This window comes from Hibiscus syriacus, unplaced genomic scaffold (assembly GCF_006381635.1).
Source record: "Hibiscus syriacus cultivar Baekdansim isolate YM2019G1 unplaced genomic scaffold, ASM638163v2 tig00113279_pilon, whole genome shotgun sequence".
Taxonomy (NCBI): domain Eukaryota; kingdom Viridiplantae; phylum Streptophyta; class Magnoliopsida; order Malvales; family Malvaceae; genus Hibiscus; species Hibiscus syriacus.
Window position 1 is genome coordinate 859454 of NW_024063450.1, and position 70048 is coordinate 929501.

At 32.6% G+C, this 70048-nt stretch overlaps 1 protein-coding gene and 2 pseudogenes across 1 annotated transcript; 2 read left to right on the forward strand and 1 right to left on the reverse strand.

Moving 5' to 3' along the window:
• Positions 1 to 7662: 7662 nt before the first annotated feature.
• On the forward strand, positions 7663 to 23214 carry LOC120186114 (GDSL esterase/lipase At5g18430-like). Its single transcript, XM_039190143.1, has 6 exons — positions 7663 to 7700; positions 21469 to 21782; positions 21872 to 22002; positions 22105 to 22347; positions 22643 to 22895; positions 22981 to 23214. Exons 1-6 carry the CDS (start codon positions 7663 to 7665, stop codon positions 23211 to 23213), a joined length of 1212 nt encoding a protein of 403 aa, XP_039046074.1. The 3' UTR covers position 23214.
• Positions 23215 to 27338: 4124 nt separating this feature from the next.
• LOC120186115 lies at positions 27339 to 28714 on the reverse strand (annotated as a pseudogene).
• A 10525-nt stretch (positions 28715 to 39239) lies between these two features.
• LOC120186120 lies at positions 39240 to 43289 on the forward strand (annotated as a pseudogene).
• Positions 43290 to 70048: the final 26759 nt, after the last annotated feature.

The window sequence follows — 70048 nt, forward strand, 5'->3', positions numbered from 1 at the left end:
TTTATGCATCATGCTTGAAATACTTACTGATGGCCCAAAGAACTTACTAAGTAAGAAACTTTGGCAATTGTTTTCTTACTTTCCAAAAATCAATTTTTAGAAAATACTTAAATGAGAAACTTTGAAAATCGCTTTCTCATCTTGTGAAAATATCCTGCCCAAAGGTCTTATGGATGGCCCGAATGACTTATCATCTTGCTCGAAAGACTTATAGATGACCCGAAAGATTTAAGCATCATGCTCGAAAGACTTATTGATAGCCCGAAGGACTTACTCATCAAGAAACCCTTGAAAATCAAGCTTAGTTTCTTAAAAAACTTTCGTTTATAGTTATCATCAAGAAACTCCTAAAAATTAGGCTTAACTTCTTTTAAAAATTCAATGGGAGAATTCATCAAGAAACCCCTAAAAATCAGGCGTATCTTCTTTAAAAAATCATTGGAAGTAATCATCAAGAAAGCTCTGAAAATCAGGGTAGCTACTTAAAAAGTTCATCATGTCAAGAAAGCTCTGAAAATCAGGCTTAGTTTCTTTAAAAACTCATTTAAAAATCATCATGAAACTTCTAAAAATCCAAGTTAGTTTCTTTGAAAACTCATTTAATAATCATCAAGAAACTTCCAAAAATCGGACTTAGCTTTTTTCAAAACTCATTTAAAAATATCAAGAAACCCCTAAGAATTAGGCTTAGTTTCTAAAATTATTTTTAAAACATCAATTAAACCCTGACAATCATGCTTAGTTTCTAAAAATATCTTTTTAAACACCATGTCAATCTTCAAGAAACCTTTGAAAAAAAGACTTAGTTTCTAGAAAACATATTAACATTAGTTGGGTAACATGCCCCACTTCAAAAATGATGATTGTTATGTGTATTGGGTTCCTCAATTCTTAAGTTTCTGCCACTCTTAATGCAATTCCATTCATTTGAGGCTTGAATTTTGACTTTTATTTCTCTTCTTTTCTTAAAAAATCTATAAGAATTATGTATATATGTATGACAAGATGAATGCACTTACATGTCTCTAAATGTAATGCATGACTTTATTGTATACATAAATGTTGATCATTCTTCTTCTCGCCTCAAAGTGGAGACCTCAGTCTTCCTTCACTTGATCACCTTTGAATGGAACCTGCCTCAATATCGAGGTAGCAACTTGCCAGCTCAGGTTTTCAATATTTTGGGGAGCAACCTGATCATCTTGTGGTCTTTGTTTGCTATCTTCATTTCAGAGGAAATGTTTTCTCTCTCGAATTCTTATTATGATCAGGTATATGGCCTTGACACCATTTTTTTCCCTGACTTGACCGCTCAATCAAATTTGTTTCTCAAAACTCATCTTTTAATTGAAGCATGAATGGACTGTTTTTCAAGGTAAGATTTTTTTTTTTGTTTTTATCTTTTAACCCTGACACTCTAAGTGGTGATGCTCTTTTTCAGGGTCTTCTTGATCTCGATCTTGTTGTCTCCACATGATTGAGATTTTTTGGGAATACCCTAATGCGGAACCATCGAGAGTCAATATTTGATTTTGAATGATTTGATCCTCGTACCATTTGTCAATGACCACAAGCTATCATCTTGGGTAAACAGAAGAGCTACCACATGTCTTATTTGGTCTGGTCAAAGTTTATGGGCCTTCTCTTTTCATGAGATCTTAAAAATAGTTGGATATTTAAGAAGTGACCAATTTTTCCTTGATATGAATTGAGATACCAGGAAATATCGGGGTAAGTTGTGACCTTTCTTGTTCAGTCCATTATCTCATTGCTTCCTCATTGCTTATTTCTTGGCTTTGGTTTCTGTATATGAGCCTCGTCAAGTTCAAGGATCTCTTTCTCGAGGGATTGTCTTGTTTGAAAATATTTTTCTCATTTCTTCTATTTTAGAAATCAAAGAATGAAATAATTTTTGTAAAGTATTTCCCCTTAATTCAAGCTCACAATTGAAGCAAATCATAAACATGAGTTCATAGAATATAAAAAAAAAATCATTTTTTAAATTTTCAAAGTTATACTCCTTTGACATGTGTCACGACTGGTGGGTTAGTTTCAGGTTGGCTTCCAATTTTCTATGGTTTCAACCATCGAGATATCCTTATTTGTTTATATGCCCATTTGAACCTTGTGACACGCCCCTCTTTCTCGGCTTATGTGGATGCATACAAAATAAAGTAATTATCATATTTAATTGCTAGACTTTTTTGGAACACTTCTGTTTCAGTTCTATAAAATAGTTCATTTGTTCAAGTTTTGTAAACTCCTTTAGTAGAGGCAGTGTCAAAAATATCAATCTAAATATAAAATTCCTGAGTTCTTATGTGATATCGACTATAATAGGTGGTCCTTAACTCTCTTAGTCCATTTTTACAGAAACCCCTTGTTTAGTAAATTTGATTTAATTTGAAATTGTTTGGCTAGCTGAATTCAGCTTTATTGTGTGTGTGTGTGTGTGTATATATATATTATAATCACCTTTATCGGTCTAGCTGAATCTATTCATAAAGTTATGGCATTTAAATAATTGCTTTAGAGGAACAATTCAAGCTTTATTTTATACATATTATAATTACGTTCATGGGTATGTCAATTTAATTTCTTAAGCTCGTCGAGGAGAACCTGTTATAGTCTAGGTGTTGTTAAAGGTCAGGAAATCTCATCTTTAGAATTCAATTCCCAAGCAACTGACTTAAACTAAATTCATCTACTCAAATATTCCATCTGAATAGATTAGAGTCACCATCGAACGTCATCATTAGAAGTAGAACCCAATAAGCTTTGCAACCTCGTATGCAATATGCCTATTTCGTCTGCTCTAATACATACATGAATGTCAAACCTTTAATTGTCTCTTCATATGAGGAGAATGTTATCTTGTTCCCTGCATAACAAGGGTATGGTATTCTAGTGTATCTTTTAGCGTAAGATTAAGGGCTCTTATTTTATACGAGTTCAGTCTAGTCACTTTGTCAAAGATTTATAACTCTAATTATTTAAAGAACCTTTAGTTCAATTGATATTTAGAGAATTTCAAGATTGAAACTTGTTTATTGCTCATAGTTTGAAAAGAGTAGTGTTTTTAAGATTAAAAACTTCCTAACATTAGAGAAAAAGAGAAAACATATTAAAAACATATTCCTTTCATGAATAGTGTAGCTAAACTCCATAGAGGGCAAACAACAAAGTCATGTGATCTCATATCGCCCCATGTTATTCGTCTGATGTTATAGAGCGTCTGCTTTAATTGAATGTTGCATCTAGGGCTTTGGTGCCCCAATTAGGTCCGACATCCATTGTTCAACCAACTCTTGAGTTAATGTTCCTTTACTAACTAGCGTCTCTATTTCCTTCATCAATAGACAGTAGTTCCCTGTAGAATGCATCGGTACTCCCATGTGGAAATCACATACATTATCTTTGTCATAACTATGACCAGAAGGGCCTGGCATTACTTTCATTGGTCTCAGAGTGATATGTTAACTTTTAACAAGATGATGGAACAATTTTGATATGGGTGTTTGGAACACCTCCATAGCCTTCCTAACTCGATGAATATTATTTGGTTGATCTGAGTGACTAGCTGTCCTATTTTTAACAATTATAAAGACTCGGGACATGATATTTATTCACCTTGTTGTCTTTTGATTTTTGAATGGCTGATCTTTTGGAGGTAGTATTCAGATTCCCTTTGGTGATTACATACTCTATTTTCTCCCCACTTGACACAAAATATTCAAAATCATTTATTGAATATGCAAGCAACAACTCAAAGAAAGGGTCTAGAAGGGTGCTATGAAACATACATGACATTTCCTTTTCCAGCATCAGAGGTTAAACTTGAGTTTCCATACTTCTCCATCTCAATGCATATTCTCTAAAGGTCTAAGTAGCTTTCATCTTCAATTTCTAGAGATCTTGACGATTTAGAGCCAAGTCTTTGAAATATTTTTATTGCTCTAGAATGGAATTAACCAAATCGATCAATGACTTAATTCGATCTTTACTCAAGCGACTATACCATACCATAGCCGGTCCAGTAAGACTATCAAAAGAAGTAATGAATCAAAAAATCATCATCATTCAAGTACCCCTCCATCTTTCTATAGAACATTTTTAGGTGGATTAAAGGGTAACTGATACCATTATATTTTTCAAACTCAGGTACACTAAACTCGTGGGAATAACCAATGTGGGGACTAAGCTTAGCTTTCTCGTGTCTAGGTTTTTATGATACCTCACCAACCTTCATTGCCTCAACTAGCCTCTCTAACTGTTTAATTTTTCCTTTAAAATGCTTGGTAACCACAAGACTCTTTCCTTTATCCAAATAGGATGCCCCAGGGTGGTTAACCAACCTTGTTGTGTCAATTTGATGATACTGACGTCTTTCAGCAGACACTCTTTGTCTGTTAACGGCCATTGTATCCAATATTTCAGTCATCTGACCCAACACTTCTTCTTGAGAAACTAATGCTTGATTTCTCATAATCTGATACAGTGTGACCATCTGGGCTCATATTTGATCTCGTGAATCACCTTGGGATTGCTCTATTTCTTCTAACCTCTTATCCATAACGAGAGTGGAGGAGAATGTGAATGGGTAAACTTGGTATTACCTTCATGTAACCGTCCATAAATTATTTTGATAATTTTTATAAGAAATGCTAAAACATTTAAATAAATACAATGCATGAATGAAAAAAAAGGTGTTAATCCAGAGTAACAATCTTAAATGATTTTCATTGAACACAAAAGGTTTCAGTACATCGAATATCGAAACTACAGATAATAAATAACTTTAGCTCCTAGATTTTCTATCTCATTTAAGAGCCAAGTTATCTTTCAAGCATGATCTGGTGTTGAGCCATCAATCTGCTTCAAATCTCTTGCAAATATAGATAAGTCGACCAACTTGTGAGCCACGTTGCTTGCTTGAGTAATAGCCTCATTCATCGCAATATCTTTTTCTCCACCTTACATTTCAACCATTGAAGATGTAAGTAATATTGATCATTTTATCTCGTAAGAGACTCGATGCGGTTATGAAGTTCTTGTGAAAGATTTCTATAATTATGTACCAGCTATGTCAACATTTTATTATCGGCTCTAATGGCTTCTAGTTTAGTTTTTTTCTTGCGATTATGGTTTTGAAATAAAGCTTCTGCATCGATAAAGATTGTTCTCAACATTTCGTTCTTTGTTTTCCATATCCCCAACTCTTGTAAGGCTGTTTTACGTTCATTTTCTACAATCTGCAGATCACGAGAGCACATCTTAGCTCAAACTTCTTGCCCTTTACAATTCCTTTTCCATTGTTCAACGTCATTCTTCAATTTAGAGGCTTCTTTTGCCCACTCTTCTGGAGTATTTCCTAAACTAACACTTTGAAAAGCTTGACTGATTCTTTGAAAATTGTCTTGCATGGCTTTCAATTCTCTATTCAGAATGTCCTTTTGTTTTACAATTGACACATTCGAGCTTCGTATTTCAACAAACGCTCTTCGTTTTGGATACCCTTACTGAGGATTTTGTCCTTGGACTCTCTCGGCTTCATCTCAAACAGACATTCAACTACTGAACCCTGTTAACCCTCCTTCTTGAATTCCAATACGCCATGCTCTAGCAAGCAATAAATTTGACGCTTAAAGTCAACACATGTCTCGATATAATGTCCTTCAGCTCATGCATAATATTCACAATTGTCATTGGCATCATACCACTCCGGGTATGGAGGTTGCAAAGACTTTGCATACTGCGGGGTCACTTCTCGTGCTTCTAACAACTTACTGTATAAATCTCTAAATGAGATAGGAGCAAGACTAAAGTCAGGATCACTACCCCCAAGTTTCGGTCATCAATGAGGCAAATCTCTATTGAGCGAACATTAGTTTTTGAAGTTGGTTTCAAATGATGAACCATTATAGTTAGATTCATGTTATCCTTTATTATTAACATTCACGTATACTTTGGTGGCGGTTGGACCTTTAGGGAACACAAATTTGCCCCGTTTGAAACTCAACAACCCTACCTGAATAAGGCCTCTGACTTTATTTTTCAAGGCATCACAATCTTCTATTGTATGCCCCGAGCTCCCAATATGATAACCACATATGATATTAGAATTATATCCCTTTAGATATGGAGGCTCATTCGGTTTAGATTGAATTGGAGTCAAAAGGTTCATTTCCACCAACATAGGGAGTATATCCTCATATACCAACAAGTTCGGATCATGTGGCTTCTTTTTGTCCATCTTTCCTAGAAATTTTACCGTTGTCACTGCTTCTTTTGCACTTCTTGACAACTTGTTGATGCAGACAATAATTGCATGTGGTTCCTCAAGTTTGCTTGGATCACCTTGTTCAAAAGTGGCCACTTGTGTTACATAATTATTCTTGTCAAGTTCTTTCTCCCTTTGCATAGAAGCCTTTTTTCCTTTGGCCAATACAACTATTCTATACATCATCTTGGACATTTGATCCCTTATTTGTTGTTGTTCACTTTTCTCTTCGTTAGACATGCAATATTTGGATGTACGTCTCTCTACTCTTCTCGGAACTTCTTTCAGATGCCATTTCCTAGTTGTATCGTGGTCTACCTGATCATGAAACCCCTTGTCCATTATAAAAACCTTTTAATTGGTGACCACTTAGAATCGACACCCTTTTACGTATGTCATGACCATATGATGCAAGAAAAAGAAAGGCAGAAAGAAAACAAGTTAGGACATATAACAACAAGTTAGGTGTAAAGGTAAATGCAAATGTGAAAATGCAAATGCATATGCAAATGTGAAAATGCAAATGCATATGCAAATGCAATGAAGGGATTAATCCCAAAAATAATTGTTCCTTGAAAATTTCTTGAAAATTTGGCAATGTCTCGGTATAATGGGGAAGAAAAAATCAAATATTATAATTTGTGCGAGTAATTAGATAACGAGTCACTTTTTGTCAAACTCTGGCACTTTAAAATCTTTAGTTTCTTCTTCCTCTCCATCATTTCGGTTCACAACCGTCTGTTATTGTCTTCAATGTTGAACATTCTTGGGTCATGCTTGTCTCTTTAGTAGATAGAATGTCTTTAAATCCTTGTAACTTCCGCTTTGTCCACATAAGAATCTTTGAAATTCTATCTAAACCATCGAAAGATATTACTGCGGGCATTTCTTTTCAAGAACCTTCTAAATGAACAGTTATTTCAGGGATCAATATCTTTGAACGATATGTTATGCTCATGCAAAAATACAACAAAGCACAAAAAAGAAGTAAAGTTACTAAAAACAAGACAAAAAGAATCAAGTTAATTAAAATGATTATTCACAAAAATGTAATCTTATCAAAAATAATTAAATATGACTCAAAGATGAGACTGAAAAATAAAGCATACAAAAGAAATCAAGAGTCCTAATCGCATGCGTTCTAGTTCTTCTAGGTTATCCACATGGCTCTAGCGAGTAGGTTTACAAAATCCTCGTCTTGGCATCGTGAGCTCGGATCGGGGATCCGTTTCATGAGATATGGCCTCCAAATTCGTGAAAATGGTTGAAAACACTTCGTCTTTCGGTGCTCTGATCTCCTCCGACCATCGTTGGATTGGGCTAGCTCTGAGATATATGGTTCCCCTCCTCTGTGCGCTTCTTTTCACCGTTCAGATTCGGTGATGGAGACTCCAAATGCCGACGACATTTCAACTGAGAGGTAAAACCCCTATTTTTTTCTATTTTCATTTTTTTTATTGTTTGATTAACTGGAATGAAATAAAATAAAAAATAAATGTTAGCTTGGTATTGTTGCCCTTGAAAATGTAAGGGTCGAGTCCCTTTGTACAAAAATGTTTCTAGTTTTCGAAATAGGGAGTGATTGTTTACAAAAAAATTTTAAAATCCCCTCGGACCCCCTTTTTCTCATTTCACCCTAGGTTTTATAACAACCCGGTTTCATAAATCCAAAAATAAAAAATTACAACAATTTCTTTTGTTGTATGTGATCTATTGTGGCTAAGTTGGGTTAGTTGGTGGCATAATGACCAGGCGTGGCAGGGATATGGAGGTGGCGTGTTTGAGCATTTTTGTAGTTGTAACCAGGCAACAGTCAGGGCATTCAATGCCCCAGATATTAAGGAATTTTATCATTTTTTCCTTTTTATTTTAAATTAATTTTGTAAAATAATAATATATATTTGGGCTAAAAAATGATTCTTACAATACATATCTTACAGACGTAGCTGCTCGAACCTAAAACCTCTAAAGAAAATAATCTACAATTGTACCATTGAGACCACTTAATGGTTCTAAAACTAACATATATTTTGATTGCATGCATGTATTATTTATTGCGTTTTGATCTTTGCGATGACAATGGGCGGTGCATTGTAACAACTCTTTCGAGAGTTTTCGGCCATTTACATGGAGACAAAGCTTCAAAGTGGACACACTTTTTTTCTTTCCCCTACATTATTAAATCTAATAATTTCATAAACCATATAAAATTACAATAAATAATCATAAATTAAGATTTTTTTAAAAAAAATTAACACTGAATATTTATTAATTTTAATTTTTTTTAATAAGAGAAAAAGAAAGGGTGTCTAATATATCCCTCGCTACCCTTAGAAAAAATAGAGTGAAATTTGAACATTAATGATTTTAATTTATTTAAGATCAATGATTTAAGGGTAAAGTACATAAATGGTCTCCCGGCTATATAGCACTATTTTGTTAAGTCCTCCAACTATTGAAAGTCACAAAATGTCCCCCGATTATAAGGCATTGTTTTGTTTAGCCTTCAACTGTTAAAAGTTACAAAATAGTCACTCAACTATTCATATGTTTCAAACTCGTCATCTTTCGTTAAAAAATTGGCGGTTTTCTGAGTTGGACGTTAACATGTTTATTGGGATATGATAAGAAATCTGATCTTAGAACCGTCTGAGTTGTATTTCGTGGATCGAGTCTCTGTTTATATTATGATGTCGAGCAAGTGCTTGAAACATTATGTCATCGAGTCAGTGCTTGAAAGCAACAATGGTGCTAGTAGACATCATCAAAATACGATTTTATCATATCTCAATCAATATGTTAACGTCCAACTCGGACATCCATAAAAAAATTTAACAGAAAATGAAAAGCTTGGAACATATGAATAGTCGAGTGACTATTTTCTAACTTTTAATAATCATGAGACTCAACAAAGCAACGCCCTATAGTCAAAGGACTATTTTGTAACTTTTCATAGTCGGGAGATTCAATAAAGCAATACCATATAGTTGGGGATCATTTGTGTACTTTACCCATACTTTAATTATTAAATAAATGAATTAAGAATTAAAATTGAATCACTAAGATAAATTGTATATGAGTTGGATAAATTAAGACATGACACAAATATAATATAGTGAAGTAATTTATACATAATATGGCATGAAAACGGTATGAATATGGCAAAATTACATAAAGAAATTATTAACTTGTGAATTTTGTACAAATAGTATTTTAAAACAAAAGAAATTAATAACACAGACATATCATGATCTAAAAAATTCTCTAAATTGAACCATTTGATCAAATTATTCAAAATATATCAAGAATTTACATAGACAATACGAATAATTGTTTTCGTAACCAGATTTAACAGACCAATCGACCGTCTTCTTTAAATAATTTAGGGTTAATTATATCATATGTCCCCAAACTATAATTCTTATTTTAAATTGATCATTAAACTTTAGAATATTCTAATTTAATCTCCGAAATATGACTCATTCTTTTCAAAACCCTTAGCTTGAGCCTCTTAAAGATTTTTTTTTTCAAGTTTCTCTAATAAAATGATTTTTTTTTTGGTCTTTTTGAACACCAAAGCAATCGTATCATAATGACATCATTTTGGCATAGTATCCACATCAACAATCATCAATCATATCATCGTGTCATTATTGATTTAATGCTCTTATAATATAATTAAAACGAAAATAAAATTTCAAGTTTACTTGTATGAACAATACGCCGCCTCAAGTTTAGTAGTATTTGGCATAGTAGTTTACCCCTTTTTTATTTGATACTTTCCTGAGCACTAATAAAAATTAAATTCAATATGTAATTTATAAATTTATTAAATTTAACTAATATAAAATTTTAATATTCAAAGGAAACTTAATTACCCTTAAGCTTGAGCTCGAATTTAAAAATTTAGCAATAAACTTAATCAAACTTGAGTATGAGAATTGGTAATCAAACTTAAGATCAAATTGGATTATATTTTAAGTCGTGTTTAAACTTTAAAAGTATTGTTCGATCAAACTTGAAGAGTTAATTGCATCATATATTCTTAAACTATGACTCTCATTCTAAATTGACCTCTAAACTTTTGAATATTATAATTTCATTCTCAAACTATGATATTCATTTTAAATTAGTCCTTAAACTTTTAAACATTCTAATTTCATCATTAAACTATGACCCTCATTCTAAATTGGTCCCTAAACTTTTAACTTTTTTCAATTTCATCCCTAAATTCATCCAAATATGTAATTAACTTTAACCCCAATTTAACCTAAAATTTATTTTTTTCAAACATATAATTATATAGCTTGGAAAGACGATTTTATTAACATGGAATGCGATTAGTATATACATATAATTTGGGATGAAATTGAAATTTTGGAAAAGTTTTGGGATGAAACTAAAATATTAAAAAGTTTGAGGATAAGTTTAGAATGATATCATATATGGATAAATTTAGAATATTTAGAAATTTAAAGACCAATTTAGAAAGATGATGATAGTTTGAGGATGCATGAAGAACATAAGCCAGATGATGGAACAGGAAGACGATACAATTAACTCAAATTTGAATTAAGTATTGTACTTCAAATTTTAAATCGAATTCGAGTTCAAGTTCAAGTTTAAACTTCTATTCGGCATCAATTTAATTACAACCCAAGTAAGATTGTCTATGACCGTAAGCACGTACTGAGGGCATGATACAATGAGCAAAAAAACCTCATCTCCTTCATCTGGGGTTCATGAAATCTGAGTTCCACACCTCTATTTATTATTCACAAACCACAATATATTTCGACTCTGAAGTAAACTTCCTATATTTATGGACTAAGGTAATATAATCCATTGAGGTTAACTCGTTAGATTTAAGGTTAATTATTTAGGCATAATATAACAAATATATCTCTAACATTTGATTAAATGACCACTTTGGTCTCTATATTTGTTTAGAGCATTTTTACCTCAACGTTTCATTTTAGGACAGAAAGACCCTTAATGTTTGACTAAATAGTCATTTTGATCCGTTTTTAGAGCATTTTGACACACAACATTTCATTTTAGGGCAAAGGCTCCCTATTTTAAAGTATTAACCTTTTGTTGACTAACGATTTTCATCCACATAATGATCTTTTTACTCCAAAATGAAACGTTGGGGCTAAAATGCTTTAAAAAAGAATATTAATCAAAGTGGTTATTTGATCGGGATATTTTTTTTGATATTGTGCCAATTATTTACTAGTAAGTTTGTAATTGGATAAACTACACATTTAATACCTCAACTACCATTTTTGTTTTGTTTTGGTCATCCAACTATTTTTTTAAATCATACTTAACGTGACGTTTTAATTTGATTTTGGTCACCCACTGTTAAAAATTTAGCAGAACTGTTGATGTGGTATTTTTTTTATTTTTCAATGATAACGTGACATTATCTTATGACGGCACATCAGCATCATCAGTAATTGTTTAACGGCGGGTGACCAAAATGAAACCAAAAACTAAACATTAGGCATGGTTTTGAAAAAATATTGAGTGACCAAAATAGAACAAAAGTAATAGTTAGGGCACTAAATGTGTAGTTTATCTATTTCAATTTATGCCCGAAACTAGAATGAAATGCATACCATCTAACATTTAGGAAAATGTGCACACTAATGCGTCGATTTGTTAGCTGGGATTAGTCAGGGATTGTCTCAGGAAAGGCGGGTTAATATACGGTTAATATACAGCATTACCGGATACATTAAAATGTATTTAATAAATTCGGTTTAGCGGTACCTATTATGTTGACAACTAATAATGTTTTAGGTAGAAAATATGAAAAACTATTAAAAAATTTGGTAACCGGTAAACTTTGGTTATCGGTAAGTATCTATCCTTTTTATAAAAGTGTCCATACGTTTAACATATCAAGTAAATTTTACCGATTTTGTCATAATAAATCTGGTTTTGTCATATTTTTACCTGTTATATTGTAAATTATCTATCCTTTTTATAAAAGTGTCCATACTTATTTCACTGTGAAAATATATTTATTATTATCTTTAGTTAATATTGTTAAATTTAAAATCTAAATAATATTTTATAAATATCAAAACAATCAAATAATTTTTTGTGTAAATGAAATTATTAAATTAATATTGTAGGTGGAAAACATGAAACACTATTAAAAAAATTGAAACATAAATTACATAACTTTCAAAAAAGTATATATCATTTTTATAAAAGTGTCCATACTTATTTCACTGTTGAAAACATATTTATTATTATATTTGGTTAATATTGTTAAATTTAAATTCTAAATAATATTTTATAAAATATCAAAACAATCAAATAAATTTTGTGTAAATTAAATTATTAAATTAATATTGTAGGTGGAAAACATGAAACACTATTAAATAAATTGAAACATAAATTACATAACTTTAAAAGCAGTTTTAAATCCTAAAAGTGTCGATACTTTTAAAAAATATATCGATCCAAAACGATATACCAGGTAAAAATATGATAAAATCAGTAACAAAATGATAAAACCGGTAAATTTAAAAGTGTCGATACGTTATATAAGGATCGACACTTTGTGAATTTAAAAGAGAAGCAGTTATAGCGCCTATAATGTGTCGATACTTTAAAAAAATATATCGATCCACAACGATATAACAGGTAAAAATATGATAAAACCGGTATCAAAATGATAAAACCGGTAAAATGATACCGGATATATTGAAAGTGTCGATACTTTCGTAAGTACGTGTAATAAATTATCGACACTTTCAAAGAAATAGGTAATTATCCTTTCGAAAGTATCGACACCTGACATAAAAGTATCGACACTTTTGTATTTGTATCGATTAAATATAATAACATATCCGATGAAAATATAAAGGCCATAGCTAAATATCCTCTGAAAAAAGATAGAACGGACGAGTTTTTGAAATCGAAGAGTAATTGTTGCTGCATTTCAGAAGGCGTTTCTAAAGCGAAGTTTGTTTGTTTGTTGCTGCAGTCGAATCGAAAAGTATGTTGTCGAAACCCTAATTTTTTATTATTACAGTAATCGCGATAGGGTTTTTATGTGTTGTTTGGGGTTTTGGAGTAAGGAAGCATTTGGGACCGATTGTAGGTAGAAATAGATATTCAAGGAAAAATATAAATGTCGATACTTTTATTAAATATTATAGGTAGAAAATGATATTATAGGTTGTATAAATGTGCCGACACATTTTGGTGTGGCCATTCAAATTCTTTTGAAGAAAACCGTTTTACCACAAGAGTAGTTATCTATATTTGTATATTGAAAAGTGTATATAACAAAATAATTTGATTTGCGTAAACTGATATATGAAGGAAAAATGGAGTCAATGGGTTGGAAAATTGTTGGTGGAGCAGATGACTTTGAAATTGAGGCCGAGACTCGAAAGCAACCAAAGGGTGGATATATGTACTTCTAGTAAGTATCAATGTCTTTTTGTTATTATTGTTGAAATGGTAATTGGATTAAAGTATCGATAAACTTTAAATTGATTACAAATTTTAAATGTTAACAGTATGGTCGAATGCAAAAGGATGAAGGGAGATGGCACACAGAGCGGTTCGGTATGTAAAATGAAATTGACATTGAGTAGTATTAGTATTTAGTGTTAATGTATTGATTAAGAAACGTTTATGTTTAATATTAGGTGAAAAAGATGTGAGGTCCAAATGGAATTCAATGAGTGATGCTGAAAAGGAACCTTACATCACACAGTCAAGGAATGATAGTAAAGAATACAAAGAACGGAGGAAAGCACATGAAAATAAGGTATTCATTAAACTTGTAAATACGTTGATACAAAATATAAGAACTATAACATTATATATTGTTAAAAATGTAGGAAGTGTCGACAAGATGCAGCATTAAAAGGGTGAATTTATTAATTAAACACCTTAAGGAGAAGGGTCAGTTGAATGTGCTGGGAGAAATAGGTTTTGGATCGTTGATCGGAGTAAGGGATCGACCTATTCGGAGGGAATTGTCGATCCTTGATGGCACAATTTGACGTCAGTCAATGTATGGCTAAGTATGGTGATTATTCATTCCCTCTGGGGTATCGACTACTGCAGCCGTATTGGGGGTACAAAACAAAGGCAAAAGTGTTATAGAAGTCTGTAGGAGTAAGAACTGGAAAGCACTTGCCTCCAAATATGGTTTGAATCATAAGGTGACATATACTGAAGTTGAAGAGGATATCAAAAGTGGATCTTACTTGGGGGATGAGCTGAAGGCCCGAGTTCTATTGTACCTTGTCGGTATATTTCTTTGTCCAACGGGTGATACGTCAACGAACAAGGAATATATGAAGCTTATTTGCGATGAAGGCTTGAAGGGTGAATTCAATTGGGCTGAATATATCCATTCGAGATTGATTGAATCAATTATCACCTTTAAAAAGGGCAGCCAGAGATACCTCAAAGGGTGCATAGCAATCTTAGAGGTAAATGAGTTGAATCACTTTTTTGTGTTTTTATATAAAAATATAAATTTTATTATAAATGCAGGTTGCACTGTTCGATTTTTGGTCGGGCTGTGAGGCAGTGCCGGCTTATGAAAGAACCGGAGTGGCACGCATCCGTGCATGGGGGAAGGAAGAGGTGGTTAGAGTGATGGTGAAGTTGAAGTTGGATAGAGGGAAGAAGCCACAATCAAAATGAACGAAGACATGAGATAACAAAAGCTGCAATATTACATAAGAATAACAAAAGGATGCAATGATGTAAATGTCGAGTTAATTTTGTATAAGATTTATAATTTTGTATACGATTTATATTTTTGTATGTGAATATAATTATGAATGAGATGAGAAAAGTTAGCAGTATGTTGTTGTACATGTTTCTTATACACATTAAGGGTCATGTCGATACTTGGAAGTAAAAGGCAAATTTACAATATGGCCAACAGGGTGCACCCATAAAGTGTCGATCCATATATAAAAGTGTCAATCCCAAAACATCGAAAACCAAAAGTATAATGTAATATGTAATTTTTCAATCTAACCGGTACAATTATACCGGTTTTATGAGAGGATATGTCTAAATAATGTGTCGACACTAATATAGTTTGTGTCGATATTTTTTTCCAGAATGAATGGAAAACAGGGTGCACCCATAAAGTGTCGATCCATATATAAAAAGTGTCGATCCCAAAATCATCGAACCCAAAAGTATAATGTAATATGTAATTTTTCAATCTAACCGGTACAATTATATCGGTTTTATGAGAGAATATGTCTAAATAATGTGTCGACACTAATATAGTTTGTGTCGATATTTTTTTTCCAGAATGAATTAAAACAAGGTGCACCCATAAAGTGTCGATCCATATATAAAAAGTGTCGATCCCAAAATCATCGAACCCAAAAGTATAATGTAATATGTAATTTTTCAATCTAACCGGTACAATTATACCGGTTTTATGAGAGAATATGTCTAAATAATGTGTCGACACTAATATAGTTTGTGTCGATATTTTTTTTCCAGAATGAATTAAAAACAAGGTGCACCCATAAAGTGTCGATCCATATATAAAAGTGTCGATCCCAAAATCATCGAAAACCAAAGTATAATGTAATATGTAATTTTTCAATCTAACCGGTACAATTATACCGGTTTTATGAGAGGATATGTCTAAATAATGTGTCGACACTAATATAGTTTGTGTCGATATTTTTTTCCAGAATGAATGGAAAACAGGGTGCACCCATAAAGTGTCGATCCATATATAAAAAGTGTCGATCCCAAAATCATCGAACCCAAAAGTATAATGTAATATGTAATTTTTCAATCTAACCGGTACAATTATACCGGTTTTATGAGAGAATATGTCTAAATAATGTGTCGACACTAATAGTTTGTGTCGATATTTTTTTCCCAGAATGAATGGAAAACAAGGTGCACCCATAAAGTGTCGATCCATATATAAAAAGTGTCGATCCCAAAATCATCGAACCCAAAAGTATAATGTAATATGTAATTTTTCAATATAACCGGTACAATTATACCGGTTTTATGAGAGAATATGTCTAAATAATGTGTCGACACTAATATAGTTTGTGTCGATATTTTTTCCCAGAATGAATGGAAAACAAGGTGCACCCATAAAGTGTCGATCCATATATAAAAGTGTCGATCCCAAAATCATCGAACCCAAAAGTATAATGTAATATGTAATTTTTCAATCTAACCGTACAATTATACCGGTTTTATGAGAGAATATGTCTAAATAATGTGTCGACACTAATATAGTTTGTGTCGATACTAATTTAAATATCAAGTGTTTTCCACCGTTTATATAGTACTCTTAATCGAGAAACCCTAAACATAAATGCAAGCAGGCAGATCTTCCTCTTTCTTCTACCGTTATCATAAGTGACGATCAGATATTCAGGTAAATTTATCGATATTTTATTGGTTTGATTGATTTCTATATTGGAGTTTTTATCCTGAATGTGTTTGTGTTCCATTGTAATAGGGGTAGCATCCAACCAAAATGGCTCCAAAACGTCAGCGTCAGAAGCGAGGTCTTTCTCAAAGCTCTTCTCAACCCTTAAATTCGCAGTACATATTTAGGTATGTACAATAACTTCAAGTATATTATCATTTTAAATTCGCAGTACACTGTTAAAAAAATTGAAATATAAATTACATAAGTTTTAAAAAAAGTATCGATCCTTTTTATAAAAAGTATGGACACTTTCAATATAATAGGTAAACATATGATGTAATAGGTAGCCCTTATATAATGTAATAGGTATCGTTTATATAATGTAATAGGTAGTGGTTATATTGTAAAGTGTCTATCCTTTTTATAAAAGTGTCCATACTTTTTTCACTGTGGAAAACATTAATTTAAGGTTATCTTTTGAGTGAGTTTTAAGATATTAATTTAGTAATTATAGGCGTCTAATGATTTATTTTTTACGTTACGGTATATATTATTATTAAATTAAAAATTCTAAATAATATTTTATAAAATATAAAAACAATCAAATAATTTTTTGTGCAAATGAAATTATTAAATCAATATTGTAGGTGGAAAACATGAAACACTGTTAAAAAAATTGAAACATAAATTACATAACTTTTAAAAAAGTATCGATCCTTTTTATAAAAGTATGGACACTTTCAATATAATAGGTAAACATATGATGTAATAGGTAGCCCTTATATAATGTAATAGGTATCGTTTATATAATGTATAGGTAGTGGTTATATTGTAAAGTGTCTATCCTTTTTATAAAAGTGTCCATACTTTTTTCACTGTGGAAAACATTAATTTAAGGTTATCTTTTGAGTGAGTTTTAAGATATTAATTTAGTAATTATAGGCATATAATGATTTATTTTTTTACGTTACGATATATTATTATTAAATTAAAAATTCTAAATATTATTTTATAAAATATCAAAACAATCAAATAATTTTTTGTGCAAATGAAATTATTAAATCAAATAATTCAAATTGAAAATTAAACAACAATCAATTAAACATTGTTGTGGGTACATTAATTGAACATTGTTATGGGTACATTATTGGATTAATTTCGTTGAGATGGGTTATGTATAACAAAACAATCTATCTCGCATGTGAGTACTTTATTCCAACCATGTGACAAGTGTGACAACTCCATCAACTCACAACTCAGCTTTGAACTCAATCAATATTGTCTTTTAGCTTGATGGTTCATAAAGCATGTTACTTGAACAGTATGAATCAATTATGCAATTTTCATGTTCAATTTAACACTGCATTTCAAATTCATTTCATATGTAATTGGAGTTTGAATTTAAATTTCAATTTGAGTTTGAATTTCAATATATTTCGGCTCCACTATAATATTAGCCCAAGCCAATATGCATGTTATCATTGATTATTCCTAATTTCCATTGTTTTTTTTCCAACGTATAAACGCGAGGGAAATCCCGACCATTTTATTTTTTGGTCAACTTTAAAGCGTCAGAAACGTTTCGGGCGTATGATCTGGGTGGTATACAAGAAATGTAACAAATAGCAACTAAAATCATAAGTTGAGTACCACCCAAATCATAAGTCTGAAATACTTCCGATGCTCATCAAAATCCAAAGCTCATATGGTGCCAAGCAAAAGGAAATCAAAATCCAAATCTCATATGATGCCAAGCAAAAGGAAATCAAAATCTACAACTTGAGTTTGAACATTGATATGATATGTTCAGTTGTTATCATGTTGGGATTTTCTCGTTTTTGATTGCTTGGATAGTTGTTCTCTTGCTTCTTCAAGTGTTCTTAAGGTTATCCTTTGAGTGAGTTTTAAGATATTAATTAGTAATTATAGGCGTCTAATGATTTATTTCTTACGTTACGATATATTTATTATTAAATTAAAAATTCTAAATATTATTTTATAAAATATAAAAACAATCAAATAATTTTTTGTGCAAATGAAATTATTAAATTAATATTGTAGGTGGAAAACATGAAACACTGTTAAAAAATTGAAACATAAATTACATAAGTTTTAAAAAAAGTATCGATCCTTTTTATAAAAAGTATGGACACTTTCAATATAATAGGTAAACATATGATGTAATAGGTAGCCCTTATATAATGTAATAGGTATCGTTTATATAATGTAATAGGTAGTGGTTATATTGTAAAGTGTATATCCTTTTTATAAAAGTGTCCATACTTTTTTCACTGTGGAAACATTAATTTAAGGTTATCTTTTGAGTGAGTTTTAAGATATTAATTTAGTAATTATAGGCGTCTAATGATTTATTTTTTACGTTACGATATATATTATTAAATTAAAAATTCTAAATATTATTTTATAAAATATCAAAACAATCAAATAATTTTTTGTGCAAATGAAATTATTAAATTAATATTGTAGGTGAAAAACATGAAACACTGTTAAAGTATCGATCCTTTTTATAAAAAGTATGGACACTTTCAATATAATATAATGTAATAGGTAAATTTGCAATGCTATCGGTATAAATATACCGGTTTACTTATAAAATAGGTAAATATAAGCGCTACCTATTACATTATATAAGCGCTACCTAGTATGTTATTGTACTTTATAATATTTCCGGTTAAATAATATAACATAACTGGTCTAAATTTTAACCGGTCACTTATTTAACCGATCACGCCGTATATTAGCCGTTTTTTAGACGCCGCACCGCAGAACCGCCCGGATTAGTCATGAATGGACTTTCAATATTTACAAATTAATTTTCCCATCTATGGTGCAGCTACGCCTATATCTTGTTTAGCTTAAAAAAGAATAAAAGCAATTTACGTTATGTTTCAACAAAAATCAATGATAATATTGAAAAATTATTTAATTCCATTAAACAACTGTCTCGTAATTGTATTCCATTACAATAAGATGAGAAAGAAGCAAAAACAATGTTCCTCACTAAAGAAATTAAGCCAAAGATTTCTTCAATTATATCCATGTTCTTCATGTACAATGATCAAATACAAAGCAAATGTGCATGCCTTATAATATATATAAAATGACAGTAAATGACACGAGTGGAATTCGAATATTGTGGAACTCGATTTAAAAGGTTTAAAATTGAGCTCGACTCAACTTGAAAATTCACTAGCTTAAAATTGTTAAGCTCGAGTCGAAATAAAAAAATTGAAACTCGACTCAAGCTCGAAAAAAACTTAAATTTGAAACATTCTCAAATATAGCTCGGTTGAAGCTCGAACTCGAGCTCGGTTCACGTTCAAACTCAAACCTAAACCTTAAGTACATAAAAACTTTATATTGCATATAAAAAGGCTAAATATAAAAATAAGTGCCCGAACTATACCGCTTTTTCCAAAGTGGTGCCTAAACTTTTTTTTCGATTAGTCCAAGTGCCTAACGTCGCAAACCATACCACTTTAAGTGTCTCGGCCATAACATCCGTTAAAAATCTCGTTAAGTGACACGTGTCACATTTATATAATTTTTAAAAAAATATTTAAAAAAGCTTTAAAATATTATTATTTTTAAAAAACTCTAATTTTTCTAAAATTAAAAAAAAAAACCCTAAATCCCTAAAATCAACCTGAAATCTCTAATCATAACCCTACTTTCTACCTTTCCAGCCATAATCGATGTTGCTGACGCTATCAATGCTACCTACGTCATCTCCCTTTTTGGTCTACATTATCCTTGTCGTCGGGTCTCGTGGAGTCACGCAAATATTGTGAATTTTCCATTATGTTCATTGGATTTAAATAGTGATTGGGTTCATTTCATGGGTGGTCGTCATGTGGAAGCGCGAATGGAGATAGGTTCAGTCGACAACAACAGCGATGGTAAAAGACAGTAGCCACCATGGGTATAGGAATTAGATTTAGGGTTTTCAAAATTTAGGATTTTAAAGAATTTCAAAAAATTTGGGTTTTTATAAAACTAATATAATTGTAAAAGTTTTTTAAAAAAATTAAAATTACCTAAACACAACACGTGTCACTTCATGGTGAAATTTAAGGTCCGTTATGGATCAGACACTTAAAGTGGTAACGTTTGTAACGTTAGGCACTTCGATTGACCAAAAAAAAAGTTTAGGCATCACTTTGGGAAAATCGGTATAGTTTGGGCATTTATTTTTATATTAAGATTTTAAAAACATATAAATGGTAAGAACTTAACAAACTTTTCAAGTTGACTATCAAATAGCTCGTTTCAGGTTGTTAAGAATTTGAGTCGAGTTCGAATATAATCCATTTGAATCGAATGTTAACCGAACTTTGATCTAGTCCAACTCAGTAACTTTCATCTCATTTACAACCTAATACAGAGAGAGAGAAACACTTCTACCATCCATTATTTCTGCCATTTTGTATATCTGTAAAGTACCAGTGGTCAAAATGATGATTTCCAATGGTATTGTTAAATTCATATCTAACCTAGCTAGTTCTCTGTGACTGAGAAACCAAACCAGTTGCCAGACCAGACAGATCAGTCATGTATAATGCAACACTCGCAATAAATTCACTGAAAATGGTTGCGATTCACCATCTTCACGTTTATTGGCGGTGATTTAAAAGGCAATAGCAAAAGTTGGTATCAAGTAGTATATTCAACTACCAAAACAGCTTGCTTTTTTTGCTTTGAAGCTTCTTTTTAATTCAATGATGGCTGAAATTCCAGTTCTATAAAGCAAACCCCCTCATGAGTTTTCATATGCACTTACAACTCTCTCTTTTGGTCTTCCCGTGATAATTCCAATGGCTTCTCCATCGAAATTTTCCGATTTTTCGTTGGTTTTGCTTTTCCTATTGCCCTTTGTCAGCATTGCTCCCTTGGCTGATGCTCGAGCTTTCTTTATTTTTGGTGATTCGCTCGTCGATAGTGGCAACAACAACTACCTTGCCACAACGGCCCGTGCCGATTCACCGCCTTATGGGGTTGATTATCCGAGTCGAAGACCCACCGGGCGGTTCTCTAATGGACTTAACATCCCTGACCTGATTGGTTAAGTTTATTATCATGTCATTTCCTTTAATGCTGTTATCTTGTCAACAGGCAACATGAACATATGTTACTTCAATGCCTGCGTGCAGGTCAGAAAATTGGCTTATCGGAATCCCCATTGCCGTATTTGAGCCCGGACTTCAATGGGAAAAAGCTTCTCATTGGTTCCAACTTTGCTTCGGCTGGCGTGGGAATCCTTAATGACACAGGAGTTCAATTTGTAAGTTATTAGAATCCTTTATTGGGCTCTCCATGGTACGAGATCGAGTTCGGGTTTGAGTTTCTTTAACCAATTTTACAACCTGAAATGTTGAAATTACAGGTAAATATACTAAGAATGTATAGACAGCTAGAATTGTTTCAAGAATACAAGCGGAGACTGTCAGCTCAGGTAGGATCGAAACAAGCTCACAAACTTGTAAACGAAGCACTCGTACTCATCACCGTCGGCGGTAATGACTTTGTCAACAACTACTACTTGGTGCCTTACTCCGCAAGGTCTCGACAATACAAATTGCCTGATTATGTCAAGTTTGTCATTTCGGAATATCGAAGACTCTTGATGGTACATATATTACTTTCGCATTTTTCTTCTGCAGCAAGAAAATTAATAACATTTTAAAGACAGTTGACATTGTTAGTTGGCAAACATGTAAAAAACAAAAGCTACAGTGCACCAATCACATGTTTCATGTTTTGCTTGTGCGGCAAGCAAGCATACAACATTAGATTTGGACCTTACTATATATAGTAAAATGCATATCTTTGTTAAATACTTGCTGCATTTAGTACTTTAGTTAATGTATAATTCGTTAATTAAATGGTTTGTGAACCCTGTTTTTTCACCGTTATTATCGCAGAGGTTATACAAGCTGGGGGCACGCAGGGTTCTAGTGACGGGCACGGGACCGATGGGTTGCGTTCCAGCTGAACTAGCTATGCGGGGCACGAATGGAAGATGCTCCGAAGAACTGCAACGCGCTGCATCTTTGTACAATCCCCAACTAGTTAATATGTTAAACGGACTCAACAAGCAGATAGGCAAAGATGTCTTCATTAGTGCGAATACTCAGAGAATGCACAGCGATTTCGTTAGCGACCCTCGAGCCTTCGGTACTTTCCTTGCTTCCACAAACCTCTACACTCAATTATTTCATTAAGACAAGTGTTAACTCAATGTTGGTGATGGTTGGAACAGGATTCGTGACATCGCAGATAGCCTGTTGTGGACAAGGACCTTACAACGGACTCGGACTCTGCACTCAGCTGTCGAATCTGTGTCCGAACAGAGCTCTGTACGCGTTTTGGGATCCATTCCATCCATCAGAGAAGGCTAACAGATTGATTGTAGAACAAATAATGACAGGGTCTAATGAGTACATGCACCCCATGAATCTCAGCACCATCATGGCAATGGATTCCAGGATCTGACCATAACTCTTTCCTTTCCGTTTGGTTTTTTTCATCTCACATGTTCTGCAATAATCTGTTTGTTCAACTGTCTTAACTGTTAAATTTCGAACCTGTTTGCTTTTGTCTTGGATGTAATGGAATTTAGATGATTCGCGTGCATTTGTAATGAATTGATGATAAGCGTTAATGCTTTTAATCTTTATTACTATATGGATTTTAACAGTGTTAAAACCTCTTTTATAAGCATTTGCTTGGACAGATATAATTATCAAGTGTGTAATCATTATTTTGGATAAATTATTAAATATAATTTAATATATTAAGGGAAAGAGAAAAAGTAAAAGAATTTGCATACTCATTTTATTAAAAAAATATTAAAATTTTTTAACCCATAATTTTTAATTTTTGAATCCGCGATAAGATTAATAATGTGATTTTAAGATATACAAGAAAAAAAATAAAAAATGACTATAAATCATTAACAAAAATTTCACCATCTTTCGACACCAAAAATTTTCTAAATAAATAAATAATATGAAAAATGATGATTTTTTTAACATGAATATTGTACCTTAATAACGGGTTGGTTTAAGTGGTAAATAGTTCAATATCGCATAAATAGATTTGAGTTCGAGACTTTGTATATATAAAAAATTTCAGCTAGGAAACTCACATATCAAAATTAAGTATATGACACAAATAAATCCAGATTAATCAGGATAAAACCATGACAAATCAAGATGACAATAAAAAAAATTGAATATTGTAACTTAAAATACTCAACCTTTACAAATTCTTCTAAAATCTTATCATAACTTATTTGAAAAGTTTTTCTTTTGAAATCACTTATTTTGAAGTTAAAAATTAAAATTTTAATATACATAAAAATAATAACCTTATCAGTTTTTGTGTAATAAATGAGCAAACAAAAAATTTATATCCAACACATTTTCAGCTTATACACTACCCTTACATAGAGGTGACAAATGGATCATCAAGATCCGATTCAAGCCAGATCACTTTGGGTAGGTTCATTTCGTTTTGAGACTTGATTTGGGTCAGATTCGGATTCGATTTTATTTCGGGTCAATAGTAAGTCGACTATCGGGTCGGGTCAAATTTGATCGGTCGATTTTTGAGTCAGGTCAATATCGGATAGATTGATTTTTAGGTCGGATCAATATTAGATCGGTCAATTTTTGTGTCGAGTCAATAATGAATTGAACAGTTTTGGTTCAGGTCAATTCAGGTTGAGTTATGTATGAGTCCAGTCAAATATATATAAAAGTATTGATATATTTTTATAAAAAATATTTTTGTTTGTTTGTTAGCCTTATCATTTATGTTTACCTTTCAAACATTTAATATTTCAAATTAAACTGTCATTTATGAATAACAATTTGACCCGAATCTATAAGACATATTTGATTTTGTGACTTGAATTTCATATTGATCACAAGTTTGTTGTGCATCTTATTTGGTGAAAAATTAAAGTTTTAAACTTTATTCTCAATTAAAATTTTTAATTAGATGTTTAATGTCTAATTATAAATATAATATTTATTGAATTTTAAAAAATAATATAATAATTATATTTGAATAAATATTTATATAAATAAATTTTGTATAATTTAAAAGTTATTGTATCATATACAGAGAGAATCTTTTAAATAAGGAAATATTATATTAAACTATTCAACTATTATTAAAGGTGATATATTGATGGTTAACTTGTAGTATAATACAAAATAAGAATAAAATATTAATTATTTTACTATTTATCAAATTATTAAAAATAGATAATAAAAAATAATAATAAATTATTAATTTATTTAGACTCAATTATCGTATTAATTTAAATTTCAATTCGGATTGGGTATGGGTAAATTAAATTCGAGTTTATTTCGGTTTTGGTTGCTTTCGCTTCGGGTTACTTTCAGTTTAACTAAAATTCGGGTCGATTTCGGTTCGATTCGATTTATTTAGAGTTTCGGGTTAATTTTGAGTCATCATATTGGGTCTATATCAAATCGCGAATCAGATAAATGATTCAGATAATTATGTAGGGTTAAATTTGTCAGATCTATCCATACAACACCGCCTCTCTTTAAACTTTAGAAATAAATATAGAAACTTAAAATTTATATATTTATATATGAAAAATCATCTAATAAAAATCCCAAAGTATTTAAAAAAACATAATGCTAATTAGTATTTTAGTGATAAAAAGTATGGGTTCTGTTAGCTTTTCAAAACCTAGTCTAATCAGGGCCTTCTCAATCTTGCTAATGAGGGTCCACCCATGCTGGACCAAGATGGAGTTCATACTCGTACCATCATCTTTGTAAGATCCGTCAATGTTTAAACATTTCATTGACTAATAATATGGTGTTTATGTGCAATATATATCTTATTTTCTATATTTGGTAACTATAAGTACTGTTTAGGAAGATACACTTTCGATATCGAAATTGGTTGATAAGGGACTGAACTGAAATTTTACTATTTTATAAAGGCTAAAATATAATCAACTTCACATTAGACTATTTAATTTCTGTACCTCTTTCGGAGTTTCTTTGCAAGTGGCAACTATGCTTTCAATCTTTCCACTATCAAACTCAAAAGCTTTCAAAGTTTCTTGAAACCGATAGAATTATTTGAAGTTTTTGGAGTTTTATATCCTTCGGAAAACTACAATCTTTTGATGTGATCATTGATAGACCCACATGATTTATTGACAATACTTCTATTCATAGTGTCAACCTACAAAATAACTATTATCACCTTGTAGGCTTCACACCAACAAAAGGATCTTTATATAAATCATCATGCAAGGCTAGAAGAAAGGGCCTGAATCTCCTCTCTGGTTCATTGGATCTCTTTCTCTCCTTAGTAGATCATCTTTCTCAGCTTATTCGTCCTCTATTTCATCTTTAGAGAGTTAGGAATTATGATTCTCCCTCCAAATAAGGAGGAGTGAACTACCAAAGACCACAACAATTATATTTATTACGTCAACAAACTACAATTTGACCATTATGGGGTCCTAATGTTGCCCGAATAAATGGGAGTACCTTGTGGATCAGCGAGACAATAATTAAGCTTCTTTTGGATTGAAACCCAAAATAACTTTTTGGAGAAATTAGAGGAGAAAAGTTGGTATCATCAAAACTTTAGGGTGTATTTTATTCACGGAATATAAGATTATCAGTGGAAATAAAAGATTATCGAGGAATAGGATTACTGGGAATGTTACATTACTGTGTTTGGTTGGTTTGGCATGAATGTAAGATTACAGTGTTTGGTTGAAGGAATAAAATATTACTAGAATATATATTTTACCAAATTGTCTTTGTTCTATATTTGTTTTTTTAACAAGTGAAATTCTAAATATTTAAATAAAAATTATTTATATAAAAACTAACAAGTGAAATTCTAAATATTTAAATAAAAATTATTTATATAAAAATTCTATTTGTTGATAATATATTACTTGATTATTTAAATATATCATGTATTATTTTAATTTTAATTAATATTAAATTTTACATAATTTATGTAAAAGTATATTAAAATTTTACATCAACGTTTAACTAAATGTTTACATTGTGGAAATTCTTCATAGATATTCATAATAATAAAAAGATGTAAATTATTTTTGTTATATAAGATATAATATTTATTATATCTTCTATATACAATAATTTATTTATTTATCTTTTATATTTATATTTAATTCTACATACTTTATCATTATTATTTATCTAATGAATTTATATTACAAAAACATAATTCAAATAAGTAAGAAAATATAACACTAAAAATCATATTGTCTATAATTTTATATTTCACCGTCATTCGTCATTATATTTGCTAATATTTTAATAAAATTATTAATACTCAGTCCTAATCTGATTTGTACTTAACTCTTGATTACGAAAAGCAAGCAAGCCAAAATTCATGTTTCTCAACCTGTAATTTCTCTCCGAACATACAAAAACTGATAGAGGTCAAACTTTGAACATACTAGACTATTAATTTCTTTCATCAATATATGTTGATCTACACCCACATTTAATATATAATCAATCACATAAATAAAGGTTCATCAAGAAATATAATCTCAATATTGTAAACATAAAACTAACGTAAATCACTTGTCGAGGAATCAAGCCTCTCACAAAAGCGTTCCACTGCTTCAGCATTGAACCAATTCTTTTTCATCAGCAATGTAAAATGGGCAATTAGTTCTTATAATCCACATTTGAAAAAATATGCTTCATAAATGAAACGATATTCGTACAAAGAGTTCATAGATGTTGATCTACACTCACATCTAAACTAATCGATCACTTAAAAAAAGGCTCATAAAAATGTCATCTCTAAAGTTAATGAAAATCACATGCCGGAGAATCGAGCCTCTCATAAAAGTGTTCCACTTCTTCATCACTGAACTAGTCCTTTTTCATCTACAAAGTAAAATAGGCAATTCATACCTCATCATCATACATATAATCCACAATTGAAAAAATACACTTTTTAAACTAAACAAGGAATGTACAAAGTAAGGGTAGCCTTCAATGCTAAAGTTCTCTGGGGCGCTTTCGACAAATGACTTTATGAAATAGAGAACAAAGTTCCCACATTCTTTACCATTTCTTTACTGTGGCACATGAAAAGATCAAGGGTCAAACAGAGATATCACAGACGATCAAACAATATCAACATTTTGTACTGTAATCACCTTAGGGACCAAAAGAGGAATTTGATAAATTGTTTGTTTATTCTCAGGCCTGCCTTTAGCTTTATAAATGTTGAACACGAACCTGGTACCAAGAATTTCATATTGAATATTAGAAACTGTGGTAATTTTACTAGGCTAGTAACACGAGTTATGCAAATGAGTAAATATACTTTCTTATATCTGGTTCGAGACGCATTGGGTCCGACATCTGTAGTGAGTCCAGCAACATCATACATGGTGTTATGGTTTTAGATTGCAAACTTTCACCAAAATGGCACAAGATTAAGAGGCTCCAATGACCCCTAAAGAAATACAGTTTCAAATAATGAAGACACATGTACTGACAATCAAACAAGGGGTTTGACAACCATGATATAGAGAATACTAACCAGCAAACTATAGGAACAAGAACATATTTCTTCGAAAATATATGCTTATTCTTAATCCAAGATAGAACATTTTCTCGATAAGACACTTTCCTATACCATGCAAACCATTGACAATCTAAGTACATAAACAAAGCCCACTTATCCTCAGGGAAGCGGCTCCATATGGTCCTGAAAATTAAAAAAAACATTCAGAAAACTTCCAAAATGAAAATAGAGGGAGAGAGAAAAGAACACTTGTTACAATACCATATAGCTTACCCTAAGTAACACTCAAATGATCCAGAGTCTAGCTTGTTTTTTAGTTTAGATATCGAATTCCTGCTCTTAGCTCGTCTATTTGATCTGGCACAACATGAAATACTATCTAAAAAACATGGAGCAGTTAATTTAAAGCCCCATAATTTTTTAGAATCTTGTTACTTATCTTCTTTCCAGTTCCTTTCAAATACCATACAACATGAATCCAACATAAACGGTGTTTCAAAATTGGATACCCATTATACGCTGCCACAACATAATGATTAGGATCAAACTTCTATTTATCAATCAGCTCTGCTTTTCATAATAATAATGATAATAAGTAGCAGTGAAATGCTCGTAAGGTGTAATTTAAAATTCTACAATACTTCCATATAAGTAAAACAGAAGAGCAATCAAATTACTTCATTCTCATTTATTGCCATTCATATTTTTTTTAAGAATTGCAACAAATGCATGGTGGGGGCTCTGACAAAAAAAGAAAAGAAAGGGGAGATACAGAATTACAATATAATTAATCTTAATAGAAAATTACAGTTCATATTTTCATTGAAAAGTTGCATATTTGGTGCATAATTCTTCCAAATATAGCTTCATAATCACACACATCATTTGTTTTCAATATTTTCAAAACAAAAATCAAATAATAATATAAAAATAACCAAACAGGTCTCTGATTGATAAATCAATGAACAACAGAAACAAAGGAAATGAAAGGGGGTGGGGGAGAATAGAAGAAGTAAAGAATGGAATACCAGGATCCGAAGAATCAATTTCGATCAGTACTGAAGCATCATCACCATGTTTTTCTTTCCCATCGATCGATTTCTCTGCCAAACACAACCGAAAAAAGAATACAACCTTTTAAAAACAGAGCCAGAGAGACTCTCATTTAACTATAAACACAGCCAAGCAGAAATCTACAAGTAAATGCTTTCAAAAATCACATTGGTAACACACAATTAATGAAAGTATAATAATTTATACTGGTACAATATAGCAACAGAAAAAAGACCGGTTATAAAACTTCATGCAGTAAAAAAAATTGGCATCATCACTCTCTGGTGTATATGGACTAACATAAATCAATTTATATTCAGAGGCACTGTGAGGAATCTTTCAACTCATACTTCAAACATGGTATTTAAGCAGCCTCCAAAATAGTGGGCAAAAGGGGAGATTGGAAAGCTTAGTTGTGTAAGTACATCGTTGATAATTATAAAATCGTTTAACAACAGCTACAGATTGAATATGCCAAACCAATTAAGAGAAAGAAGAACAAAGAGTGAGAAACGTAAGGCCGACCTGGGTGTGTCTATAACGATGTCATTCCAGTCGTCAGCTGTTGAATTGTGCCTCAATTGAAGAAGAAGAATGCGATGAACGATTTTCCATTCAAACGCAACTGCTAGAAAGAAAAATGTAGAAACTTTTAGAAACGGAGCCATAGAATCATATAACACGAACGAAAAAAGAAAATAGAACAAACCCAGATTTCATATAAAACGATGAATTGCACTGCTGGGAAAATAAAAGAAAGGGAGTGGAGAAGAAATCGATAAAACGATGAATTTTTCGCAGAGGCAAGCTCACGGGGAGAATAAGATTACGTAGAGGCAAACAGGGAAAAGAAGGGTATTTTAGCCCTTAGCACGGGAATAAAAAAAATACCTAACACATATATGGAAAAAACATTCCTAGGAATAAACACACCAACATTTAATGTTGGTATTGAAAGATTACCCTCACTTGGGAATCTTATCCAACCAAACATAGGTATCCTTAATCAGGAAAAAAATATGCCTACTGAGAATGATAAAATCCTTGATCCAAACACACTCTTAAGGTAATGCTTTACTCCCAGGGTGCGTTTGGTTCACAGAATATAAGATTATCAATGGGAATAAAAGATTACCAGAGGATAGGATTACTGGGAATGTTGTATTTTGTGTTTGGTTGGTTTAGAAGGAATGTAAGATTACTGTGTTTGGTTAAAGGAATAAAAGATTATTGTAATGTATATTTTACCAAATTATCCTTATTATATATTTTTTTAACAAGTTGAATTCTACTATAATATTACTATAATTAATTTATATATTTTCTTTAAAAATTTTAGATTCATAAAATTTATATAATTTTTTTACAAAATTGAAAAGATAAATAGGCTTAATGAAAGGGTAAAATTTTATTTTAACCCCTAAATTTCATATAAAATTCTAATTATAGACTTTTTTTTGTAAATCTAAAATAGTTTAAGGATAAATTTGTAATTAAATATTCGTAGAATTTTTATTATTCAAAGACAGAAAAATGATATTTTTGAAAGAAAAATAAATTTAAGTGTATTTTAGTCCAAAACCCCGATATCCAACAATATCTAAAGGAAGGGAGGTAATGACATTCCCGATAATATACTCCAAAAAATCCACTATTGGTAATAAAAGATTACCGGAGACTGGGAATGTTGGTCAACCAAACGGGAGAATGAGATTTCATTCCCCCGGTAATCTCATATTACCTTAACCAAACACCCCATAGTATAAAGGCAAACCAAGGTGTAATAAGCACCATCCAATACCAATTACCTATAGGTTGCCTTTAGAAGCTTAAGCCTAAGTGTTGTTGTTCCATGTGGTGCGGTTCCATTGATCTGGGAAGTGTAGGGGTGTTCATTCGGTTAAAACGGTGGCCGACCGAACCGAATTAACCATAACCGAATTAACCAAACTTTTTTTTCTTTAACCGTTAACCGAACCGAATTTTTTCGAACATATTAACCGAACCGAATAATTTCGGTTAATTCGGTTAATTTCGAATTAACCGAATTGTTTTTAAAATTTTCTAATTTATATAAATTAAATATTTTTTAATTCAAAAAAAGTTTATAATTAATTTAAATAATAAATAATTATAAAATAAAATTTTAGATAAATTTTTTAATTAATTAATATGATTTAAGTTTAAAAGTTATTGGATCTTAAATTATTAATTGGGTTTTAAATGGTTGGGCTTAGCCCATATGTTATATATAATATATTTAATTTTTTAATTAAAAAACAGTTTACAATTAATTTAAATAATATATAATTATAAAATTAAAAATTTATATAATTTTTTAATTAATTAATATTGATTTAAGTTTAAAAGTTATTGAATCTTAAATTATTAATTGGATTTTTAATGATTTGGGTTGAGCCCATATGTTATATATAATATATTTAATATTTAAAATTTAATTTCGGTTAATTCGGTTAATTAACCGAATTCGAACCGAATTAACCGTTAACCGAATTTTAAAAATTTTCTTAACCGTTAACCGACCGAATTAATTCGGTAACCGAATCGAATTAACCGAACTAATTCAATTCACTCGATTAACCGAATTAGTTAGGTTATTTGAACACTCCTAGGGAAGTGTGCTGAAATGGTATTTGCTGATAACATTGAATTACTTTGCTTTGTAGGGAAACATATGATAACATTAAAGATGAGAATGTCACACTTTCTAGGGAAGTGTACCCTAAAAAAGATGGGAGCTTTCCGGTCTTCGTTATAGTTTGAAAAAGAAAGAAAAAATATTATAATGATGGAGCATTTTTAGTTTCTTTCTTGCCATTTAGAATCCTAAGAAAGAGACACGAATTAAGTGATATAGTAAAATAATTGTTGTTATTCTTTAAGGTCAGTTACGAGTTTGAGTATCATAAATGTCAAGGTATGACTATTTAATATTAAATGATTGAGAGTTATCTTTAAACATATATTATTTTGTAATTATCATAAATTAATTAAAAAATCCTAAGAAAGAGGAACACAAGGATTCAATGTATACATTCGATCGAGAAAAAAAAAGGATTAAAAGGTCCAAAGGGGATGTTATAAAATCTTGGGATAATTTTTAAGGAGATCCCCAAACTATAATCCCTATTTTAAATTGATTTATAAACTTTAAAACATTCTATATCAGTCAATAAACTATGATTCCATTTTAAATTAGTCTTTAAACTTTAAAATATCCTATATCAATCCTCAAACTACCATCATCGTTCCATTTGTGCTCTTCCATGAACATTTTAACTCTATTAGTTAAAAGATAATATGTTTTTAAGGTCTTAGGAATCAAACTCGCAACCTTATAAAATATTCTTAAAACATTTTCAGAAAGAAAATTAAATATTTTTAAAAGTTCATGAGTTCAGTTATCAATATTTTAAAAAAAATATTAATTTTTTAATTAGTAGAGTTAACATAATGTTAACGAAAGGATCAAAATGAAATAATAATGATAGTTTGAGGATTAATATAAAATATTTTAAAGTTTAGAGATTAATTTATAATAAGGGTCATAATTTAAAGACTGATATAAAATATTCTAAATTTAAAGACTAATTTAAAATAAAAACTATAATTCGAAAACCTCTTATAAAATTAATTCTAAAATCTATCTAATAATGTTTCTTTGTATACAAATTCAACGATATCGATTAAATTTTATTTAACCCTTCATCTAAATATAATCTAAATTAATTTAAATTATTATTTAAAAAATAATATTGACATAATTAAATATAATTTTTTACTCCTTTAGATGATAAAGAGTTCATTACATCACATGTCCTCAAAGTATGATCTTTATTTTAAATTGATCTCTAAACTTTTAATTATCTCAATTTCATCCCTAAACTATAATTATCATTCTCAATTAGTCCTCAATCTTTTGAATATTTCAATTTCATTCCCAAAATATGAGTCATTCTAAATTGGCCCCCAAACTTTTTGAACATTCCAATTTATATGTATATATTAATCACATCCTTGTTAGTAAAATCGTTAGGCCAAGTTATATTATCATATGTTTAAAAAAAATAAAATTTAGGTTAAACTATGGTTGAAACTAATTACATATTTGGATTAATTTGTGGATCAAATTAGAATATTCAAAGGTTTGGGGACTAATTTAGAAAGAGGGTCATAGTTTATGGATAAAAATTAGATTGTTAAAAAATATAAGAACTAATTTAAAATGAGAGTCATAGTTTAAGTATGAAATTAGAATATCCAAATGTTAATTTGGTAAAAAATTGTGTATGGTACAAATCCTCATGGAAAGAGATAAGTTAATAATTTAACAGGCATGCCATGATTGCTTGCTTATTATGTGATTCTAAAGCATATCTTGTCATCTTAATTAATTATAAGACTAAATAAAAAGTACCTGTCCAACTCCTATAGCGCCTTCATGGGCGGTGTTTGGCATCTTACAAAAAAAAAAAAATTATAATAATTAAATAGATTTTCCTTTTAAAGAAATGGTTAAGATTCAATTGATAATATTTTTTTCATTAATCTGAGATAAATACAAGATAATATTTGTTTAAATATGATTATCAACCTCTCGACAGTAAATATTCACATCTCTAACATTTATGATGCTCGAATCCGGATCCTCAATCAATAACAACAAATAATTGAAAAAAAAAAGTTTTGTTCAATCTGGCATCATATTTCTATGGCCTGATCTCGGTTTCTTCTTAAACAAACCATTGTGTTGAAAAAAAATGTCATATTCAATCAATGCCTAACGCAAATAATTGAAAAAATATTTTAGGGCTAAAATAATAAAAAGGTCCTCAACTATTTTGCTAGTTTTTATATATTTCTTACATTGATATAAATCTTAATATTTAGTATGATTATTTATCTATTTCCATGGCACAATTTTATTTATCGTTATGATAGTTTGGTGTTTCGTATTGCATTCATCACGACACATCTCCTGATCAAGAAAGATCGTCGGTCTCGTATAGTTAGATTTTCTTTTGACGCATTTTATTGATACATTCATAACCATTCGCAAAGCAATCTGTTGGAATGGTTCTCTCAGTCTCCACGTCTTTCACCAATATTGCATATAAGTTCAAATAGAGACATGAAAATTATTGATAGTTGCTAAATTTTTTTGAAAGATGAAGCTTACATTCGAGGGAGGATTTTATTTTTATTTTTTCTTCATGACATTTGAATTTTCAAGTTTGAATTTTTATTTAATAAAAATATAACTTTTATTCAAAATAATAATACTTTCCATCTAAAGAAATTCTAAATTTAAAATAAAAATATTGTTTGGTAATTCAGAATTATATATAAAGTGACAAATATGGTAAATGATAAATGATTAAGCATAAAGTAGCTTGCAAGCAAAAACTTGGATTTGCAAAAGAAAGGACAAAGATGGGTAGGAAAAATTATAAAAAATGATCGGTTCATCACGTCATTCATAATCTCAGCCAATAAGATTTATTCATTTTTTTAAGATGAATTTTCGACTTTTTTTATTATATGTAAATAAAAAGTAAGTAGTCATTTGGAAGTTGTTTTAAAATGAATGAATTTTATTAACTGGAACAACGGATAACTTGGTGAATCAAATTCATATAATAATTTCTCGATAGGCACGGAAGATGTAAGAAAATTATTTTGAAAAATGAGGCCGGCTCTGGACCTAACAAATGTTCCAAATTTCAACATCAAAGCATGAAATGCACTACGGAATATAGGGAAAATATAAATAAAATCCGAGTGGAGTCATGAGAGCAAACTCGGTGGTTTGACTCGCAGTTCACACCCCAATCCTTTCCCCTTATCAGTTAGCTCTTCCAATTGACTCATTCAACAGGATTGGAATGTTCTACATATATAAAGTGGATCAAAATCTCAATTGGAGATGAAATGCTCACATGGAATTTTGAAGTGTCTTAGTTATGAAAAACTATCAAAACGATATTAGGATGGGAGAAAGGCATTTTTCTTTGGAAATATATATATATTAGAAAAATATATGCACTTCATCCAATAAAAACTAGTTATCTCGAATTCGAACATCGTGTACGTAGTAGGGGTACGAGTATTAATTATCAAAGGGTTGAGAGTGTCTAAATTGTAACCTTGTATTCACCCCAGATTTATATAAAAAATAACTAGTTAATAATTAATATTAATCTCATTCATTATTTTGGTATTTTTATTAACATTGTTAACTTTTGATGATGTTATAATATAAAGGGTAAAATACACAAATGGTCTCCCGATTATAGGGAGTTGCTTTGTTGAGTTGCATGATTATTAAAAGTTACAAAATGGTCATCCAGATATTCATTATATTCCAAACTCGTCCTTTTCTGTTAAAAAATTAATGGTAGTTTGAGTTGGACATTAAGATATTGACTTAGATATGATACTCGTTTGAGATTTTGAGATCAGATTTTATTATATCTCAGTTAGCACGTTAACATCCATCTCATAGTGTTGTTAATTTTTTTAGCGGAAACGAACGAGTTTGAAACGTAATAAATAGTCGAGTGAATATTTGTAACTTTTCATAGTCAAGATATTCAACAAAGCAACTCCTTATAGTTAGATGACTATTTTATAACTTTTAATAACCATGAGACTCAATAAAACAGTATCTTATAGTCAATGACCTATTTATGTACTTTACCCAAATATAAAATTATATCACGTATTAATGATGATGTTGTGTGTGTTTCTTTATAAAAAAAATTATTTTTTTATTTTTTAATATAATTTTTATAAAAAATAAAAAGAATCTCAAATATAATTAATTTAATGACTAAAACACATAATTTTCATTAGTATTTGATGAAAACAATAAAAAATCAATATCTTTGATAAAAAAATATATCAAAATAATAAATAAAATTTTAAAATTCGGGTAGATTAAAAACTACTCTGCCAAAGTGGAGATTGAAAATCGTTAATGTCACTTTCGAGATTGACCCCAGCAGCCATACCCAACAAGTGAAGACAATTTCTAAACAATTATTTTCCTTTGCTTTTTGCCCACTCTTTCTTATAAATATAAAATTAACACATGTCTATAGTAATAGTACGTGTGTTTATTAAGATATTTTAATGTTAATTATATATTAACTAATTAAACTAAAAATTGATTAGATTTTAATGTTATTTAAAATGTTATTTTGTTATGTTTGAAGGAAATCGTCAGCAATGCCAAAGCATGTGTAATCATAGGAAAAATATTTTTTTAATAGGAAATAAAATTCACTATGGAAGTGGAAATCATAGGTGTAAATGGGATAGATCTTTTAACTATGGCAAAACTTGGCATCATCATTCCATCATTGACTAGGATATAAAGTTAGGCCTAAAAGTATTTTTTTTAATGATACTAACTTCTTTTTAAAATTTATTTAGTTGAACGGACCAAACGACCTCGATAGTAAAAGAATCGTTATGGTTTTTTAAGGTTTTGAGTTTGAGCACCATGAAATTTAGGAGTGCGAGCGTTCAATGTCGAATAATTGAGAGTTATCTTTGAACATATATTACCTTATACTTACCACATATTAATAAAAAAATCGATTAGTTTAATTAGATGAGTTATTAAATTTTTAAATAAAAATAAATGTTTTGATTTTAATCTTATAAATGAATTAAATTAAATTAAAAATTTATCTTATAATAGATTTATATGGCATATAGATTTTACCCATTTGGTAAAGATTATAAAAAAATATAGACAAAAATGGACAGAGGAGACGCCGCCTTCTGAAAAATTTAAAAGTATTTTTTATTGATAATCTGTTTTTATCCATAAAATTTTATATATTCATCTTTTAATATAACATTATGCGTTCGTTCCTGAATATATATATATATATATATCCAAACATAACACGATATAAACATATGTTTATATTAAAATTTATATAATATGAGTTGTTATGTATCAAAATTATTCAAAAGTATAAAATTTTAAACAAAATAAAAATGCATGGATTTTGGATTTAAGAAAAATAAAAATATCATTCAAAGTTATGATTGTGAGCAAGACCATTGCATTTGCCCATTTCATTAAGGACGGCAGAGAATGAATGAATGAATGAAAATGGAGGACTGCCGTAGGTAGATGAAAATAATGCGTACGTATATGTACGGATGCATAAGTTTATGTTAAAGATAGTAAATTTATAAAATTTTAAAATGTGATAAACTTATAAAATTTTAAGAGATGGAAATATATTTTTAATGAAAATTTTTTAAAATACATAAAAATTTAAAATTTCTAAGAGACAACCGTCTCCACTCGCCCCATCTAGGTTCATCCCTACATATGGACTAACTAATGTTTACTATACAATGATTATTAATGAAGAATATAGGATTCATTATTGACTATTGAGATGGTAAATTTCAGTCGAATGAAATGATCTCTTTAATGGTAAAAAAGTTTTGTATTTTAAACAAGATTCGGTAAAATTAGGTAATTAATCATTTTAACGTTAAAAGAGTTTTCAATTTTAGTAGTTAAACTGTAGAGATCTTTTGTGAGCTCAAATGGGATGATTAAGCTCAATTTAATAGTTGATTGAAAAACAATAAAAATGAGAATAATATACCACATATTAATTTTTACTATTTTATTTGTAGTTCTTATATACGTATATTATCATTATAATTGTACTTGCGTCTACTTTTAAAAAATAAGTATATAATCAAATTATCTATAATGTTAAATTAAAATTCTTTACTATTTTAAAATGAAAAGTAAAACAAATTTAAAGTTATAAGTATTAGCAATTTAGCATCGGGTAAAGTACACATATGGTCCCTCGACTATATCATACTACTTTGTTGAGTCCTCCAACTATTAAAAGTTACAAAATAATCCCTCGACTATAGGGTGTTACTTTGTTGAGTCCCTCGACTATTAAAAGTTACAAAATAGTCACTTGACTATTCATTATATTCCAAACTCGTCCTTTTTCGTTAAAAAGTTAACGGTCGTCTGAGCTGGACGTTAATATGTTAATTGAGATATGATAGTCGTTTGAGATTATGAGGTCAGATTTTATCATATTTAAGTCAGTAGGTTAACGTTAAGCTCATACAATCATAAATTTTTTGACGACAAATGACGAGTTTGGAACATAATGAATAGTCAGCTGACCATTTTGTAACGTTTAATAGTCATAGGACTCAAAAAAACATTATGCTATAATCGGGGGACTATTTGTGTACTTTACCCTTTAGCATTATGGTGAAAGAAATCAAAAGTGCGTCAACCACGGGGTCGTTTGATTTCGAAGGACATGGCTCATGTGACCCAACTGCAATATACCGTGGAAGGACCTCGTTAAAATACTTCTCTAAGCTTAGATGGAGAAAAAAGTGTCTGATGGCTTGGAAATGCAATTGCATTTTCTTTGAATTAAACCATCTCCTAGATTATTGTTTATCCTTAGATGAAAAAAAATTAATATTTTATTTTTGGGGTAGAATTTAATAAAATATTAATAAAAATATTTTTTTGAAAAATGATTTTAATATATGTGTCCAGTATTTGTAGGTAATTATCGCCTAATTATTAAATAAAATAAAAAAGAACACAGAAAATAAAGAAGATGATGACCAAACTGAGACTTGGTTGGTTAAAAGCCTAGGATTGCACTGAATCCATAAAAATTAAAAAACAAACTCACTTTTCAGAATAGGAAAAAAAAAAAAGAATGAGAAGAAAAAAAAGTATAAAATCCTTTGAAAATGACTTAAAAAATAAAAGAGACTTTCCAGTTTTAACCTTTTTGAAGCACTAAAAGCTATAATGCAAAGAGATGGAATGAGAGAGAAGACAAAGAAAGAAAAGGAAGAAGAACATGGTCATGCTTTGTCGGCCATTTCTTTCTATGTATGTTTGGCCTTAAATTCATTTTGCTGCACCAGACACAATGGCTCTTCATTAGTTTCTTTTACCATAATCCTACGAAAATGAAGAACAACAGTTTCTTTTATTGAAATTTGATTTCCTTTTTCAATATTTTTCTGGGGAAGTTTGGAAATTTTACCAGAGGGAAAAACAAGGTATGCCAAAGTCTTCTTTTTTGTTGCTCTGTAGTTCATGTAGTATAGTTGTATATATGTTTTTGTTTACGGTTTATTTCATGCTTTGATTCTATTAATATTATTTATTTCTATGTACATATGCACATATATATTGATAGTTTGAAACTTTCCTTTGAACTTCAGGTTGGGTTTTCTGGGAACCTGATGATCCTGGGAGTATATTGATAGCTGGCATATATATATATTGATACTATTACATGTGAATGCAGTTTTTGGCTATGGGGAGATCATCATCATCATTATCATTATGTAGACTGTTCACTGTTTTTATTGCTATTCATGTCTATTTTGTTCATCAATCCAAAGGGCTTAACTCTGAGGGTCAGTTTCTTCTTGATATCAAGACTAGTCTTGGTGACGAGTTTAACCATCTGGATAATTGGAACCCTAATGACCCAACACCTTGTGGGTGGAAAGGTGTGAATTGCAGCACCACTGATGATTACACCCCTGTTGTCCAGTCTCTTAATCTGAGTTCAATGAACCTGTCTGGTTTATTGTCTCCAAGAATTGGTGGTTTGGTTCATTTGACTACCCTTGATCTTTCTCACAATGGGTTGTCAAGGAACATTCCTAAAGAGATTGGAGATTGTTCCAGTTTGGTGATCCTCAATCTCAATGACAATGAATTTGAATCTCAAATTCCCAAAGAAATAGGCAGACTTTCCTTTTTGACAACTCTAAACATATTCAACAATAGGCTATCAGGGCCTTTCCCGGATGAGATTGGGAACCTTTCTTCCTTGTCACAATTGCTTGCATATAGCAACAATATCAGTGGTTCCTTGCCAACTTCTCTTGGGAACCTCAAGAAGCTAACAAGTTTCCGAGCAGGGCAGAACATGTTGACTGGGTGTTTACCTTCAAGTATAGGTTCATGTGAGAGCTTGGAGTATCTTGGTCTTGCACAAAACGCGTTGACAGGCGAGCTACCGAGAGAGATCGGAAAGCTGAATAACTTGAGGGAGTTGATCCTTTGGCAGAATCAACTCTCTGGTTTAATTGCTGAGGAGCTTAGCAATTGTACAAGTTTGAGTACTCTTGCTTTGTATGACAACAAGCTTGTTGGAAGCATACCCAAAGAGCTTGGGAACCTTATAAATCTCAATAAGTTATACCTTTACAGAAACCAACTGAATGGAACAATCCCAAAGGAGATTGGGAATCTTTCATTTGCTGAACAAATCGATTTTTCGGAGAATATGTTGACTGGAGAGATACCGGTTGAGTTGAGTAAGATTGAAGGGCTAACTTTGCTTTATCTTTTTGAGAACCAGCTTACAGGTGTGATCCCTGTTGAGCTAACCACTTTGAAGAATTTGTCCAAGCTTGATCTCTCCATAAACTATCTCACCGGTCTGATTCCAATGGGATTTCAGTATTTAACAAACTTGACCATGTTTCAGCTCTTTGACAACTCACTGAGTGGGAGCATTCCTCAGATGCTTGGGGCTTACAGTCCACTTTGGGTTCTTGATTTATCAGATAATCAACTAATGGGAAGGATCCCTCGTCACCTTTGCCGAAACTTGGGCCTCATCTTTCTCAACCTGGGATTAAACAAGCTTACTGGGAAGATTCCATCTGGTATTACAAGCTGCAAATCAATGGTTCAACTTCTTTTAGTTGGAAACAGTTTTATAGGGACTCTTCCATCTGATCTATGCAAATTGGTGAATCTATCTGCTATTGAACTTGGCCAGAACAAGTTCAATGGGCCGATTCCTCCTGAGATTGGAAACTGCAGAAGCTTGCAAAGGCTTCAACTTTCATACAACAACTTTACATCAGAGTTGCCTAGGGAGATTGGTAATCTTTCCAGGTTGGCAATCTTCAACATCTCATCGAACTCCCTCACTGGAAGGATACCACCAGAGATTTTTAATTGCAAAATGCTTCAACGACTCGATCTCAGCCGGAACAGATTTACGGGGAGGTTACCTCGTGAGGTGGGAGCACTTTCTCAGTTGGAGCTTCTCAAGCTTTCAGAAAATAATCTATCAGGGGAAATCCCTCCAGCATTGGGGAATCTCTTGCGTTTGACCGAGTTACAAATGGGGGGCAACTCATTCACTGGCAATATACCAGCTGAATTAGGTGCACTCTCCGGCTTGCAAATTGCTTTGAATCTCAGCTACAACAATCTCTCTGGAGCAATCCCTTCTGAGCTCGGGAACATTGTTTTACTAGAAAACCTTGTGCTTAATAACAACCATTTGAGTGGTGAAATACCAGGTTCTTTTGCCAATTTATCCAGCTTACTCGGATGCAATTTTTCTTATAATGACTTAACGGGACCTATACCGTCTCTACCGCGCCTCGACAACATGGCTGTCAGCAGCTTTATTGAGAACAACGGTCTCTGTGGTGGGCCTCTTGGTGGTTGTAATCCATCTCCATCACTCTCTCTTCAGCCAGATGTAAAAGATAAAGGTACTCGGCTAGGCAAGGTTGTGGCTATAGTTGCAGCAGCCATTGGTGGAGTTTCTCTTGTTTTAATAGTAGTTATTATTACTTCATGAGACAACCGGTCAAAATAGTTGCTCCATTGCAAGAAAAACCGACTACTGCTCGAGTTTCGGACATTTTCTTTTCACCGAAAGAAGGGTTCACTTTCCAGGACTTGCTTGAAGCCACAGATAATTTTGATGAGAGCTTTATTGTTGGTAGGGGAGCATGTGGAACGGTATACAAAGCTGTCTTACCAAGCGGCCATGTCATTGCTGTTAAGAAGCTTGCATCCAACAGGGAGGGTAATAACAACGTCGAAAACAGCTTCCGCGCTGAAATCCTAACCTTGGGAAATATCCGTCATCGGAATATCGTGAAGCTCTATGGTTTCTGCTACCACCAAGGCTCCAATCTTCTTCTTTATGAATACATGCCAAGAGGCAGCTTGGGGGAGCTTCTTCATGGAGCATCCTGTAATCTTGATTGGAGAACAAGGTTCTTGATTGCCTTGGGGGCTGCTCATGGTCTTGCATATTTGCATCATTATTGCAAGCCTAGAATTTTTCACCGCGATATAAAGTCGAATAACATATTGCTTGATGAAAAATTCGAAGCTCATGTCGGTGATTTTGGATTAGCAAAAGTCATCGACATGCCACAGTCCAGATCAATGTCTGCAATTGCAGGTTCTTATGGCTATATTGCTCCAGGTGAGTTAATCTCTTGTTTTTGACCCTTTAATGCTCAAAATATTTGTTTGTGAGTTTAATAGTTTTATGTTTCTTCTTAATGCAGAGTATGCATATACCATGAAAGTTACAGAAAAATGTGACGTATATAGCTATGGAGTCGTCCTATTGGAGTTGCTGACCGGGAAAACACCGGTTCAACCACTAGACCAAGGCGGCGATCTAGTGACATTGGTGAGAAATTACGTTAAAAATCATTCGTTGTCACCCGGAATACTCAATGCTGGATTGAATCAACAAGATGAGATAACTGTGTCTCATATGATAACAGTCTTGAAGATTGCTTTGATATGCACCAGCATGTCTCCTTCTGAAAGGCCGACTATGCCGGAAGTTGTTTCGATGCTTATCGAGTCCAACAGGCGCGAATGCCACTTCAATACCTCCCCTAGTCATGACACTGATCGATTATAATGAAATAGCTGATATTGTAGGGCTACAGATTAATCATTTTACAGTTCTGCTTGTAGAACATATGTAGCAGATCACCTTGTAAATTCCCTCACGGAACATCATCTCCTTTCTTACAGTCGTACTAATATTATTTTACCTGCAATATTTTGTTTACTTTTCACGCCATTGAAGCTTTACAACATGGAAACAGAGGCATAAAACAACACAATAAATATGAAAAGTAAACCGCCACGGACTCAAGATTTTATGTTATGGGACGAATCTCTAAAATTTTAAGAGGAGATAAATTTATAAAATTCTAAGAAAAAAATAAATTTTTAATAGAAAATACACAGAAAAAATATAAATTATATAGTAATTTTAAATTTTAATAGGGACTATTGCCCCACCTAACCTCTGTATCCATTTTTGAAGTCAACATATAAACTTTTATGGATTCTTTTACCGTGCTTTGAGAAATTAGATTACAACTTTGAATATGATATATAAATTAATCAATATTATTAACAAATTTTCTAATTTTTTAATATTCTAAGGTTATTATACGGTAATATTTGTTTAAAATCTTTCTTAACTGTTAATAACGTACACATACCCTATAAATACAACTACTTAAATTTAGGGTCTCTAAGAAGGATAACACTTAATTTAACCGTTGAGTTCAATTAATAGATTATAAAATTTCTAATTGAGTTGGTATTATAAATTATATATTTTTTTTTGGAAAAAATAAAGAAATACTAAAAATAATGTTTTTTTTATTAAAAGAAAAATGGACTCAACTATCATCATACATGGAGACATGCCACTTTCATAAACCCTACTTTGTACCATCCATTTATTCCAATTTCAACACATTGATAAGCATTGAGTAGCCATAGAAAGCAACCTTTGCTATGTTAGGCATTACTTAATGCTTTATACATGTAAAGGAAGAGCCACACATTGTTGGTTCATCACATGGCATGCCATCAGAATCATATCAGAGTTTTTTTTTCTCTATATTTTTTCAAATTTTAAAGATAACGAGAATTGATTTTATTTATTTATTTATTATTAAAAATTATATTATAGTATTTTGATATGATTTTTAAATATTTTAATTAGTATCCTTGTAATTAAATTATAATTTTCTCTATAAAATACTTTTTTAATTTTCTTTTAAAGTGTTATTTTAGGCGGTGACTTAAGTGATGCCCTCTCTCTTATTTTTATCTTTTTGATTTAGATCTAAATAAATATCCTCATCTTTTGATTAATTTCTTGAAGTGTTGGTTTTTATATTCTTTTATGGCACGCTAGTTCTTATGCTTTTATGGAATGGTTTTGTCTATCGTTATGATAGTTTGACGTTTTGTGTTATATTCATCACCACATATCTCCTGATCAGGAAATGTCGACGGTCTCATATAAATAGATTCCTTTTGTAATAGTTTATCGATGTATGCATAGTCGTTCGCAGAACAATCTATCGGATTGATTTTCTCAGTCTTCATGCCTTCATAAATATTGCATCTAGGCTCGAATAGAGACATGGAGATTATTGATAGTTGTTAGATTTTTGTTGATGATGAAACATGTATAGATGATAAGGTTTTGATTTTATTTTTTTACACCAATTAAATTTTCATTTTGGGATTGTTTTGAATTTGTTGTACATAACCTTTTTTATTTAATAAAAATCTAATTTTATTTTTAAAAAGGCTTAAATATACAAAAGGTACTCAATCTATACCCGTTTTTTCAGTTTAGTGCCTAACATTTATTTTGTTCCAGTTTGGTACCTAATGTTTCATTTAGTTATTCAAAATGGGTCAAATTCATAACGGACCGTTAGTTTTCTCCGTTAAGTGACACGTGTCACAATCTTATAATTTTAAAATTTTTATATAAAATTAAAAATAAAATTATATATATATATATATATATATATAAAAGAAAACACATAAATTTTGAAATAACTCCAAAACTTTGAAAACATTCATTTCAACCCCTAAACACATGTCGACCACCGCCCTTTGCCGTCGACGAAGCTCCACCCGACCTCATCTCCCATCGCCCTATGAAATCATGATTGATCAACGGCTGATCGATGATTTATACCCCATGGACTCTAGGATAAAATTGCAATCCCAAGCGATTTCGACGACCAATCGATGACAACTACAACAACTTATAACTAGGATGATGACAAGGACTACGCTGGCGGCATTGTCGTGGCCGAAAAGGGCGGCAACGGGTTAGTGTTAGGATTTTGGGATTTTGAGTCTTTTTTGTACTTTAAAAGAAATAAGGTTTTTTATAAATATAATAATATTTTTAATACTTTTTTAAAAAAAATTCAAAATTATCATATTATGACACGTGTCACTTAACGGAGAAAACTAACGGTCTGTCACGGATTGACCCATTTTGAATAACAGAATGAAACATTAGGCACCAAACTGGAACGAAATAAACATTGAGCACTAAACTGAAAAAACTAACATAGATTGGACACCTTTTGTATATTTAAGCCTAAAAAAATAATATTATTGCAATTAAGAATTTTATACGTAATTTTCAATGCAACACATAATTATGATTCACATTATATCTTGTAGGAATCTATTGACTGACCTCAGTAGTAAAAAAAATGTATTTTTTTAAAAAAGTTAAATTTAAGTAATTACGTTTACAGAGTGTGTGCGTTATCAATAATTTCTTATAAATACCCTAGACTATGCTTATATATTGATAATGGTATTTTCGGTTAATTTTTCCATATTTTTTTAATCAAATATATTTTTACTAGTTATTTTTCAATTTTCCCCATGTATTATTTCAAAGAGAGAAAAAAGGGTAAGATTTTGGGTCGGAGGGTCCCTCACTGTTGGACCAATCATAAATTCAGGGAAAATTATTGGGCTTCGAGACTCGTACAATCAATACACACGTTAGCTCATCCCATAGAAATTATATTAATAAGGATAAAATACATAAATAGTCCCTCAAGTATAATTTTATTCCTAATAAAAATATAAAATTATAATATAATGAAACAAATGATAATTATAATTCTAATACATAATAAAGAATCCTAAATTGATTTAAATTACAAATAATCTAAAAAATATTAAAAATAATAATTATTATAAAATATTGTATTAATCTCGTTTAAGAATTCATGTATGTGTCTATGTTAAAATGAACATATATTGAGCTCCCACATCGTATTGATGTGTTTCAAGATACGTTGGAAAGCTAAAAGACAATTGATCTTATTGCAAGAAGATATATTGACCCAAAAATACCAGTATCTCATTCAAAAACTCGTCGCAAATATGCTAATGTTTTAATCTTGAAAACAATTTCAATTTATTGTCCCAAATGATTAGTTTGATTCCTCTTATATTGGTACCATCTCTTCTTTCTCGAATTAGATTGATCAATTTTATAAAAATAAAGTTTTCTTCCAGTCATTTAAATCATTATCGGTAATTAAGAATTAAAAAAAATTAGATTGTCAACAATCTCTAGGGCATGTGATTAAAAGCTCCTAGTTAACATATTTTCTCTTTTTTAGGTTGTGGATTTAGGAACAAAATTCTCTTTTCTGCTCTTACTAAGTAGGAATTGTTAAAAAAATCATATCGAAAGGTAAGGATTTAGATAAAAGAGAAGAGTTGGATCTAAAATCTTGTTGAAAATTAAGTAAGATTGACTTGAAAAACCTAAATTCATCGGAGTCATTATTTTTTTATTGTGTAACCCGTACCTGACCCGGATACGAATTTGAGGTGTCACATTGACTTTTCAAATCATTAACTATTAAAATGTAGTGAAAATATTTAAATTGTTATTCGTATTAAAATAATGGAACCCTTAAATTAAAGCAAATAATAAAAACTCACATTAATATTAAATAAACAATTAATAATTTACATAGATATAAAAATATAAGGTTACAAAATAGATCATATCATTTCAATTTAACTTGTAGTACATGCCAACAGTGTTCAAATTCAAAAGAAACCTACATTTAAATTGTCTTGATATGATCTTCAAGGGAGTATGTTATCCTTAACTATCTTAACCTTTTATTTTCTTTAAACCTACGTGTGAAACAATCACACGCTAAGTCGATGACTTAGTGAGACAATTACGAGCGAAAAAAAACTTTATAAATTAAATCTTAATTTATTTCATACAAACATTTCATAAGAGATTCAAATTGCTTTTCATAACAAGTTTGAATACTTTTATACATTATTCATTTTATATAACTTTGATTTCAAATGCCTAATGTATACTACTGAGTACTCTAGGTATTTGAGTACATTGAGGTTGTGCACTAATGATGTCACTGCAGCTCGTATAATTTGCACCGAAGTGCCACATAATTATCCCGAAAGACAATATAGGTTTGTCCCAAAGGACCACATAAGTTTTATCTCGAAGGACTGTTCGCTGTTTGTGACTACTATATATGGATGTAGAAATATGTGCAAGTATACATAATCGAACAAGTAATACGGTGATGAGTGAGTATCGTATCCACAAGGATGTAAGAGATCTTGAGTAAAGTTTATTCACTATTATAAAGTAACTAAGTATAGCTAATGGTATTCACAAATGAGAATGTTGTGGCAAAATGGATAGAAATGTATTGGCAAAAGTAAATTGAGTGTAGTGAAATCAATTGAAAATATAAAGGCAAAACAAAATGTAAATACTAGATTTGATTATAAGGACTTTAGACTTCCTCACACGACAAGCTACTATGGGAATGAATGACAGAAGTCACTAAGGAAAATTTAAGTCTACTTCTCAGAATGGTCTTACTTCTATGCCTTACCTGCCCGACAGAGTTTACTAAGGGTGCCCTATGCTATCTCTAGTTAAGAGACTCGACAGATTGAAGATGTCTTGGAAAACCGATTGGCGTAAGCCCCTGCAGTGATCTTATTGGTCCAGATAACTGGATATGTCTCGGTAATACCTTTTTGCGACAGCTCCTTTTAGTCGAATAAAACCCTAGCCTTATCTCTAAGGTGGATTAAGCCTATTTACTATCTTAAACCCCTTGCTTATGTGGTTTCTCCCTAGTTTCTCTCGAACACTAAGGATGTGCTACTTAGACATTCTCTCGAACACTAAGTATTATCCTAAGGAATGGCTACTCTCATAGCTCCTACAACCTTAAGGCATTAAACTCCATAAACAAAACAGATAATAATATACAAAAATAACCATTCACTAATGTAAATCTTAAATATCCAAAATGAACTCCCACCAAATAAGATTAGTTCATGGTGGGGTTCGAATATAGCAAGCACAAAGTAAGTTAATTCGTTCCTTACAACCCAAATGATAAATAATGAAAGCAAAGAGCAAAGGGAAGGAGAAAAAGCCTTCGACGTGCACTGCCGGAGCTTCCTCGGCCACCACAGACTGTCCCAGCAAACTAGCTCCTCTCAGACGCCTAGAATACCACTCCCTCTAGCTTGTCAACGGAGGAATGCCACGACAAATAGGATTGATAGAAAAATGAGAGACCTTTTTCTCTTTGAAAATAAGCTCAAGCCGGCATGTGTAAAGTCTTCTTTCTATTGTGGCTTCATCCTCTATTTATAGGAGGAGAATTAACCTAGTAATTTGTGTTGAAATTCCAAGGATACCCCAAATCATGCTTCATTCACTTGAGGGTGGGCAAAGCTGGCAGTGGTCCCCCTGGGCAGTTAGTAATGGTCCAGCCTAGGTGACTGGCTGAGTAATCAACAGGATCATGCTACAATAGATTGAAGCCTGACAGGATCAACAGCAGTAGGGCGTGGTCCAGCAGGATCAGTAGCAGCAGGGCGTGGTCCCCTCCTGGCAGGTGTTTTCTCACGCGTAGAGATCACGTGAAGATAGGGACAGCTGGCTCTAAAAATATCTTCTTTCATTTTGTTCACTCTCGAAATGCCAAATGGTTCAGCATTTGCATTCTGCTCAGCAGTCTCCTTATGTCACGACATTTCGCATTTTCTTTTCCTTGCTCCCATATCCTACACATAACCAAACAAACACCTTTCCCATAAAACAGCACTGATTACAAAATAAAATATCATGGAAAACAGAATTCCACCATATACAACTATATGCTCCTAAATATATCTATTTGATTCTAAATAGGCTCTTAGATATTCAATAACTTAAGTGAAAAGGTCCCAAATATGACTTTTTTACGGAGTTATCACACCCCCACACTTAAGATATTGCTTTTCCTCGAGCAATGGATAGTATTAAGCAACATAAAAATATCATGGCAAGTTCAGAAGCAGAATAATTATATGGGATAAAATTTCAGCCCTTAGAACATTTGGCTTCAACATACTAGACTAGTTTGAGAAATCAAGTATTGTCCCCTAGGGTAAGATCCTTTGTGTGGGTGTGTGCGTGTTTGTATCCAATCCATGCTTAACAAACCTAAAAATTTTCTAAGCAAGCTTTCTTGTTTTGCCATGACATTTACAAAATTTACTCACACATTGTTTTCTTTTCTTTCATTAATTCTGGTACGAGGGGAGTCAGCCCATCACACCTACTATCCCACACTCTAGGTGAAAGGGAGCATATCTTCCACCCCCGAGCTAGTCAGATAGAGTCATGCTGTGACTACTTTCATTCACTCATATGCCATAGCTGCCATTTATTTAACTGCAGTTTCCAGGCAATGTCATGACATAGCGAAGTGTCCCTCTACAAATATGCTGAAGTATTTATTCACAACTTTTTTTTTCATTATGGGGTTTTCATCATTTTTTAACAAAGTTTTGTGCCACGACATTCAAGAATTCTCTTATAAAAAAATTCTAAGTTCCTTAAGCATGGAAAACATACAATCGTGTATTCAAAGGTTTCAAAGAAGCAAATCCTAGAGTTGGTTCTTTCATCCTCAATAATCATGTAAATTCAATCCTAGCCATCAAAAGTTCATCATCATCGAGCATCTCTAATTCATTCCATTAAACTAATTCTACACTTACTAATGTCATGGCATATTCATTATACTAATACTATCATGCAATAATTTGGGAACCCTACTTCCCCCAAACTTGAGAGAAGCATTATCCTCAATGCTAAATAAAAACTAACGTAAAACTAGACTACATGTTATGCAATGCAATGTAATACAAGGTACCTTAATTTTTATACGGGTGGTGGTACGACAGCTGTGTGACATGAGCGTTGTACAGTTGAGTGGTGCTGGAATGTTCACAGTCTGATGCTGGTGCAACAGGGGTGGTCCTAAGGTCTTCTAGGATTAGGGTGAATTTAGGTTCCTCACACTCAGACACCTTTTTCAAATGGCATCGACTCTAGTGCAAAGGGAATTGCTACGATATTTCAAATTGTGCTACATCATGTGGCTCTGTGGGCGGCGGTGATGCTGTCAGCGTTAGTAGTTGAGGTTTAATCTCATGTTGTTTGGTTATATACACGGTGTGGATTCGGTCAACATCTTCCAACTCCTCCTCATTATTTGGCTGAGGAGCATCTGCTGATGCCTTGACATCTGTAGAGGCATTCAACAGTGTATCAGGGAATATTGAGAGATCCAGAGCTACATGCGAAAGGAGCTCCATGAAGGTCGTTGCCACAACCTCGTCCCTTTGCTTGATATAGGTAATGAAGGTCGTCAGGTTGTTGGTTAGATTCTCCACTTGGTCCTAGGTCTACTTGGCCAAAAGTGTTGCAATTTATAGTGGCATTTGTATAGATGGGTGGACATCATCAGCAATTTCATGATCTGTGCCAACACCAATTGAGTCTTGTTTCTATGTGGGTACAGCTTCTATAGGGGCTTTACCCTTATCCACATGTTTGAGAGTTTGTTCTTTCTTAAACATCTTAAATTGTTATGGCGGTTTTGTCGCGTTTGATCGGAGCACCAGTATAAACCAAAATACCCTACACATATAATAGTTCCACCTTTAAAATATTTTACCCTGACATTTCAGGTATTTCATATCTAAATTGTGTGACCTTTACAGTAGTCATCTCTTATTCAAAGTAATCTCTCCATGAAGCTGAATGGTAGTGGAATGAGATCTCTTTTTGCTCATTTTTGTTGTGGTAACTTGAAATCATTTGGGTAACAAATTTGTTGAAGAGGTCGGGGTCATCCCTATGACCGTAGCCACCATCGTGTATTGCATTGTTCTTTCCTAAGATATTCAATTAAGGAAGCAAAACAACACTAACGAGAAAATTGACAATGTTAGCATACCACAAAATTACCGCGACAAATAATAATTTCTCATTAGGTAATTTTTCTTTAATCTCCATGCCATTCCTTAATTCTTTAATAATTTCTAGTTTAGAGAGATGGGTAGTTACTTGGGGTTTAGGATAAGTAAATTCAATAGAATCCAAAGGTTCAAATTTCATACCTGGTGGCAACTGTCTTTTCGATGTCAAAATAATTTCCTTCTTCTCGGATAATAAATAAAGGAAAATTCGTAGCGTAGAGAAGTATGGTCGAATCCACAGGGACTTGGAAAATTCTTAATTTATGTTTGATTGGTCTATGTCAGGCTGAAAGATAGTAAAATGGGGGGGGGGGGTTTGGTAGAATGAGATTTAAGTAGTAATAAAAACGATTAAATAAATAAAAGCGATTAAAGTAAAATAATAAGAGAATAAAGGTTGTGAATAAATACGGTAAAAATAGCCTCAAGCCTTGCTTTGACTCAATTTCCTTTAGTTCATCGAATAAGATTTTCTTTTCGGGATTCACGTCGGTTACTCTGTCTACGAGGGCTATCCCCGTGACTCTATCTTGTATACCGAATACCCAAGGCAATCTTTGATTCCGGCTTCGGGAATTGATTCTATCAACATCTATTGTCGTAGACCAATTACCGTTTTAGTTCGTGGTGACCGACTCGGATTGTTGCTTCTATAACCGTCAATTTCGATCTCAAATCCCTCTTGGCGAAGCTATCTCGTCAAGTGTGTTCCCAGGAAGTCGAATTACTTTCTATAAGCCGAATCTTCCTCCCACACGTTTAATCGCAACAACCTCTTGACCAAAGTCAATCTTTGATTTTGAAAACTGTTTTGATTTTGAAAAAGAATAAGCACAGAGATTGAGAGAGATTTCCGAAGATATTAAGGACCTGTTTCAATTCTCCCGTTGGAATTGAGTCATCGCGACAACTCTCGGCTTATGAAAAATTTAGCTAAGCATGACAAAAGTAAACTTTTATAAAAACTAGAGAGAAAAGAAGAATATATTCCGAATGATGATTTTAGGCTTACCCCAAGTGGGTATTTATAGCCTCTCAAAGCCTAAAGGATAAGCAAAGAAAATATTTAAATAATACAAAAGATAATTGTTTTTAAATTTAAATTCAAACTTAAACTAGTCTCCTAATACAACTCTACTCGTCAATCTTCCAGAAGGCGTGCGGATGAAGTCTTCTAGAAACCGCCTCTGACTGGACCTTCTAGAAACTACCACGTCAGACCGTGTCGTGCCCAGAGTCGTGCCCATGTCTCCAGCCATGACCAAATAATAAAAAAATGCAGAATTCGCCCGTTTTATCACTAATTCTGGAAAGTAAGGACCTACACGAAAATAGGCATAACACAACCAAATCAGCAGCAATAACTCCACAAAATCGAAGAAATAACGAACAAATATTAACGATTCTGAACACTCATCAAATTTCCCCTCACTTATCTCATGCTTTTCCTCAAGTATGATTAACCAAATCAGTCAAACTCTTCATTAAACGTTCTTTGTCAAGTTTCACATTCAAGGAAGTAAGGTAGAGACCACAATAACTATTCAAGTCAAGAAATCAATCAATTAAACATCACCAATTGGAACAAGTCAAGTGCAATTGTAATATCCATTCATTCATTAATCTAAATTCTCATAACTAAACACCTTACCGGGATTCACTCAAATCACTCAATGCGTTTGGGGTAAAGAAACGCTCAATGTCAGAATTTACACGGTATTACCATAAGCCTGCAAGTAAATCAAATCTCCACTAATAATAAGAAAAAGATGCATAAATCAAAGGGTCTTTTATTGGTTGTAACGGGGCTTAAGTAAATGTAGGGAAAAGGCTAAATATAAGGCAAAAAAATTCAAGGCAAGGAACTAGCAAATAATAATTTCAACTCCATCAAAACAAATATTAAGCACAACAAGATAAAAAGACTACATATATCAAATAACAAAATGATTTTTTTATCTTTGTTTTTGCTTCGTTTTCCATTTCACATCTTTTTTTTTCTTTTTCTTTCGAACAACCTTTTTTTCGTTCGAACTTATTTTTTTTCTCGCATTCAACCCTTTTTTCGATGGAGCATACAATGGTAAAATTATTCACTTGCCCTGAAGAAGGTAGAAAAGAGGGATAAAATAAAAAGGCTCGGGTTTATAAATATGGTGAAAACAAAGAAATGAGAAAAGGCTCAAAAGTGTTTAACTTAGGGGAAGATGCATGGGTAGGCTATTTAGTGAGGAAACGAAATGGTTAATCCTAAGGTGCCCAAATCATCTTTAAGCATCATGTTCATGTGTAATCTCGACAGTATTTAACATGCAGGTTCTAGAATACCAATGCCAAATTTGAAACACTCAATCAAAAAAAATGAGAGCAAAAATGATATGCTCGTAAAGGCTCAAATCTCACCAAATTGTTTCATGCATTGAGCTAATCACATTTCAACCAACAAAATCATGGAATATCACAAAAACACCAACTTATCACAATTCATGCTATTCGATATCAAGAACATCCTAACCTAAACAATCATGTGTTCCCAAACAAGCATAGCATTCCAAAAAAAATTCAACAAGACAAATAAATTCAGTGAAGTTTCTGCAAATTCAACCAACACATACTTGAATCGAAACATAAAGATAAGTAAAGGGAAATTCAATCCTACACTCTACTCTACTCTACTCCCCCTCACTTCAAGCGTTTTGCCTCAAAACGAAAAAATTAAAGTGCAAGAGAAGGAACAGAGTACTCCCCGAATTTAATGTCGACCACGACCACGTCCTCGGCCGCGATGAGAGGTGCTAGGACGTAGGTATGAGAGGATCTCTGTGATGTTCGTCTCTATGGAGTGGAGGCGGTCATGAACTTCATCCATTTGGGTTTTACTAACGTGCGCCACCCTCCTCCAAGGGCTTTGCTAACGTGCGCCGTTTAATGAAACAGTACGCACGGGCTGGGGGTTTTTTCTGCTTTGTGCGACTGTTCACTGCTCAGTGAGTTCCAAAATTGGCATAGTTCGAATGAAATTTCCGTAATTCTTCGTCGTTTAAGTTTAAAAAATATTTGGTTCCTACAAAATAAAAATATAAATTAAATTAAACATTTTGATCAAATAAAATGAAACAAAAAGTGAAGATAAAAATAAAAATGTAACGAAATTGAAAACAATGTGTTCTCCCATGAAGCGCTTTTGTTTAACGTCGTTAGCTCGACGACTTGATTCATACTACAGGTTCTGTGACGGACACTTCCACTTCATTCTCTTTCTCTAACTAAGAAGTTCTTTATGAGAAATTTGAAAATTCTCACAAAGATTTCTTTGGATATTTCCCAATTTTAAAATCTTATCTAGAAGAATGGTCGTCAAAACATCTTTTTTACCAAAAAATGATTTCTTCAAACAACTCCTTGATGATTTCAACTTAATTTTTGGTGCCTACAAAAAGGAATGTAAATCTTTAGTTTTTAAATGAGTTAAGATCAAATTTGAATCAACAACTGAAATATTTTTCAACTCCCTTATGTCGTCTTTGTTATCATTCGACTCCCTGCTTAAATCATCAACCAAGTTAGATTTACCATCAATAAGTTCAAAAATGCCAACAAAATTAATACTATGAACGTTATTCGGATATCTCATTTCTTTATAAACATCAAATTTTAAGATCTCACCATCGAACTCCATATTAAGAATACCGCTTTAAACATCAATTTTTTGCATTTGTCGTGCTCAGAAAGGGACGACCGAGGAGGATTTCAGAACCAATGTTTCTACGATCATTTTCCATATCAATCGCATAAAAATCAATAGGGAAAATTAAATTTTCTACCTCTACTAGAACATTCTCTATGAGTCCTTCAGGATAAATAATTGATTTGTCGGCTAGCTGAAGTGTAACTCTCGTCTCCTTCAAAGGCTTGGTGGAAATTAAATTATAGACAGAGAGAGGCATTACATTGATAGAGGTACCTAGATCGTACATAGCTCGCTTGATTTTAACTTCACTAATTTTACAAGGTATTGAAAACATACCTTGGTCTTTATACTTTGGTGGAAGCGGTCGTTGGAAAACTGCTGAGACGTTCGCACCTAAATCCACTTTCTCGACCCCGGTAAGCTTCCTTTTAGTCGTACAGAGATCCTTTAAAATCAAGACATACCTTGGAACCTTCTGGATAACCTCGAGGAGAGGTATGTTAACTTCCACCTTCCGAAGCACGTCTAATATTTCCTTTTCCTCAATTTTTTATCCTTTTTAATAACATTGATGGAAAAGGCGGTGGCACGTCGTAGGGAGATGGCGTCGGATCGTCCATTTGTTCTTCATCATTTTTTTCTGGGGTCCTGTGTCATTGATCTCCTTCTCTTTTTGGACTGCCTGGTTTGATGGGACAGGCGAAGCCACTACTGTACCACTCTGAAGAGTGATGGCGCTGACGTTTTCCCTCGGGTTTACTTCAGTTTGAGACGGAAGCTTACCTTGTGATTCCAAATGGCCTAAGGTTTGCGTCAGTTGGCTTATCTGTTTGTCCATCACTTGGAAGTGGGCTTCAGTTCGAGTCTGGAATTTCTCCTGGGATAGTGCTAACCTCTCGAAAATCGATTCTAATGATGTCTTTTGGGTTGTTATTGTGGTGGAGGTGGTCTCGCTTGATAGCCTTGATTTGGTCTTGAGTTCTGAGCATAGCTAAAATTCGGATGATCCTCATCCTGGGTTTTATGTATTGCCGTTGGGATTATAAGCTCTTTGGGGAGGTCCGGGAAATTCCTGACTGCGTTGACTTGAGCTGCTGCATCGTCTTGAATCAGTGGAAAACCGTCTGTTAGATGATTAGGTAATGCACATATTCCACATAATCAGTTTTGTCCTGTCTTTCCTGCAACAAGAGAGTTTACGACTTCAATTAACTTGTCAATTTTATTTTCTAAAGAAGATGAACTTATCTCATGAACCCTTCGAGAAGGTTCATTGTTTGTGCGAAATTGTTGGGAATTTGCGGCCATCGTGGATATTAAGTCCCTAGCTTCTGTAGGAGTCATATTCACCAAGACTCTATCGTTGGCTGCATCATCATCTTTATTTCCAGGGGAGATAGTCCTTCGTAAAAGTATTGAAGGAGTGTTTGTTCGGTTAACCCATGTTGCGGGCAACTAGAACATAACTTCTTAAACCGCTCCCAGTAGTCGTAAAGTGACTCTCCATCAAGCTGTTTGATTCCGAGTATTCTTCTTCATAGTTCACTTACTTTTGCCACAGGGAAAAACCTGTCAAGAAAAAGATGATTCATTTGAGCCCATGTAGTAATAGAATTAGGAGAAATATAAAATAACCATTCCTTAGCTGATTCGGCTAAGGAAAAAAGAAAAGCTCTAAGTTTGATTTGGTCCTCGGTTACTCCCTGTGGTGTCATGCTGGAGCAGACCATGTGAAATTCCTTGAGATGTTTGTGTGGATCCTCGTTTGGCAATCCACGGAATGTAGGGAAGAGATGAATATGGCCGGTTTTCAACTGGTATGGAGTTTCACCTTGGGGAAAATCAATGCACATAGGTCCTTGTTCAGTGGGTGCCACGGCTAACTCCCGAATAGTAGGTTCGACCATCGGAATTATATTACCTGAATTTGATTCTTCTTCTGGATTCGTTTGTTGTCTCCTTCTTTCCCGAAGTGTCTGTGCGTGGAGTCTCCTAGTCAATATCCAGGTTGTACTCCACTAATGTGCCCGATTAGTCCTGGTCATAAATCAAAAACAAACAAAAATTAGTAACTTTGACGAAGTCCCCGGCAACGGCCCCAATTTGACAACTATCGTTTCGATGTCAAAATAATTTCCTTCTTCTCGGATAATAAATAATGAAAAATTCGTAGCGTAGAGAAGTAGGGTCGAATCCACAGGGACTTGGAAAATTCTTAATTTATGTTTGATTGGTCTATGTCAGGTGTGAAAGATAGTAAAATAGGGGGTTTTGGTAGAATGTGTTGAAAACATTTTATATTTCGATATAACAAATTAAGTTAAATGAATTTTAAGATTGTGCAATAAAGGTTTTCTAAGTATATTCGATATAATTATTCGAATATCAAAACATTACTCTAAATCTTTCAAAAATCATTTTTAATCCTTACTCAAGTGTAAAATTAAGTTTTAATCTTAAAACAATTTCTAAACAATTTTACAAAGTATTTCGAACCATTTCAAAGCCAAAAATTCCAGATTGCTCAGAGGGAACCGATTCCCCCCCAAGGGTGTACCGATTCCCCCTTAATGGTTTGGCTCCGAGAATTCCAGTATGCTCGGAGTGAACCGATTCCCCCCAGGGGGTACCGATTTCCCCCTGTGTAACGGTCGAAATATTTGAATTTTACACTTAGGGAACCAATTCCCCATAGGGGGTACCGATTCCCCCCACGCTCCAAGTTGTTTTATTAATTGTTTTTCACACTAAAATGGCTATATTATATTCTCTAATCATCCCCAACATTCTGAAGTGATTCAAGGTGTATTTAAGCAAGCTTAGAAGCCATTTATCAAAAACAAGAAACATCAAGCAACTAGAATCAAGAGAGAATCAAAGAGAAAGCATCAAACCTCAAGTTTGAGCATTTCAAGTTTATTTTTCATTCAATATTCATCTTGCTTTCAAGAACACTTATTGTTCTCAATTGTATTCATTTTTGAGTGTTTTTTTCTTTGTTCTAGAATTGTGCAAACAATCTACCTTGTGAGGATTTCCTTGTAAGTTTTCAAATTTGTATTGTTCTCTTTGGGAGAGAGTGTTCTCAAGAATTTAGGGTATAATTCTTGAGGGTTTGTAAGGTTACTCTTTGTCCTCAAAAGAAAGACCAATTAGTGAATTTGTGGAAAATCCTTATGTGGATAGCTAAGGTAGTGGACGTAGACTTTGGTTGAGAAAGTCGAACCACTCTAAATCGCTGTGCAATTTCTTTCAATTTTCTGCAAAAGCTTCCACCAAAATTTTTATTGCCAATTCACCCCCTCTTGGCCAATTCCGTCAATCGATTAACTCAACAATTGGCATCAGAGCCTAACTCATTTGAAGGTTTAATCGCCTCTTGAGTCGATTCAGGAAGAGTTATATCGATAATCAAAGTCATCAATGGCCTCTACTTCAAACTTTGACTCCGGTCGATTCGATGCCCGTCAACAAGCCTCATTTATTCAATGGGGCTAATTATGCCTATTGGAAAAATAGGATGATGTACTTCATTCAAGCAAGTGACATGGGAGCATGGAATGTCGTAGAAGAAGGATACTTCAAGCCTCCCACTCATCCAAGATTATGGAGTGAAGGAGAGACAAAAATGTTCCAACTCAACTCCAAAGCCATCCATATCATATTTTGTGCTCTTGGACCAGATGAATACGGAAGAGTTTCATCTTGTACAACCGCCAAAGAAATATGGGACAAACTTCAAGTCACTCATGAAGGTACCGATGAGGTAAAGAAATCTAAAATTAGTATTCTAACGCATAGCTATAAAAATTTCAGGATAAAAACAAATGAAGATATCAAAGCTATAACGGATAGATTCTCAACGATTGTTTATGATCTCAAATCATATGGAGAGATCATTTCAAATGAAAAGCTTGTGAGGAAGTTAGTCTACTCCCTCCCAAAATCATGGCAATCAAAGAAGACGACAATCATCGAGTCTAAGGATCTAACATCCTTAACTCTTGAAGAGCTAATCGGTTCACTCCTCACTCATGAAATGATACTTGAAGATGAGGTGGACCTTGATAAGATTGAAGAGACACCAAAGGAGAAGGAGAAGAAGAAAAACATTGGAGTTGCTCTCAAATCTATAAAAAATGAGAGTGATTCGGATGAGGATGACGATTACGATTACGAGAAAATGGCATTGTTTGCCAAACGGTTCAGAAAAATGATGAGACCTTACCGAGGAAGGAAAATCAAACGAAATGAAGGCCTCAAAAATGAACCAAAAGAGAGGGACCCGATCATTTGCTATGAATGCAAAAAGTCAGGGCATGTCAAATATGATTTCCCACAATTGAAGAGAAAGGGTCAATCAAAGAATAAGCACAAGGCTCATGTGGCTACATGGAGCGATGAAGAAGGTGAAGGTTCCGATGAAGAGGAACAAGAAGTAGCAAACTTGTGCTTAATGGCATTCAGGGAAGATTCTAAGGTAACCTCTAACTCATCTGATTTTGATGATTTATCCTATGATGAGCTATTAGAGGAATATAATGGGTTGGCTTCGGATTATGAGAAATTGTTTTTAAAATATAAAAATGATGTTTCAAAATTGAAAAATGAAAATAAACTCATATCCAAAACCAACAACGATCTTGAAAGTAAAATCAAAGATTTGCAAATCAAACTAGAAGAGTTTGAAAACAAAAATTTAGATTTGCAAAATTTACTTTCAAAGGTCAATGATGATCATCAAAAGAAAATTGATGATCTTAAAGCTTCTTTTGATAAAGTTGGAACAAAACGTTTTGAAAGCGGAGAAAATTCAAAATCCAACTTTGTTAGAAAAAGTTTTAAAAACTACAATCATAGAGGTCCCCAAAGAACCTCTAATAGAAAAATTGTAGAAGTATATGGGTTCCTAAGGAGCTATTACTACTAAAGATAAGGATATCCTACACAAATGGATACCTAAAGGGACTAGGATTTTGGAAACTAATGAATATGGAACCAAAAGAATTTGGGTACCAAAAATTAGAAATTAATCTATGTTTGTAGGAAAAGGAGCATTGCTACAAGGCACGGGAAACAAATCCAAATTCATGGTACCTTGATAGTGGATGCTCAAGACACATGACCGGAGACAAAAATCCATTCATTGAGCTTAATGCCAAAAATGGAGGAGAAGTGACTTTTGGTGATGATTCAAAAGGTCACATTGAAGGTATTGGTACTATTGGTAATACCTCTTCCATACAAATTAAGAATGTTTTATATGTGAATGGATTAAAGTATAATCTATTGAGTATTAGTCAATTTTGTGATAAGGGATTCAATGTCATGTTTGATATTAATGGTTGTAAAGTCATTGACATTGCATTAATCGGATTATGCTTGTTGGTCATAGAATAGGAAACATATACATGGTGCATTTAGATTCTATTTATATGACTAATTTGTGCCTAGTTGCTAAGGATGAACATGATAGTTGGTTATAGCATAAGAGACTAGGGCATGCTAGTATGAGTGTTTTGCAACAACCAATTCAAGGTGATTTAGTTCGAGGGTTGCCTAAGCTTAAATTTGATAATGATAAAATCTGTGATGCTTGTGCTAAAGGAAAACAAAAACGAGTTTCTTTTAAATCCATTAATGACATATCAATTAGTAGAGTATTACAATTGATCCATATAGATCTTTTTGGGCCAACTAGGACTACTAGCTTGGGGGGAAAACAATATGCATTTTTCTTGGTAGATGACTATTCTATATATACTTGGGTTCTATTTTTAAGTACTAAAGATGAAGCATTAGAACATTTCATCACATTTTCAAAATAATCCAAAATGAAAAATGTTACTCTATAACTAGTGTTAGGAGTGATCATGGCACTGAATTGAAATCTTGGATTTATTGAATTTTGTAATTCTAATGGTATTAGCCATAATTTTTCAGCACCTAGAACCCCTCAACAAAATGGAGTTGCTGAGAGGAAAAATCGAACTTTAGAAGAAATGGCTAGAACCATGCTTTGTGAAAATAATTTTCCAAAATATTTTTGGACGGAAGCCACAAATACCGCTTGTTATGTTATAAATCGAGTAATGATTAGGCCAATTTTAAAGAAAACTCCATATGAAATTTTCAAAAATAAAAAGCCTAACATTAGCTATTTTCATCCTTTTGGATGTAATTGTTTTGTTTTAAACAACGGTAAAGAGAACCTTGGCAAGTTTGATGCTAAAAGTGATGAAGGAATTTTTTTGGGTTATTCCTTAAATTCTAAAGCTTATCGTGTATTTAATAAAAAGAACTTTAGTTGTAGAAGAGTCTATACATGTTATTTCGATGATAATCCTCTTCCGAGGAAGGATTCTTGTGTGAATGATGATGTAGGAGTTATAAATACAAATGACGTTAAACATGACGTTGAAGAACCATCATCAAAGGAAGAAACGAAAAATGAGGAAACTCATGATCCTCTTGAGAATCCAACCATTGAAGAAAGGGAAGTATCTTATCCAAGAGATTACAACTATGTCAAGGATGTGAAATTATAGGTGATCCATCCAAAGGGGTAACAAATCAATCTTCTCTTAGAAATATTTGTAATTTTGTTGCATTTATCTCATGCATAGAGCCTAAGAATATTAAAGAAGCATTAAATGATGAACATTGGATTATGGCTATGCAAGAAGAGTTAAATTAATTTGAGAGAAGTAAAGTATGGATATTAGTTGAAAGGCCTAGTAATAAATCTATTGTAGGTACTAGATGGGTATTTAGGAATAAGCTTGATGAAAGTGGTAATATAGTGAGAAAAAATGCTAGACTTGTTGCTCAAGGGTATACTCAAGAAGAGGGCATAGACTATGATGAAACATATGCTCCCGTAGCTAGGATGGAAGCAATTAGAATGTTACTAGAATTTGCATGTTTTCATGAATTTAAATTATATCAAATGGATGTTAAAAATGCATTTTTAAATGGTTTTATAAAAGAAGAAGTGTATGTGGAACAACCTCCAGGTTTTGAAGATTCCAAATTTTTGGATCATGTTCTTAAATTGACAAAAGCACTTTATGGTTTAAAACAAGCTCCAAGAGCTTGGTATGAAAGATTGTAAAATTTTTTAATTGAAAAAGGTTTTTCAAAAGGGAAGGTTGACACTACATTATTTTTAAAGCATAAAGGTAAAGATTTATTAGTAGTTCAAATTTATGTTGATGATATAATATTTGGTTCTACTAATGATGTTCTTTGCCAAGAATTTTCCAAGCTAATGCAAAGTGAATTCGAAATGAGCATGATGGGGGAGCTCTCATTTTTCTTGGGACTCCAAATCAAGCAAAGAAAAGATGGCATCTTCATCAATCAAGCTAAGTACGTCAAAGATATGCTCAAGAAGTTTGGACTGGAAAATGGCAAACCTCATGACACTCCAATGAGCTCTTCAACAAAGCTTGACTTAGATGAAGGAGGTAAATGTGTAGATGTTAAATTATATAGGTCAATGATTGGATCTCTACTTTATCTAACTGCAAGTAGACCGGACATTATGTTTAGTGTTTGCTTATGTGCTAGATTTCAATCATGCCCTAAAGAATCACATTTACTAGCTGTTAAGAGAATCTTTAGATACCTTAAGAACACTCTAGTTTAGAACTTTGGTATCCTAGAGACTCTAGCTTTAGCTTGCATGCTTTTTCTGATGCGGATTATGGAGGATGCAAATTAGATAGGAAAATCACCTCCGGTACTTGCCAATTCTTGGAAATATGTTGATTTCTTAGTTTTCAAAGAAACAAAATATTGTTGCATTATCTACCACTGAAGCCGAATACATTTCAGCTGGTAGTTGTTGTGCACAAGTTTTATGGATGAAACAACAACTTTTTGATTATGGAATTGAAGTTGGTACCATTCTTATCAAGTGTGACAATACTAGTACTATTTGTCTCACTAAAAATCCCATTCAACACTCTAGAACTAAGCACATTGAAATAAGATATCACTTCATTAGAGACCATGTCACTAAGGAAGATGTAGTTCTAGAATTTGTTGATACTTTACACCAATTAGCGAATATCTTTACAAAACCTTTAGACAAGGAAAGATTTTGGACACTTAGAAGAGAATTAGGTTTAACCAACCTATCTTCACTTAGTGTTTAAAATAATTTTTGCACTTTTAAGACTAAATGAAAAATGCTAATTTTTAATTGCATTCATTGCTATTAATTAGGGGGAGTTTATGATTCTTGATGAAAATTTAATTTTATGTTCAAATATCGTTTAAAGAATAATTTGATTATTTGAATGTGATTAATTTTCAATATATGAGTTGCCAATACCACTAGAGAAAATTAATTTAGCATTTTATGTGTTTAAAATCAGATTTTAGCATTTTGGTACAGAGGGAATCGATACCCCCATGAGGGAACCGATTCCCCCTTTGAAGGGGAACCAATTCCCCCCATAGGGGAATTGATACCCCCTGGGGTTCTGAATTTTAATACGGGCAAAACCCTTAAATCCTCAAAACCTTCTCTTCTTCTTCCTTCCGTTGTTTCTCCTCTCTAACCTCTCAAATCTCCATTTTTGCCTCAAATCATCGATTTTAATCGGAATTCACTTCAAATATCATCTTCTAAACTTGTTATCATCATTAAAATCGTGCAAACAACATCAAATCCACTCAATCTCATCCTTCAAGGTAAAATTTTCTAAACTCTCTATTTCATCAATTTATGAACATAGAACTAGTTTTAATTAGTTCTAGGTTGAACTTTAGATCGAGCATTGATTGTTTAGTGATTAGAAACTAGATATTACAACTAATTTCATCAAAAACACAAGAATTTTCCAAAATATTTAAAATTTTCGAAATAAAAAAAATTTGTTTTTCAAATTATTGTGTTTTAATTGAATTATGTTGTTGTTATGAAAACTATACATATATTGTTTTTCAAAATCTTATTTTTCAAATAGTTTTCAAAAACTTTGCCCATTAGAATTGAATTAGAGAACCTTGAAATATTGAGGACTCAATTGAGTTTTGGGATTAATTGAATTGCATACATGTGTTTTCTAAATTGTAGGTTATCCATCCTATTCCAATTTCCTAAACCATGTCCAATCCTAAACGTGCTAGGTCATCATCTGGCCGCTCACACCGTCAACCAAATCCACCTCCAAATCCTCATCCTATTCCTGAAAATCCAATTCCTAATCCTAATCCCATTGAACCTAATTTGACTATCCAAAACTCGTGCTTCAATAATCCTGGTCCTAGAAATCATCGTTTTTGGTATTATCAATATTTCGACTCTTACAAAATTAGAGAAGAACGTATCCCTTCTTGTCAAGCTATGTTAGATATTAATTTTAAATATCTTCCTCTTTTACAGGAGTGGAAATTTGATAAACTTTTTGATTTTGAACCCATTGTCTACCATCAACTTGTTTGTATTTTCTATTCTAATGCCGTTTGTGTTAAAAACCGAACTGAAACCGAAACCATAGGAATTCGTTCCTACCTCCTAGGACAATTCTTATATATTGACTCAGCTTACATAGTCAATGCATTCGGATTAGATAATGATGGTATTTCAAATGAGAAACAAATCTTAGGATCTTGTTATAAAAGAAGGGATAGTGCAAGTGTCTTAGACATTCATGAACGTTTTCTTCATCTAATGATTTCTTGGTGGTTTTGACCATCCAGAGGTCGTTATTATACTCTTAGAGCCTTGAATCTTTGGTGGTTACATTGTTTTGAAAACGGTATTAAAATAAACCTACCTCAGATCATTTTTGCCAAAATTGTTGAAACCGTAAACCTTGTACCTAACAAGAAACTCTGTTCATCTCTAGTTTACGGTTGCATTTTGAGTAACCTATTTTCTAAAGCCGGGCTTAGAGTTGGTCTAGATGTCTCCTTTCCTCTAAAGAAATAAATTAATCTTCTTTCCTTAACAAGAGCGGGATGGATAAAGGATAAGGAAGCCGTTGAATGGATTCGATCGTCTGAACATACTCCGGGAGCTAGTTCTTCACGAGCTCAACCAGAAGCTGACGATGATTTTGAGCTTCAACAATTAATATGAGACATCGATGAAGCCAAAGATGAGCCTGAGCAGCCCGAGGAGCAAGCACAACAAACACATCAAATGTCTCCATATTTTCAATCCTTTATGGAGACATTCGATTTCCGATATGCTACCATGGATTCGCGCTTTACTTCTATAGAGTCCCATTTATCCACAATGGGAGCTCAATAATTAGAAATTCTTCGGGAGATGCGTGCAAACAACGAAGCAACCAACGCGCGTATTAATGAACTCACTCACGAAATGGCCGCTATGCGAGCTCGTTTTCATCCTCCCGATCCGAATGTTTGATTCTATGCTTAGTTTTAAAACTTTAAACTAAAAGATTATTGCTTGAACATTTTGAATATTTTGGAATGTTTGATTTTGAGGATTGTTAGACTTTGGATTTGTTTGGACGTTTGAGCTTATATATTTGGCTTAGTTAAATTTATTGCATCATTTACATCATTTTAGTAATATGACCAATTTTTGCCATGTCACATTAATTATGAATATTGATTATGAAACTAATGGCTAACATTTCTCTTGATTGCGATCTTAACAGCTTAAACTATATTCAATTGGCTAAATGATTTCAAAACCTTGTTTAAATTCTTTACAAATGTCTTTTTGATTTAACAAAAAGGGGGAGAAGTGTTAAATGTTTTAAAAGAGGAGTAAGTGTTAAAGTAAGGGGGAGTAATTTTTAAAAACTTCGGTTTTTGATTTCAAAATCTTAAAATTACTAAAATGTTTTGTTATATCAAAAAGGGGGAGATTGTTGAAAATATTTTGATATTTCGATATAACAAATTAAGTTAAATGAATTTTAAGATTGTGCAATAAAGGTTTTCTAAGTATATTCGATATAATTATTCGAATATCAAAACATTACTCTAAATCTTTCAAAAATCATTTTTAATCCTTACTCAAGTTTAAAATTAAGTTTTAATCTTAAAACAATTTCAAAATAATTTTACAAAGTATTTCAAACCATTTCAAAGCCAAAAATTCCATATTGCTCAGAGGGAACCGATTCCCCCCCCAATGGGGTACCGATTCCCCCCTTAATGGTTTGGCTCCAAGAATTCCAGTATGCTCAGAGGGAACTAATTCCCCCTGTGTAACGGTTGAAATATTTGAATTTTACACTTAGGGAACCGATTCCCCCACGCTCCAAGCTGTTTTATTAATTGTTTTCACACTAAAACGACTATATTATCTTCTCTAATCATCCCCAACGTTATGAAGTGATTCAAGGTGTATTTAAGCAAGCTTAGAAGCCATTGATCAAAAATAAGAAACATCAAGCAACTAGAATCAAGAGAGAATCAAAGAGAAAGCATCAAACCTCAAGTTTGAGCATTTCAAGCCTATTTTTCATTCAATATTCATCTTGCTTTCAAGAACACTTATTGTGCTCAATTGTATTCATTTTTGAGTGTTCTTTTCTTTGTTCTAGAATTGTGCAAATAATCTACCTTGTGAAGATTTCCTTGTAAGTTTGCAAATTTGTATTGTTCTCTTTGGGAGAGAGTGTTCTCAAGAATTTGGGGTATAATTCTTGAGGGTTTGTAAGGTTTCTCTTTTTCCTCAAAAGAAAGACAAATTAGTGAATTTGTGGAAAATCCTTAGTGTGGATAGCTAAGGTAGTGGACGTAGACTTTGGTTGAGAAAGTCGAACCACTCTAAATCGCTGTGCAATTTCTTTCAATTTTCTGCAAAAGCTTCCACCAAAATTTTTATTGCCAATTCACCCTCCTTGGCCAATTCCGTCAATCGATTAACTCAACAGAATGAGATTTAAGTAGTAATAAAAACAATTAAATAAATAAAAGCGATTAAAGTAAAAAAATAAGAGAATAAAGGTTGTAAATAAATACGGTAAAAATAGCCTCAAGCCTTGCTTTGACTCAATTTCCTTTAGATCATCGAATAAGATTTTCTATTCGGGATTCACGTCGGTCACTCTGTCTATGAGGGCTATCCCCGTGACTCTATCTTGTATATTGAATACCCAAGGCAATCTTTGATTCCGGCTTCAGGAATTGATTCTATCAACATCTATTGTCGTAAACCAATTACCGTTTAAGTTCGTGGCGGCCGACTCGGATTGTTGCTTCTATAACTGTCAATTCTGATCTCAAATCCCTCTTGGCGAAGCTATCTCGCCAAGTGTGTTCCCATGAAGTTGAATTGCTTTCTATAAGCCGAATCTTCCTCCCACACGTTTAATCGCAGCAACCTCTTGACCAAAGTCAATCTTTGATTTTTAAAACTGTTTTGATTTTGAAAAAGAATAAACACAGAGATTGAGAGAGATTTTCGAAGATATTAGGGAACTGTTTCAATTCTCCCGTTGGAATTGAGTCATCGCGATAGCTCTCGGCTTATGAAAAGTTTAGCTAAGCATGACAAAAGTCATACTTAGCATATTAAAAACAAGTTTGAAAATAAAGAAAAATAAAAGAACTTGAAAAGGAAAAAGAGAAAACTTTTATAAAAACTAGAGTGAAAAGAAGAATGTATTCCGAATGATGATTTTAGGCTTACCCCAAGTGGGTATTTATAGCCTCTCAAAGCCTAAAGGATAAGCAAAGAAAATATTTAAATAATACAAAAGATAATTGTTTTTAAATTTAAATTCAAACTTAAACTAGTCTCCTAATGCAACTCTACTCGTCAATCTTCCAGGGCGTGCGGATGAAGTCTTCTAGAAACCGCCGCTGACTGGACCTTCTAGAAACTACCACGTCAGACCGTGTCATGCCCAGATTCGTGCCCATGTCTCCAGCCATGACCAAATAATAATAAAAATACAGAATTCGCCGGTTTATCACTAATTCTGGAAAGTAAGGATCTGCACGAAAATAGGCATAACACAACCAAATCAGCAGCAATAACTTCACAAAATCGAAGGAATAATGAACAAAGATTAACGATTCTGAACACTCATCACCTGGTCTAGCTGTGGGTAAGCTAGAATGACTCATCTCCTTTGGAATATCCTCAAACACCTTCGTCTTCTCATCAACTTCAAGTTATTATCAGTGCATAAAAATTTGTTGCGGTAAAATTCTACAGCTTTCTTTGGTCATCAACTCCTACTGATGGGGGCTTTTCTTTTTCCATGGCAAAATTTTCTTGTCTTCATTGGCTACACTCTTCGAACCCCTCATCATTATTTTCCATCAAATGAAATATTTGTATCTCTGATCTTTGTGCATAATTTTGATCGGATCTCCGAGTCTCCCCCAAACTTAGCATCTTTATAGATTTTGATGTCACTCTTAAGGTGAATATACCACAATACTCCATGTCTTGAGTCTTAGTGACTTCAGTATTACTAGGAAGATTGTCAGGTGGGGAAAAACTGTAATGCCGTGGCATTTGGCCAACCTGACCCTCCAAGGCCATCAAGACGAGATGTGACATTGAAGCAAGCTTCTTGGTTTTTTGTAGAGGTCGCATTTCATAGCATGGTCTTCGTGGTTGTTGTAAAATATTGCATTATGGCCTCCAAATAACTTATGTGGATAAAGATGACACTCCCCGTTAGAATTATGTCATGGCATATTCATTTGAAAACCCTAGGAGTCACTGAAGTTCTCATGCCTAGCGGATGACTAGCATTGCTGGTTCCTTGATTTCCAAAGAGAAGTTTGGATGCTGACACCATTCAAGATTATAGGTGCTATAATAGGGGTTGTTGTTACCTCAATTGTAGTTGTTTACATAGTTGATGGACTCCTGATTGGTCGGACACTCGCTCTCATGATGATTGCCATGACATAATTGACATGCTGAGTTGGTTACCTTCACTTTTTCACCTCACTGATTGTTGCAAATTCTTCAACATATTAGTGATGGCAGAAAGTAGGGTGGAAGGAATCCATAGTATCCAACTCAATTATCTGCGCTTTTCGCCCGATCTAAGCCTTGAGATGAAAATGATAATAATTACTGGAAATCCTATCAGAATGCAAATGCCTCTGTAGGTGATTTCAAGCAATGACCATTGCTTCGACATCTAGCATCATCCTCGTGGGTGCATTAACTCCATAGTAGAACATCACAACTTAAGTCTAGTCGTGGAATCCATGATTGAGGCACTTGCGAAGCAAACTTTTGTATCGATCCCAGCACTCATACATAGACTCTTCATCGCCTTGGTGAAAAGATGTTAGCATTTCTAAGATGGTTGTTTATATGAGGTTATTATGCCGTAGTAAAAAAAGCCCAGTCACATATCGAGCCAGCCCCCTGGCGTGGTCTTTCAAAGACTATAGATATAACTTCAATTTGAACACATCTTCATGCACGCCTTGTTATCGAAAAGAGTCACAGACCTCTAAAAATGCTCGAACATGTTGTCTTGCATCCACATGGGGAGCACCACCAAACTGTCCAAATAAGTCCAACATGTCGAACTAACCGGTTGAGCTCAAAGTGGGTTGCTGAATCTTGGGAGCTACAATATCATTTTTAGGTCATCCAATATGGGAGTTAAGTGATCTCTAATAGTTCATGGTCGAGCAATATTCCTAGTATTTGGAATTGTCGTGACATTTAGAACTGTAGTATTGAAAACATTTTGATGTTTTGATATAAAAAATTAAGAGTTATTGAATTTTAAGATTGTATAATCATTTTTAAAGTATATTAAATTAAATTATTCAAATATCACAAATATTACTCCAAGTTTTACAAAGGTCAATTTCATCCTTACTAAAGTGTAAAATGTGTTTTAAACTTAAATATTTTTAAACAATTTTTACAAAGTATTTTGAACCTTAATCGAGCCAAAAACTAAGTTTTAAAATGATGTACTGATGCAATATGCATGCATGAGA

Coding starts and splice junctions, on each gene's coding strand:
- LOC120186114 (XM_039190143.1), top strand. CDS start 7,663: ATGGAGACTCCAAATGCCGACGACATTTCAACTGAGAG. Junction 22,348..22,642: donor AATATCGAAGACTCTTGATG/GTACATATATTA, acceptor TTATTATCGCAG/AGGTTATACAAGCTGGGGGC. Junction 22,896..22,980: donor TAGCGACCCTCGAGCCTTCG/GTACTTTCCTTG, acceptor TGGTTGGAACAG/GATTCGTGACATCGCAGATA.